At 42.0% G+C, this 72,089-nt stretch overlaps 1 protein-coding gene across 2 annotated transcripts; it reads right to left on the bottom strand.

The window, feature by feature from the left end:
* Positions 1-11,910: 11,910 nt before the first annotated feature.
* On the bottom strand, positions 11,911-63,550 carry IL15RA (interleukin 15 receptor subunit alpha). Of its 2 annotated transcripts, XM_072825910.1 has the most exons (7): positions 63,401-63,549; positions 31,987-32,181; positions 27,346-27,438; positions 24,400-24,597; positions 22,353-22,385; positions 15,852-15,927; positions 11,911-12,837 (listed from the first exon to the last, which is right to left on the bottom strand). In XM_072825910.1, exons 1-7 carry the CDS (start codon positions 63,513-63,515, stop codon positions 12,666-12,668), a joined length of 882 nt encoding a protein of 293 aa, XP_072682011.1. In that variant the 5' UTR covers positions 63,516-63,549; the 3' UTR covers positions 11,911-12,665. The 2 variants fall into 2 exon arrangements, with proteins under 2 accessions (XP_072682011.1, XP_072682012.1); XM_072825911.1 differs by lacking the exon at positions 27,346-27,438 and having other exon boundaries at positions 63,401-63,550.
* Positions 63,551-72,089: the final 8,539 nt, after the last annotated feature.

The raw sequence follows: 72,089 nt of genomic DNA, 5'->3' as shown, positions 1-72,089 counted from the left end.
TCTCAGTGGGACTTCTGGTCACTTGGCCTGTTGGCCACAGGCTCTTAGTGGGGCTTTTGGTCGTCTGGCCTGTCGGCCACAGGCTCTCAGTGGGATTTTGGTCACTTGGCCTATTGGCCATAGGCTCTTAGTGGGACTTTTGGTTGTCTGGCCTGTTGGCCACAGGCTCTCAGTCAGACTTCTGGTCACTTGGCCTGTCGGCCATAGGCTCTCACTGGGACTTCTGGTCACTTGACCTGTCGGCCACAGATTCTCAGTGGGATTTCTGGTCGCTTGGCCTGTTGGCCACCAGCTCTTAGTGGGACTTTTGGTCATCTGGCCGGTCGGCCACAGGCTTTCAGGGGACTTCTGAGTGCCTGGCTTTTTGCAGGGTAGATGAGAGCACCCTTCATTGAGGCAGAACATGGGAGATTTAGTAGGTTTGTGAGCATAATGATGACTTTGGTTTTTGGCATGTTGAATTTGGGGGCACTTGTGAAAATTCCAAGTAGATTTGTCCAGGGGCTGTTGGGGAAACAGATTTATACTTCAGCAGATTGCTTTGGGCTAGAAATAGAGATTTTAGGGTTGTGAGTGTGTACATGATAGGGTGGTTCAGTTTAAAGGCTTGTGCTTATTTCTGCAGAATAACAAGAATGAAAAGAGTGGAGGTGTAAGAAGCCCCAGGAACACCAGGCTTGGGGTAAAGAAAAGGAGAGGATTTTGTGAAGGGAGTGATAACTGATTCCAGGAGATAGAATTGCTACTGAATTTAAGCAAGAAGGAGCTTGAACAAAAGTGGTCAGCACCTGTCAGGTGGAAGGTGTTTGTCTAACTGACACTCTGAGGTCAGTGGCGGTATTAGTGTGTCCAGTTTCAGTGAGGTCAGAAGCCAGTGGGCGGTGGGATGTGGCTGGGGGACTCTAGGTGATTTGCTACACTAAACATGTCTTCAGAAGCCATACTAAAATGGCAATAAAATGATTTTTTTTAAAAGGCAGAAACCTATAAGGGCAAAGGAAGCAAAAAGGTGGCAATAGTCACAAAATTTTGGAAGTTGGATGCAGATAAGCGAGTGGTAAGTGACTTAGCTCATCGAGTAAACTGAGTCCTAAGCCCAAGAACTCTCATAAGATGTGGAGAATAATGGCACAAGGTTCTTCAGGAAGAAGGGTGTAAAGGTGGAGCAACAACCAGGAAGATTGGTAGAAAAGTTTATTTAAAAACACCACTTAAGGGGCACCCGGGTGGCTTAGTTGGTTCAGCATCTGACTCTTGAGCTCAGCTCAGATCTTAATCTCAGGGTTGTGAGTTTGGTCCTGTGTTGGGCTCCACACTAGGCATGGAGCCTACTTTAAAAAAAATAGAAAAGAAAAAAAATCATTTAAATCCTCAACTTTCTGGGCAGCTTTTCATGCTCAACTGTAGCAGAAGACCAGAGGTTTAATCTCTGGAGCAGATCATGTCACATAAGAGATGAGGCATAGCTGGGGGTAGGGCCATAGTAAAAACAAGGCCATGTCTTGCTGTGTTAGGACCTAGGTGGCTTATGAACGACAGACGTGTATTCCTCACAGCTCTGGAGGCTGGAGGTACAAGATCGTGGTATCAGCAGATTCGGTGTCTGGTGAGATCCTGCTTCTGGGTTCATTGATGGCCATCTTTGTGCTGTGCCCTCACACGGTGGGAGGCGTAAGGGAGCTCCCTGGGATCTCTTTTATGACACTAAACACATTCACCAGGGTGCCACCATCATGACCTAATGACCTTCCAACGGCCCTACTTCCTAATACCATCCCCTTGGGGGTTAGAATTTCAACATACGACTTTTATATACACAAGAACATGCACATGCTGGCACACATACTCTGCATGGGAGATTGCCAGTTCCTTCACTGGGGAATATGACCAGCTTTAGCAGAAACACTCATGGTGACATTGGGGCTTCCTGAGGCAATCGGCCAAGCAGATTACCCAGCGCCAAGGGCTTACAGTCTTCAGACTCTACCCAAGTCTTCAGATTTTCAAACACAGTTTTAGTGCCCCACTCCTAAATAGTGGTAATAAGCCAAGGAATGCCAAACATCTGAAAAGAAACTCTAAGATGAAGGTTGGATGTGAAAACAAACATTCAACTTGGAAGAAATAGTCCATGCAGGGAAAAGAAAACATCTAAATTTCTTCAGCACATTCAGAGAAAAGAAGACAGTGTATCCACAAAATAACAGGATCTATCTATCTATATATATTCACACACACACACATGAATATTTGGACATAATTAAACGTACGAAAGAAAAAACAAAACCAACAGAATTGTTGGAAAGATAGTTTGAGAAAATATCCAAAAGTAGAGCAAACACAAATATTGAAAAAAAGGAAATAAGTAGTTAGAACCAAGCAACTGAGCATCTGAATAATAACAGTTTCAGGAAGAGAAAGACGGAGGCTGGGAAATTTTTTAAAAAATCATGAAAGTTACCCACAGCCAAATATATGGGTTTCCAGATTCACATGGTCAGCAAATGCTCAGCAAAACAGATGAAAATAGACCCACAGTGAGTGTGTTATGGTGAAATTTTAGAAACACTAGAGACAAAGATCCTCCAAGCTCTCCAGAAGGAAAGAAAGTCATCTGCAAATCAAAATATCTTCAGATTCCACAGCAATAGCACCATAGACCTGTACCTTTGAGGTTGAGGGAGAAATGATTTCCAACTTAGAATTCTAAACCAAACCAAAGGAGCAACAGAATAGAGGCACTTTCACACAAAAATTTTTATCTACCAACCAGAAGCTGCTGGAGGATCTAATTACATAAAGTCAAGAGCAAACCAAGGAGGAGGACTTTCCTCTAAGAAACAAGCTGTCCGAAGCAGAAGGGGAGCGGAGGGCGTACCAAGTGTTCCAGAACACCTTGGTCGGTTGTTTGCATTAACAGGCAGAGTGTTGAGTCTAGAGAGTGATAAACACCAGAAAACTAAGCAAATGGGACAGGAAAACGAGGGCATTATTCTTTAATAATTAAAGCAGTAGGTTGTATAGAAGAGAAGAATGTTGCTCAGCTGAACACAGTTGTGTTTCGTAGGCTTCCTAATGCTAGCGGGTGTGTTGGAGGCAGGGAAGCGTGTGATTGGAAGGGGGTGCGAGTGTTCCACCTTCTGCTTCCACAGTAGGAAGTTGGCCACTATGCCTGAGACTGAAAAATGAAAGTAGAAGTTGATGAGAGCTTACTTAGAGATACAGAGATGCACACCCCAACAAGTGGCCAACAGATTCTTTAAACAGTTTCCTTCCGGAGGGGCAGACGGGGGTGGGGTGCCTTTCCAGTAAGGTCTCTCCTATCACGATTGGTATGAATTCTGCCTGTATAGGCGTAGGAAGTGAAAAACCAACACGGTCCACGTAGACGAGTCTCCAGTGAGGTTGGGAATGGGGAAGACAGTGGAAGAGAGGTGACCTGGCATCGGGGAGGGGAGTTTGTCTTTGAAGTGCAAGAAATGTGAGCATGCCTCTGTGTTGAGTGGGATCTAGCAGAGGGGCCCATGGAGGAGGGGTGAGGAGCAGCGGGTGGGGAGGAGGGGTGAGGGGCAGCGGGTGGGGAGGAGGGGTGGGATCAGAGATAGAAAGGAAAACACCTCTAAATGGCGAAGGAGGAAGTTTAGGAAGCTCGCCCTCAATCATTTTAGCATGTCTTTAGTGACATCACCTTTCGGGTCACCCAGAGAGTGTGGAAGGTTTGAGGCCCATGTGGAGGGCATGAGTGGAAGCAGCCAGCGCAGGCTGGATCCCAACACCATGCTTGTAGTGGATGCGTGCTTCTCCATCTGGCTGCCTGGGCGTGGGAACCAAGAAGGCCAACAGTTAAGATTCACACCCAGGTGCCTAAGCACTGAACACAGCAGAACCAGCACCCCGGGATGGGAAGTCACCCTGCCAGGAGAGCCTAGGCCCCGGGCGCGTGTTGTACCCGCTCCTACCAGGGGGCCGGGGCTGCCTGTGGGCCAACCACCTGGATGGAAAAGGGACTTGGATGCCCCTCAACGATCAGACCACCTGAGGTTCAGCACTTCTCCTCCGGCCTGGTCTTCAGCAGCACCCCTTCCTAAACGCCCCTGCACCGTTGGGTTTGCACACAGAGGGGTTGAAAGCTGACAGCTCTGGATCGCCGGTGGATGGGTGCAGTCGGCCTGGTCCCGAAGGAGGCACCGAGACTTCCTCCAGACACCGCGCCCAGACGATTCAGACCTCACACACCCCTCTCTAGGTGCTTCAAGGAAGGCCCTCAGCTGCGGCGCTGGGGGGTGGGTTTCAGAGCACGTGCCAGGGACTCCCTTCCTCCCTGGGGTCTTACTGCTCGATTCTCCTCGTGAGCCCCGTGGCCCTGTCCCTCCTGTCCCTCCTGTCCCTCCCCACCAGTAATTTCCTGGGGGTTTGAATGAAGAGGAAGAACAGCTGGAGAGAGGAGTTTCAAACTCAGTGCCTTTGCTTGCTGACTCCATTGGCCTCAAACATACCCAAAACTCACTCTTGATTTCTCCCCTGCCCCAAATGCTCCCTCCCCTCATCCTTCCCCACATCTGTAAAGGCACCAGCGCAAATCCTTCTGACCTGGCCTCTAAGGATCTTGGCTCCATCCATTTCTCTCCATTATCCTCCCTCTGGAACCAGCACTCTCGCCTCACCTGGCCCGAGGCCACATCCTGCAGTTGCCTTGTACTTTTGCTCATTTTAGCTCTCCTACTCTCCACGGGGAAGGACCCGGCGTCTTAAAATGAAGGGGAAATTATGTCATCGTCCTGCTTAAAGCCCTCCGGGGGCTTCTTGCTGCCGTCAGAATGTCCAGCTTGTGCTTTGGGCAGAAAAGACCTCTTGGCTGGGCCATCGTTTCTGGTCTACTCTTCAACTGAAGAAGTAGCCGACACGATTATCAGTGCCTTGGTTTGGTTTTCCTTTTTTAAATGTCCGATTCAATGGACATCTTAAGCCATCATTTTCCTAACAGTATGTTTTCCTAATCTGGACCCAGAGTAAAACAGGCAACATTTTAATCTGTTGCTTTCCAGCTACAAAACAGAGGGGCCCTGGCTTTCTAGCCTAGAGTCATAGGGACATTACCACCTACCCTTCGTTCTGCCTCTGCTCAGCCAGTTCCCACATTAGGATCTGTTTTGATAGCCCCATTTCCTCTCACCAAATTCAGTATCGGATTTTGTATCACCCTTTGGGCTGTAACCCAAAACAAAAACTCTGAAGGGCATTGAACAAAAGCATGTTACGATTCCGCCTAGGATAGCAGATAAGGACGCACTGTGGGGTGGCAACATAAGCTGCTTGGCACTGTGGTGGAGAAGCCCTCTCCCCCACCTGACTTCCCTGCAACAGGCTGTTGGCAGAAGTTTTGGGCAGAGTGTCCAGATGGAGCAGTGACAGTGAGAAGCTGGTCTTCTGTGTCTCATAGGAGCCAGGAAACCTTTCCCAGCGGCTTCCCTGGTCAACCTCATGCCTCAGTGGTGAGAACTAGGTCACCTGCACATTCCTGAACCGATCTCTGGAAAAGGCATGGCTTAAAATAATCAGGATTTCCTTTCCTAGAGCTTGGGATGTCTGCTTGTGGCTATGTGGAAGAGAAGAAATACCTCAATGTTGGGACTTGTTCGAAAAGGAAGGGGAGGGGTGGGCAGCCACCAATAGGGGATTATCCAGTATATAAACAGATCTCGTTTAGGAAATGCCTCCCACATGGTAGACACACTTAGGACTTCATGTACCTTATTCCATGTGATATCCCACAACAAAGCTGGAAGAGCAGGTGATAAAACAGTCTGTAGGGTTGGACCCAGACCACCCGTACTGGGTGGCACGTAGAGCAGAGCCTGGGCTCCAATTCATGTCTCCAAACCCATGGTATTTGTCCTGCTGCCATGGAAACAGTTGGAACTACAGCTCTAAAAAACAAAAATAAAAAACAACAACAAAACTACATTTCTTAAAAACTGAGTGCATAGAAGGCTTTCAGATGTTCCTAGCCATGGCGTTCTTCAAAGTTGACGCCTAATTCAAGAGCATAGCAGCTATAATTACACAGGACTCAGGCAGGGCGGCAACTAGAATTTTTTCTAAGCTGCCCCCGATGGATAGCACCCAGGGTGCTTCTGGAAACAAAGGCTAATCTGAACATGCTGAAGACCTCAGCAACCACAGGCAGCCAGGCAGCCCTGTGGCCCTGTGGCTTAGAGCAGCTTGCATGCTGCTCTCAATCACCTTGCTCTCAAAGGGGATTTTGAAGCCAATACACTTACTCTGTACTTTGTGCTTTCATCTCTCTACCTGGAGAACTGAAGACACAGCCCTGGGAAGGTCACCATCTGAGTTCATGGTGATGGTATCTACCAGACAGGGGCTGTTGGGTAGAACCAGGGACGAGGGGGGAGGACCCCAGGGTTCTGACTGTATCCAGTCCCTGCAAGACCCTTGCTCTTAAAGGCTCCTCTGCTTCAGCTGGTTTAACATGGAGCTACCAAGCCATCCTGCCAGAGCCCCAGCTCACAGCCTTACTCTCTCCCACCAGCCAGCTCCCTCACTCTTCCTTTTCCAAGCGTGTCATTCTTGCTTTTAGAACCCTCCCTGCCTGTATCTATTTACTTAGATCCCACCCATCCTTCATCACAAGTCTCATTACATTGAAAAAGTGTCCTCAAACATCCAGGCCTTCTAGTGATTTCTTCCTTTCCCAAGCTTCTGCAACATTATTGTGTTCACGACTCCTGTGGCATCTCCTGTGGCATTCGTATGGACTAAGCTTGTGGTGTGAGGTCTTTGTTTTGATAGGTCTTTCTTTTGGCTGAAAGCACCTCAAGGATAAGTCCCAGAGCTTCAATTTCAGCATCTCTAGTGTGGAGAGAGAGAGAGACCGCAAGTGTGAGACAGAGAGAGAGAGCAAGAGCACAAGTGCAGAAACATGCCAGTTACAAAGCACTTTCAAACATCCCTTTTGCTCCGCCCCTTGCTGAGGACGATACGCACCTTATCTCCTTGTTCAAGACAGAATGTCAGTCTGTGTAACCCCAGGGGTTCTTCCAAGCTGACGAGGCCAGCAAAGTCCAAAGAAAGCTTGGCCCTCAGATTTTCTAAGTCCTGTGCTCCCTCCACTATACCAAGGTAGTAGTAAGCAAACGCCACATTTGTAGGGCCCGTAATGAATGTTACAGGAGCTCAGAGGCAGATGATTCTGCGTGTGTGTGTGTGTGTGTGTGTGTGTGTGTATGTGTGTGTGTGAGTAGTTAATGAAGGCTCCCCGGCGAAGGTAGAAATCAAGCTGCCTCTCGAAGGGTAGAGTGGATGTGCAGAGGGTGGCTAGCACTGACAGATGAGGTGATTGTGAGCAATGTGCCTGACCCATGAGCACGGAGCAAGGCAGGTCCTGGGAAGCAGTGGGAAATGCCGTGAGGGAGGCAGCATGGAGCAAGGTTCTGGATGGCCTTTGTGGGAGCCATTGGAATCTCTTCCCTTACAGAACAGGAGTTGGGAGGTGGTTCACTAGTAGGGCAGGCTTCCTCTTGCAAGATTATTCCTTGGCCAAGGAAGTGCCGTTACCTTGAAGTGAGGAGCAGCATTAACAGGCAAAACTGGGGGCTGCCTCTGAGGACAAGGTGGGGTAAGTGGGGGAGTGGCGTTACTTGTGAGCCCTGCAGATTTCCCCTGTATCTTTCTTCCAGTATTGTCCAACCATGCCCTGCCTTGCAGTTAAGAAACCTGGTGGGGCTGTAAACTTGGCTAATGTTTTTCAACAGCATGAGGACTCAGACTCTTCATTTGGGTTTCCAGCTCTCTTGGCTTTGCTCTCTGAAGGATGAGAGTCAGCCTGGTTATAGACGTCTCTAGGTTTCCATCTTTTTTTTTTTTTTTGTAAGGTTTTATTCACCTATTCATGAGAGACACAGAGAGAAACAGAGACAGGCAGAGTTGGAGAAGCAGGCTCTCTGCGAGGAGCCTGATGCAGGACTCAATCCCAGGACTCCAAGATCATGACCTGAACCAAGGGCAGATGCTCAACCACTGAGCCACCCAGGTGCCCCTCTAGGTTTCTATCTTTGGCTTGAATTGAGACTTTAAGGATTTGAGCTTGTTACTCTCTCTTCTAAATTATTCACTGCCATTAATAGTAGCCACCTATCTATGGCCTTGACTTTCTTTACCGATCACACTTTAGGATGGCAGGGATGCAGTCTTCCAGAACTGGGCCTTCAGTGGGTGTGCCAGTCCACGTGTCTTTCAGGGAGCTAATTCACTGCATGCCACGGGCTGCTGGGTTCCCATCTCATAATATTAGCAGGACTTTCACTACTTCCTACCCTCTCTCTCTAAGACAGATAACCAATCACAGATAGTCCCCAGTTCCCTACTTTTCTAGTTGGCAGTATGCTCTCTTAGCACCAAATTCCATATCAGTTAGGAATTTTTCAGTGAGAAGTAATGAAAACTGGGTCTGTTCTAAAGAGAAAGAAAATGTTTTGAAAGCATGTTGGGGACTCATAGGATCATGGGAAGTTGGAGGATTCGATTTGGAAAATGGATATGAACAAACGCCAAAATCTGCAGAGCCGATAAGCAGTATGATAACCGTTTGATCATTTTGAAGCATTGCTGGGTGCTGCTGTGTAAGTTCCATCGTGTTCATCCCATATTCTTAGCACAGCTTGTGCGTGCTACCTAGGTGAGCGTATCTGATGGGCTAGCATCAGGGCCCCACACCTTGGTGGGAGCAGAAGGGACACCTGCTTCTCTAAGTTACTGGGCAATAAGGCACTCCAACACAATATTGGGTCCCCAAAATGGGAGAAGAATGGATATGCTGCATTCTGGAGAGCTAAAAAAAAGAAAAGTAGAATGGGTAGATTTACAAATAGGCTCTTGGGGGAGAAAAGAGTGAGCCAGAATTCCACATAAATGTAGTGTTGTAGATTTATAAATTCTGGGAACATAGCCACACACTGAATTCCAGATACACCTTGGCAGCGTGATGTATTGGGGATAATACTATTTGAATCTAGCTGGTCTGGCCTTCAAGGAGCCTAGGCTTGTGGGAAAACAAACAAACTCAAGATTCTCTGTTACATTCTTGATGTTCTGAGTCTGATAGTCAAAGGTCCTTCCTTGATGAAGACAATTGATTGGACAGTTAGAAACATGGAGAGACCCTTAAATGTGTCTTTTTGGTCCCCGTTCTCTTCCTAATGTCTAGAAGGTTTAAAAAGAAGAAAATAAAAGTATTAATTAATGATCATGGAAAGATGAAAAGCAATCAATTTTCTTCATGGCAAATGTGGATGACAGGAAATGAAAGAGGGAAAAACAATGTGAATTATGTAGATTTGCAGCCAGCTGACAGATGTGAGCTAACGGCTTGCCCGTTGAAGAACTTTCAAATCCTTTTCCACTAAAAAAAAAAATTAAAAGATGGACTCTTCTCAGTACCCTGCAGGTACCCCTGGATCATTTTATTCATTAATGCATCAGAGATTTTTTGGCATTTACTGAGTGCCAAATATTGAAAGACAAATTGCATTTCTCTGATGGCCCTGGGAGGTACTGTGGTAGGTGGTCTCCAAAGGTAGTTCCCATGGATTCCTTTTGTTGTTCCCCTCCCCTTGAATCTGGCTGCCTGCTGACTTGCTTTGACCAATAAAATGCAACAGAAGTGATGTGTGGCGGACCCTACTCCGGCCTTTAAGGGGCCTGGCAGTTTCTTCTGTCTGCCCCAAGGCCGCCATGCTGCCAGGAAGCCCAAGCTAGCTCAGAGGAGTGCTAAAGCACCCGATGAGCCCACGAAGCCTTCTTAGACCTTCTGGCTCAGCCCAGCCACACTCAGTGCCACTGAGTGAGTGCATCTAGTTGATGCCACATAAAGCACAGCCACCTGGCTGAGCCTGTTGGCCCCCAAAGATAATAAACAGTGGTAGTTTAAAGCTGCTGTTTTCCATGGTTGGTTTTCCGTCAACGGATAACTAGAGCAAGTAGCAGGTTGAAGGAATCAGGACTTTTGGGTAGGCTAGGGGAAAGTGGTGAGTCCTGAGAACAGTGGCATGCAACCTGCTGGTAGGGGGGAGGCAGGAGGGACTCGGAAGGAGCCCTGATGCAGTGGAAGAAGTGTGCCTCACACCCCTATGTAATACTTAGTTTCCCGTAGAGCTCACATCTGCCCTTCCACTGTAGGTTGCCTTTGCTCTCCTCATACTCCTCCTTCACTTCCAGGTCCCATGTGTCCTCTCAAGCCAAGCCGTCTGGGAATCAGTCAGGTACTATTTTTGTGTAAAATGAGGATAGAACTCGAGGCAATGCTTGGAACTGTCAAGGCAGGATGGGGAAACCAGATGCAGAAAGACAAGTGGCTGAGTGGCCCCCAAACATCACCTTCTTTATGGCCAGGCCTGAGAACAGGCTATCCTACGTCAGAAAAATGTGCTGTACTTTGGTTAAGAATCTTTTATTTATTTAGAGTCCCTTAATCACCTTCAGGGCACTGCATCAGTCCCTGAAAATTCAAAGGTGAAAATAGTTCTTAATTTCAAGATGTTCATCACTGCTCAGTGGGTGAATCCTGGGGCTGTGGCGTGACTTGGCATCATACAGGTTACTTAGACGCGTCGCTAAGGACTGTATACCTAGTAAGAGAATTACTTTTACCTCTTTACTTCTATTAAAAAAGTACTTGATTCATTTATCCACCCCGAACCCGCCGGTCTTGGTCCTTCCAGACATCAGTCCACCCTGCTGGCTTCCCTGTCTAGATCTACTTTAACTAGACCTAACTTTGATCATGTAATTTCCTCAGCTTGAATGTGGTTGGTGCCTGCCCAATGCATCACATACTTACTCTGTGGTGGACCTGAGCCAGGTGATTCTACAGCTCCGAAATGGGGCCCCAGAGTTCATCATGTTAGTTTTCCAAAGGTGACAGTAAAATGGAACTGCAAATCTATAAAGTAGCCTAATGGCCTTTTTACACTCATTAGAAACCTTTCAGAATTCTGGTTCTACTGAACAGCTACCAGTTTTTTTGGTGCCAAGTTGTGTCTTCTGTCAAATTGGTTTTTGAAATAACAAGGATCAGACTCTTTCAAACTGCTTAAAAGAACAAAATGGATCCAGTTAATGGTAAGCTCTAGAAATGTAGGGTAAACAGCTGAGGAGAGAAGCAAAACATTTAAATACTCAGATAGGTTCAGGAAAATCAAGTACTTAAGGCCAGAGAATACAATGTCTCCGCTCATGTGTGAGCAATGAGTTTCCTCTTGTTGGGAAAGAGAATTATAGGGAATGAAAATGGCACAGCTCTAAAATCGCAACACCAGCCATTGGAAATTCCCACCGTTCCTTCGCTCTTGATGAAACCATCTAAATCGATGACATGAAGAAGTTAGTAAGGAAAGGCCCTTTGGCAGCTGCTGGTGGCATGTGGATGGTTGCTGAGCCCGTGCCCCACTTTCCAGATGCTTGTGATGGCTGCCTGACTGCACCTGGCCATGTGTGAGGCAGTCAATGGCTGGTTTCTGGTTGGGACTGGTCCTCTCCTGCCCCATGACCCTTCCTAAATGTTGCCCAACCTGGCATTAATCAAGCCATGTGACCTTGGGCAAGTCAACTTCTATAGACCTCATATTTCTCATCTATAAAATGAGAGAGTCGGATTAGGCCCCTGAATTTATAAATAAGTGTTATTAAAAAAAGAGAACAAAAAAAATAGAAAAAGAGAACAATGTAGGGAACAAGACAGTGTATGGGCCAGGCCCACTTGGGTCATAACCTGCCACTTTTTGCTTCTCACATGGAAATCTTATTAGAGATTCTCTAAAACTGTGATCTGATCCAGCTTTAGGCAAGTTTCCCCACCCCCCTCCTCCTTTTAGAAAGAAAAGCCAAGCTCAACCATTTGGGATTCTGCATTCCCGTTCTTTCTCCTCTTCTTTATTTGAGGCCCATTACATCTCCTCAGCGATTCTTTCAGTGCATTTTTTTTTTGTATTGAAAATAGACATTTTGTTTATATAAGACACAATTTCAAAATAACGTTATATAAAATATGTAGCTATAATAGACAAGGAGTATAAATAGAAGTGCATATATATGGAAAATATCACTGAGTTCAGTTTCCTTCTTTCTGAATACTTAAATCAAGTGGATTAATGGAGCATAATACCTCTTTGCTCCCTTTCAGTGCATGCAGAACACCTAACTAGAGGGACAGCGAGTGTTTTGGAACTGCAACGCTGTTGTCATCCTTGTAGACATCTCCTAAGCCAGGAGGAGACTCATAATTATCTTAGAGCCTCATGATTGTCTTATAGCCTCCTCTGTAAACTGCAGGTCAGGATGAGGGGTGGAATAGTCAAGCTGCTAAGCTATCCTGAATAAATGTCACAGTGACATGAAAGGAAGGCCGAGGCCTTCGACCACTCTCAGGAAGGCTTCAACTGCTGGGATTCGGGGGACGCCAGCCCTATACCGGAGGCCAGGCAGGGCCGAGCAGGACAGGTCCCAACCATCCAACATGAGACTGAAGAGCCTATAAATACAGGAGGTGTCTTGAGTGGGCGCCGTCGATAAAATGAAGCCAAGGCATTTGTCTTCCTGACTGGCTCTTTCCTGGCACCCACCACCTTGAGTTGTTTTCAGGTCCTCTCTGGCTATGGCAGGGTTGGCGCCTTCGCTTCAGCCTCTGCTGCCCTCAGGTCCCCCCTGGAGTCTTCTAGGTTGTGCGGGTAGTTTTCTGCAGTGTCTTCTTTGCCATTGGCTCCCCTCGTCATTGGCACCTCTTCCATGCTTTCCATTTCAACCTGGGGTGTCTGCGAAGTTTGCCTGTAAAGCAGATCATTCACAGGTTTTGAAAGGAGGAGAGGGTCTCCCTGAGTGAACAGGTCATTCCCAATGAACACTCAGATGGAGTAAACCTAGCTTACATCCATTCAACCTGGCATTTCAATCTGACTTTGGTGTTTTAACCCCCTCAGCCTCCTAAGATTCCCCAGTGCTACTGCTGGAGCAGCTTACCCCATCTTCTCTAATCCTCTGCTAAGAAGCAGTAGTTCCAAGGGCAGGAACAAAAGGGAGAGAGTACCCAGGAGCCCAGCTAAGCCACATGTGATCATCTTGGCAAAAATGATGTCACCTTCATCAACCTTTTCAGACAGTTCTTGGTACTTGGTACGTGTTTCAAGAAACATATATGAATCGATTCCTGAGTAATGAAGAGTGGGGAGAAGCAGAACATGTTAATTCCACATGTTTCCCCGTCATTGAAGGACTTATGTTTTTAGGGCCTGGGTCAGCAGTGTCTGGGTCAGCAGTTTCCTCCACGGATTATAGCATCTACCTCTTGAGGAGAGGCAAGTCTTTAGGACATTTCAAAGTAACACTTTGAATCCAAAGAAAACAAACCACCAATTCAAAGTGATATCTGCACCCCATGTCCACTGTGGTGTTATCTACACCCACCAAGATATGGAAGCAACTAAGTGTCCATCTACAGATGAATGGATAAAAAGGATGTGGTGTGTCTATACACAATGGAGTATTTCTCCACCAAAATAATGGAGATCTTGTCTTTTGTGACAGCGTGAATGGACTCAGAGGGTATTATGCTAAGTGAAATAAGACAGAGAAAGACAAATACTATACAATTTCACTCATTTGCGGAATATAAAAAACAAAAATAAAACAGACTTGTATATACAGAGAACAAACATGGTTGCTAGAGGGTAGGGGCTGAGGGGCAGGTGAGATAGGGGAAGGGGATTAAGAGGTACAGTCTTCTAGTTGCAAGATAAATAAGTCACAGGGATGTGATGTACGGCACAGGGAATACAGTCAATCATATTGTAGTAACTTCATTTGATTGTCAGATAGTAATTAGACTTATGGGGATCATCTCATAATGCATAAAAATGCTGAATTCATATAATGCACACCTGAAACTAATAGGATATTGTATATCATCCCCACTTCAATTATCCTGTACATAAGCACTTTGAGCTCCTTGGAGTGAGTGCTAAACTGTAAATCAGGGCTCTAGGCCAATGTACTGAAGATAATCTGCTGAAAGCCAATTTGTTGAATGACAAATCTACCTAATAACCCATTTGTAAAAAAAATAAGTATACAGCAAAGAATTGCTTCACAGAATGTACCAAGTAGTAATGCTTTTCAGGCTTACCAATTCTTAAAGATATAATTTATCAATGTTTCTTTTTTAAAGATTTTATTTATTTATTTATGAGAGACACAGAGGGAGAGGCAGAGACATAGGCAGAGGGAGAAGCAGGATCCCTGCAGGGAGCCCAATGTGGGACTTGATCCCAGGGCCCCGGGATCATAACCTGAGCCAAAAGCAGATGCTCGACCACAGAGCCACCCAGGCGCCCCAATTTATCAATATTTCTTTACTATAGTCAGTGAATATTGATATTTTCATCTTACCAGCAAGTTTATTGGCTATATATACCAAATTTACAAATTCTTATTAGATCCTATTTTTAATGTGTTATTCTTAAAAAAGAGTGTGTACATTTTTTAAGCCAATGAGTACAATCATTATAATCTCTTAAGAATGTAACTCCAAATACAACATTTCGTGTAGAAACTTAGTTGTAAACACTTTGAAAATCCTTTTAAAAGTCATTTTTGATTTTGCCAACATTTCAGCATTCAAAACAGCATTCAACTGTTTTGACAGTTTTTTGAGTAATAATACATTAACCTTCATTTCTAAATGATCTCTCAGGTTTATGGCATTTCTTTTGGTTGGGATGGCATTAATAGCTTTCAAAGATTGATGTAAATTTTTATTTAATTTTTAATTTTTATTTAATTTTTAATTTTTATTTTTAAAAGATTTTATTTATTTATTCTGAGAGACACGGAGAGAGAGAGAGAGGCAGAGATACAGGCAGAGGGAGAAGCAGGCTCCTCAACAGGGAGCCTGATGTGGGACTTGATCCCGGGACTCCAGGATCACACCCTGAGCCAAAGGCAGACGCTCAATTGCTGAGCCACTCAGTCATCCCTAATGTGAATTTTTAGATGACTTTTTCATTTTGGCCTCACAGTAGCATTTCACGGAACATTCATTTTGCCAAAGTGAGGCTTAAAGGGTGGTATAACTCGGATACTGATATATTTAGAAAAGAATTCTTTATTACTAGCAACTAAAAGTTTAGTTTCAACAAATCTGATTTCCACTGTTCATTGTATAATGTTGAGGAAGGATCCAGAACAGCCATATCAATATGGAATGCTGGTTACTGGTTTCTAACTGATAGATGTGTGAAATGAAGGTGGATTTGCCATTTGAGGTTTTAATGATAAAAATGCCTCAAGATTAGAATAATAATAAAAACTGAAATTTCAGCAAGCTTTTGTCACAAATGCTGAAATACAGAATTTCAGTTATTAGAAATACAAAAGTCAGGCTGACATGAATAAGCACATAAATAAAGTGTGCCTATATTTCATGAGTGCATTCAAGAAAATATATTCATGCTCATATTGTAGCAATTGCATATCTATCAGATTGGTTACCGGATACATTCTTTGCTTCTGAAAAGGAAAGAAAACTGTTCATTCTTTTCTTTCCTTCTGGTAAACCTTTGTTACCAGTTAGGTCCTGGCTGCTGTGCAACTGACTGGTGTCCTGCGAAGGGCCGCCCAAGGCTGGCTCTCCTTTTGGCCAAGATGGGCCTGTGGGTGAGCATGAGAGCCTGCCTCAATAGCCAGGAAGGTGGGAAGGCCCACAATCATTGTGATGCAGCTCTTTTCTCAGAGGGAAGCAAGAATCTCAGCCAGTAAGAATCTCGGAGTCTCTTGGCGCTACTCACCTCATTTTTTTGTAACATACCAGAAGAAATACCACACACACTACACAGAGCACAGTGACAGGTGTGAAGATCGCCGCTGCAAGAGAACAGAACTAAGCTGTCATGAGGAAAGTCGTGGTAGCATTTCTAAGAACCTGAGAGTTCTTCCCAATTTACATTCCTGCAGAGAGATCCAGATGCCTTCCCAGTGAGCTTACTGTTATTAACATTTCTTGAGGTCCATGCAGTCCGATCTACTCTCCTTTGGGGCAAAAAGTACAGTGTTTCCCCACCAATACCACCAGTTCATTTGACTCATGTCATGATCTCAGGGTGGTGGGATGGACTCCGTGTTGGGCTTCTGGCTCAGTGGGGAGTCAGCTGGAGATCCCCTTCCTCTCCCTCTACCCCCACCTCCTGTGTGCGTGCTCTCTCTGTCTTTCTCTCAAATAAATAAAATCTTAAAAAAAGAGTCGGATGCTTAACCAACTGAGCCACCCATGTGACCCGATCGTTGTTTTTTTATTGACAACTTTTTATGGTGGAGAAAGAGTGGTGAGGAGAAAGAGGAGGCGCTGTAAGAGAGGTGTTACAGATAGGAGGAGAGTCAGGTGATGGCTTAGGAGAAGGGAACCATCCTGTTTGGGCTGAATTGAAAGGAACAGCCTGGAGTGATGGCAGCACTTGCAGGTAGGAGGTCAGCAGTCCTAGGGCATTTGAGATTTATTAGACAGGATAGAAAGAGAGGGATCTCCATGTGGAAGCAAGAGGGCTTAGCCCGAGGGCCCGGTAAACCTATTTTAAGAACACTTGCATTAGGGTGCCAGGGTGGTTCAGTCGGTGAAGCATCTGCCTTCAGCTCAGGTCATGATCTCAGGGTTTTGGGGTCGGATTGAGTCCCGTGTGGGGTTCCCTGCTCATCAAGGAGCCTGCTCCTCCTTCTCCATTGGCCCCTCCCCCTCCACTCATGTTCTGTCTCTTGCTTTCTCTTTTTCTCAAATAAATGAAATCTTAAAAAAAATAAAAACACTTGCATCAGTAATAAGCCCCAGGCAGAGTTGGCCAATTTGCCTTAATATTGTGAAATTGCCCTGCAAAAAACACCCACCTGCCCTACATGAAAGATCTCAGCCCTGAACATCTGGGGTGTGAAGCCAGGGGTCTGACTGGGGACTGTGAGTCACATCTAGATGTTAAGCTTTCTGGACCTATGTCTGTACAACCAGCATACGGCCTTGTGTACAGGATAAATCTCCCACCTTGGCCTTTCAAAATACAACTCTGTTGGAAAACAGAAAGACAAGGATGTGGGGAAACACTCAGATTCTCCACCAGGTAGGAGTAAAATGGTTCAGGTTTTCTCAAGGACAAGTGGCAACATATAACAAAAGCTTTAGAGAAGACCATACCCATTGACTCTCTAGTCCCACTTCTAGGAATTGATTTAAGAAAGTGGGCAAATAGATTCAGGAGTATTCACTAAAGTATTATTTAAAGCAATTTTTTGAGTGTTAACCTCAATCTCTTATTAATAGAAAATTAACTAAATAAACTGTAGTCCACCCATGCGTGGGAATATCATTCAACTTGTGAAAATTATGAAATGAATCTATTAACATGGAAGGATGTCCCTGTCCCCAATATCTTAAGTGGAAAAAAACTGTCTGGGGTAAAAATGAACCAAAAAATAGTGTCTCATAAGCCATGTGTGTGCCTATATCCATAGGACAGCCTTGAAGAATAGATACCAAAGTCTTAAGTAATGGGGGGGGGGGCGGGGATTGTGGATAATCTTTATTTTCTTTTATAAAAACTTCACTTTTCCCCTGATATTTCTGAAATGGTGCTGTCATCAGAAGAAACAATGAAGTTGTGAAAGCAAATCTACTTGTGCTTCAGTAAATATAAATAAGAATAGAAAAGTCCCACAGGAAATAACAGGAAGCATAGCAAATTAGTGGAAAATGTTTTGAGTTTTCAGACTTAACATTAATCATCATTATGATTGAATACCAGAAATACTTTCTAAGCAGAGATGGTGTACGCTGGGGTAAACTATTTCTTCACATTGACTAATCAGCTAGGCATGCATTTACTGTCCATGGAGGGATTTATTGGAAAAGGCCAGTTGATGTCAACTGTAGTTCTACTTTCACAATGCCTCTTCCTGCTTCTTCCGTATGATAAGCCTGTTGACTCCCAACTCCAGGGAGAGGAGGGCTTTTGATCCAGTGATGTGACCGAGCACTTAGAATCCAGTGTCAAACTCATGCCCTTGACCTCTTCCTCAGTTATCTCCAGGCAAATTGAGTAAAGAAATAGAAACCAAAATCACTAATATGATAGGTAAACATATCAGTTGCCTTTTGTGTTTCCTACAAGATGCATGGGTTGGAGAAAAAGCAAGAGAGTGAGGTTTGGCGAGCCGGAGGAGAACAGAGGAGGACTAGAGTCTGGGGGAGGAGGGAGAAAAAGTGGATTATTGCTCAGGAGGCTGAGAAAGGCCAGTAGCTCCACACCTTGACTTAAACCCCACAAAACATGTTGGGGCTAAAGTGAAGAAGGTGGCCAAGGCAGCCAGTGGCCACTTTTCAGTGTGGATGATGAAAAGGTCCTCTGAGAACATGGGAGGTCACCATTCCTTAGCAGTACTTGCAAACTAGGTCATCCAGGGAGTGCTGTTTCTGAGTGCCGATGTCCCTGCAACTGATGAAGGAAGTTTTAAAGTAAGAATATCCATCCATTGTTCCTGGGCAGTGTTTCTTTTCTGTCTCTTACTGTACTAAGCACGTAGTAGGTGTTGGGTTTAGAGTAGGCACTCAATAAATACTTAATTGGTTGAATTAAACCAGTTACAGTCCATAAATTGAGGTACTTGTGATGTGCCATTTACTTCTCAACAAGAAATCTGCATTTTGTTGCAACTTAGGACCAATCTGGTGTAGAGTTAGAACTCAATTTATATTGAATAAATGGATGAATGATATAATATAGAGCTAGCTCCTATTAAAGGCTGAGTATAGCAGCAGCAGCATATTTATTTCAGATATGAAAGATGAGATGCATAACACAGTTTGAAAAATTAACTCTTCCCTCCTAGTGTATTAAATAAACATGGGAGTGCAAACACTGTCATAGATGACATTCTGGCCTTTTCAGTTATAATCAGGAAGTTCTTGAGAATAGCCTAATCAAAGATCAGATATTGGATATTGGAATAATTGAAATTATTGATTAAAAGGGCTTCCCAGGGGCACCTCATGGCTCAGTCGGTTAAGCATCTGACTCTTGGTTTCAGCTCAGGTCGTGATCTCAGGCTTGTGAGACTGAGCCCTGTATGGGGCTCTGTGCTCAGAGGGGAGTCTGCTTGAGATTCTCTCCCTCTCTCTCTTCACCTCCCCCCAGCTTGTGCTCTCTCTCTCTCTCAAATAAATAAATAATATCTTTTAAAAAAGGCTGCCAAATGAGCCTGTAGATATTTAAGACAATGAAATGATGAACCATACTTCCTAAAGTCCTCAAGTTCATATATCATTTGCTCACCCATTTACTATTTATTGAGCATCTACCATTTACCATTTTCTGTTGAACTAAAAAGAAAAAAAACACTTTAAAAAGCTGTGATAGTCATTTATGTTACTTATTTTAAAAATTATGATATTGGTAATTATCAATGGGCTGATGAAAATATTAAGTTAATCAGCATTTCCTGAACGACTACTATGGTGAAGCATTTATATTTGCTTACAAACATAGTCAACTGGTTGCTTATTCACACAGAAATGACAACATCTACCAATGCCCAAGGAGCCAGCAGGTGTCTCTGCCATTTGTACCTGACAGGGGCATCCTCTTGGGTCTCAGGTGGCTTGGATTATGTACTACATACCTGGCAGGCATCATCAATAAGTGTTTTTAGAAAATTAGCATGATTTTAATGTCAGTTTACACCTTCTTAGCTGATAGAACTTAAATAACATTGAATGAAATAGAACTTATTTTTATTTCTATGCTGACAATTACTTGATCTGTCTTGTTAGTGCTAACATGTTTATTTTGAAGCCGGAAATATTTAAAGCTTTTGCTTTTGTTTTTTTAATCTCTGTATTTCCACAATTTCTTGCACAGAGCTATCTTTGCCTATTGCAGGTGTTAGTGCTTATTACATTATACTTCAGAATGTGGGAGAAAGTTTCTGATATTTCAATCTAATGAAAGTCATGAACTGGAAAAAATATAAGATGATATCCCATAATAAAGTAGTTGTTTGAAAATCTACATGGGAAACATACCCCCCAAGGGCACCTGGGTGGCTCAGTGGTGGGCGTCTGCCTTTGGCTCAGGCCATGATCCCAGAGTCCTAGGATCGAATCCTGCATTGGGCTCCCTGAGGGGACCCTGCTTCTCCCCCTGTCTGTGTCTCTGCCTCTCGCTCTCTGTGTCTCTCATGAATAGGTAAATAAAGTCTTTAAAAAACCCGAAAAGATGCCCCCCCCCCAAATTTTATGTGTAGGATTTATCCTACAGATATACTTGCATATAGCAAAGGTTAGAAGGTTTTCCAATTAATTACTGTTTGTAACATAGCCAAGGAATGTAAACAGTCACATGTCCAAATAGGGGGTTGGCTACATAAATTGTGACAAATCCATTTGCTAGGATATTTCATAGCTGTTTTAAAGAAGGAAGTGGTTTTTTATATATTGATATGGAGGATTCCTGAGATCTACCACTAGGTGAAAATCAGCAAGGTGTAAAATAGAATAAAATACTGATCTAGCATCAGGTTTCCTCCGTGAAGCTATTTATAGGTTGACTCTGAAAGGCTGTAGATATACATAAATCTGGTAGCAGGAGTTGCATTCTTCCTGCAAGGGGATTTTCAATGTGAGATGGGGCTTTTTGCTCTATATCTTTTTGTAATTTGTCATTTTTAAACCCTGTACAAATATTACCAATTCAAAAAAAATGAATAAAAAAGCTTTTTAGAAAGGTTAATGTAGCATGTGACATAAAGAGAAAAGTTAGTTTGGCTACTTTACTTACTGGTTGCCTCTAAAGTGATAAACATATTTTTGTTTCAGCATCCTTGTCATGAAATCCCATCGTTTTTCCATGAAAATATTCTCCAGGGGGGCTTTTTAAAATGTCTTGCCTTTGCATATACATTTTAATCATTTTAAAAACTACTCTGATCAACTGACTGCTGAAATGACCGAAGCCACTTGAATGGCCTTTTTTTTTTTTTTAAAGAGAGAGCGTGAGCAGGGAAGGGGGTGCCATGCCATGCGGAGGGAGAGGGAGAGACTCTCCAGCAGGCTCCAGGTTCAGTACAGAGCCTAACTTGGGGCTGGATCCCATTACCCTGAGATCATGACCTGAGCTGAAAGAGTCAGATGCTTAACTGATTGAGCCACCCAGGTACCCCTCACTTGTTTTGCTATTTTTTTTTTCTCTAGATGACACTGTTTTTAAAAAAGATTTTTTGAATTAATTAATTAATTGATTTATTTATTTTAAAGAGACAGAGGAAGAGTGAGTGGGAGCAGAGGGAGGAGCAGAGGGCGAGGGAGAGAAGCAGATTCCCCACTGAGTGCAGGCCGAACGTGGGTGATGCGAGGTGATGCAGGGTGATGCGGGATGATGCGGGGCTCAATTTCATGACCCTGAGATCACAACCTGAGCTGACATCAACAGTTGGATGCCTAACCGACAGCAATCCAGGTGCTCCTAGATGATACTTGGTGCAGATAAAATATAGCCACAAAAATATGAGTTATTCTCCAGTAGGAAAACTAATACATAGAAAATTGAAATAACTTTTGTCTGTACAAAATTATAGTGGTTTTTTTTTTTTTTTTGGCTTAATGAAAACTTGTCAGACAAAAGTCTGATTCTTTCTTAGGATTGCATTTCTCTGCCTTCTGTCTCTTTTCTTCCACTTTCCTCCCCATCCTTCCTCTTTTTCTGTAAATCGTGCAATCGCTTTTCCACTCTCCTCTTCACACTCACTGGGTCATTCACTTTCTCTCCTAGCCTTAAAGTTATGTGTGTCTTCCATAAAACAGAAACCTTTTATACTGAGAAATTTGAGCAGTCCTCATGTAAGATGCATCATGCTAACACCCTGTGAAAGATGAATGCGGTTTATGGCAGAATAACAACATCATTGTAATAATAACAGCAGTACGCACGTGTGGGTTTCTGGTAAGTCCTGGATGCAAGGCTAGCCCTACTTAGGGGAAGGAGGCTCTTTTGTGATGCGTCAGCTCTCTGGTTCCCACATCAGTAGCCTAACAGTAAGGAGCTACCAATATTGAGATAAATAGTTCTGTTAGAATCCATAAGTAGGGTGATCCTATAACTTATTATCTAAGCTGAATCACTTTTGAGAGTGAAAGGGGGATGCTGCTAGGGGCCGTACTGGGGCAGCACAGCATAAGCCAGAACTATCCCATGCCCTGAGACAGAAGTCTTACGGGCATAAACACTGTTAGGACAAGACAAAAAGAAAAGACTTACCAGTCACAGCTCCGGAATTGTATGAATATGTACCTGCAGAGAAGAGATTGCAGCTCAGTTATTCCTGGAGTCCTAAGGGCACTTATTTCTCATTAAGCAGGAGGAGTTTTGGACAGTTTGGGTCCCATCTTAAAGCTTTGAGAGATTCATGGCTGGCAAAACCAACCTCCCTTTAGCAAAGAATAAGGATAGTTTATTTAGATGCTAGGCCATGCTTAAGAATCAAATATGCCCTGTTTGCATAGCTAAGGAAACCATCAACAAAACAAAAAGGCAACCTACTAAAGGGGAGGAGAGATTTGCAAGTGACATCTCTGATAAGGGGTTAATATCCAAAATGTATAAAGAACCTTTACAACTCCGCACAAACACACACATACAAACACAAGCACACACATGCGAATAATCCAATTAAAAATGGGCAGAGGACCTGAATAGACATTTCTCCAAAGAAGACATACTGATGGCCAACAGACACATAAAAGGATTCTCAACATCCCTTATCATCAGGGAAGTGCAAATGTAAAACCACAATGAGATATTACCTTACACCTGTGAGAATGGCTAGAATCAAAAAAAAACAAGAAATAACAAGTGTTAGGGGGGATGTGTAGTAAAGGGAACCCTCATGCACTGCTGGTGGGAAGCAAACTGGTGCAGCCACTCTGGAAAACAGTATGGAGGTTCCTCAAAAAGTTAAAAATGGAAATATCTCTATGATCCAGTAATTCTACTGCTGGGCATTTACCCAAAGAAAACAAAAACACTAATTGGAAAAGAATATATGCACATCTGTGTTTATTGCAGCATTATTTGCAGTAGGCAAGATATGGAAGCAGCCCAAGTGTCCATCAATAAACGAATGGATAAAGAAGATGTGGTGTGTGTGTGTGTGTGTGTGTGTGTGTGTGTATACACACACACACTATATATATACACACACATATATATTTATATATTTATTATATATTTATATATAATAATATATTTATTATATATTTAATATATATTAAATATGTATTATATACTATTATATATAATATATATACACAATATTATAGTGTGTGTGTATATATATATATAGTGTGTATATATATACACACTATATATACACACACTATATATATACACACACTATAATATTGTGTATATATTATATATAATTGTATGTAATACATTTAATATTTATATATATTTATATATAATATATGTTTATATATTATATATATTTATATATTATATATACACAATGTATATTGTACATATATTGCATATATATATAGTGTGTATATATACATATACACAATATTAGCCATAAAAAAGAATGAAACCTTTCCATTTGAGATAACAATGGATGGATATAGAAAATGAGTGAAATAAGTCAAACAGAGAAAGACAAACACCATATGATTTCACTTAGATGTAGTATTTAAGAAACAGAACAAATGAACAAACAGACAAAAGCAGAAACAGACCCATGAATCCAGAGAACAAACTGATGGCTGCCAGAGGGGATGAGTGTGAGGGATGGGCAAAATAGGGGAAGGGGAGTGGGAGGTCCAGGTTTCCGGTGATGGAGTAAATAAGTTATGGGGATCAAAGACACAGCGTGGGAAATACAGTCAGTGGTGTTGTGGTCGAGAAAAACACCCCACAGAGAATCAGATATGCCTTGACGGAAGATATAGATTTACCCAGAGCTTTTCCATCCCACAGAGTGTGAATCCAGACTGCAGAAGGCTTCCACTGTCCTCCCATATCAGGAGGAGGCAGATATTATTCAGACTGGCAAAGCCTCTGCCATGCAGGTCAATACGGTGAGCCTTGTCACATCCAGGAGATGGACTTTCTTTTCCATCTGGACTGAACCAGGGCAGAGCACAGAGGTTAGAGAGCAGAGCAGGAGACTGAGGGTTACTGAGTTGTCTGGACTTTGGATCGGATGGTATGATGCTATGCAGTCAGCTCCCTTGAGGTCTCCACCTGCACCTCAGAAGCAGCACAAGGGCGGCTGACCTCTCCTAAAGTATGCGAAGCCAGTGCTAACCTGGCGTCTCCTGGGAGGCAGAGGGAGTGTGTTCCAAGGCCTTTGCTGTTGTCTGAGATGGGGCTTGGGAGGAGGGTTCATTACTGATCAGCCCTGTGGTTCCTGTAGCAGGAGGCTTTGACGGCATCGGCCTGGAGCCTGGCACAATAGTTGGCTTTGTGGCCACTTTGGTGTCTGACTTGGAAGTGAAAGTTGGCTCTGCAGGAAAGTGCAAGATATGGAAAGCAAATATTTAGAATAGTGTCTCTGCTAAGCTCCAGAAGAGAGTGGACTTAACACTTGCTCTGGTGAGTCCACGCTGGGCCAGCCCTCCCCCTCAGCACATTCCTCTATGGCTCTTTGGGAAAATCCCTTAACTATTCATCCATCTGGAATGGCCATGGGACTTTTGAGAATGCTAGGGGATCTACAGCTATTATGGTGCCTGTAAGTTGAAGATCCCATGGATTTGAGCAGACCTGGGCTGGTTTACTAGAGAAGGCACACAAGATGCTGTGAGAGTGTGCTCTCAAAAACTGAGCATAACTATATTTGCCCAAGACATCTGGGTTGTGATTTTAGTTTATTTTTTCCATGTATGCATGCCACTTTGGAAATAAGGGGAAGCCTGAGATTCAGGCTGACTGGATCGAAGAGAGGGTCCTGGTTTTGCTCTGATCTAGAGGAGGGTAGCCTGCCTTGTGTCCAGGTCCTCACCCTCCCTGGCAGATGGCTGCCCCCAAACTGGGAAGCATGGTGAAACAACTTCACTATTCTCTTTCCATGAAGGATGGGTCTTCCATTGTGATTGGTACCGTACCTAGGAAGCCTGGAACAAAGGAGTAAGCAAAGTGCCTCTGTGACCCCAGCACCTTTGGCTGTCTGGCTGTGCTGTGTGGGGCTGCTCGCCTGTGCTCTCCCAGCCGGCTAGGCTGGGAGACGTCCTCCTGCCCCTTAATCCCCTAGGTCACACGTTCCTCACGCCCCCTGGGCTGCCAGCACTCCGGGGACTGCACAGATAGAGCTCCCCCAGAACATCCCCACCCAAGTGCACATGGCCATGTCACCCCGCGTCAGAGATTACACTCCCACGTCTGAGATTTTGGCCGCACAGTTTCATCTCACCAGGTGTTTGATGCACAAACGCAAGGCTGGGAGGGACCGTTTGATTATTCTCATCCGTTGGTGAACCAGATGCACCTTGGGTTGGTTAAAGGGGTTTGGGAATTTCCCAAACTGAAATGCAGCCAGCACTCAGCCATATCTTCCTGTTTGTAGTCAACTAACTACCTCACTAACTAGGATGAAACCTCATTCTGGCCTCTGCATCCCCCCTTCAGCATTTGTTCTCAGCTTTGGCTTCCTAAGAATCACCATCCTAATTCCCAGCCCTAATTCCCAGACTGCTCCCCCAATGGCTAGAGTTCCGGGGCAATCCCAGTACACAGCCACAGTTAGGAAGCTGTGCTCCAGGGAAGGTGTGCCTCAGCAGTGCGGCCAACAACGGCAGGATGACTGTGCCTGGGCAGGAAGGAGCAGTCAGGGGCAGGGGAAAGCCACATTGGATAAAGGGACACAAAAAAATCAGGCTTTAAGTGTAAAGTAAGGCTCTCCTAGGATGTAGGGCACATTGTGCCAAGATATTAGCATCTAAGATTTCAAATTTCCTTCACAATTTCAATTTACTTTCAATTTACTTAACATCAGGACAGTGCTAAGGAAATTGGGATAGAAGATCAGCTAAGACCTTGGAATTGTGCAATGCTTCCGTACCAGAGCGATCATCGTTGGGATCGTTGGGGAACAATTCTGCACAGGTCCCTCGTGTGTCTGCACCCCATGTCAGCAGAGGCACTGACAAGTCCCTCTCTTGGGAATGTCTTTTCAAAGATGTTCATGTAGCTTTGGAAGGTGGAGACAGTGCCTCCCTCTGGAGCAAAAAGGCAGACATGGTCAGCTGGTTGTAAGAGACTCCAGTTTCTTGGTGTGCCTCAGTGACTCTTGATTTCAGCTCAGATCATGAGCTCAGGGTTCTGGGATTGAGCCCATCATCAGGCTCTGCACTCAGCATGGAGTCTGCTTGAGACTCTCTCTCTCTCTCTACCCCACCCAAATTCAAACTCATACTCTCTCTCTCTGTCTCTCTAAAATCAATTAATCTTAAAAAGAAAAAGACTCCAGTTTCTTGAACTCAGGCTTCTTCTGTTAGGAAGCAGCCTTCTGCACGTACAGGCATCTTGGAGGCCAACCCCCATTCATTGCCCCTATGTGACATGGAGATGAAGGAATTGACACAAATATGCCAATGCTCCTGCTGCCTGCTGGGCCATGTACATAAGAAAATCCTTGGCCTCTGAAGTAGGAATGTAATGTTTTCTACTGGCACCCATGAGGTTTTGGCGGGCTAATGTGCAAGGCATGCAAAACGGTGGATCCTCCCCAATTTTGATTTGGAAGTGCGTCTACAGCTAAGTCTGATCTGGCATATTAAGATTAGATTTGGGGGGCACCTGAGTGGCTCACCCAGTTACGCATCTGCCTTCGGCTCAGGTCATGATCCCAGAGTCCTGGGATCGAGCCCCGTATTGGGCCCCCTGCTTAGCACAGAGTCTGCTTCTCCCTCTCTCCCTCTGCCTCCCCACCATTCATGCTTGCTGTCTCTTTCTCAAATAAAGCAATAAAGAAATAAATAAAATCTTTTTTTAAATAAATCTTTTTAAAAAGTAGATTTTGAATCATTATTAGTTATGTGCCAATGAAACCTAGATATCAAGCAACTTTGACTTAAAAGAGAAAATTAAGCTAATCTAAAATTTAATTTTAACTTTAATAAGAAGTGTGTTTGGTCGTTTAAATTGGCAGTGGAACTCCAGCTGTGGTCCGAGAATTTCTGAATTCTGAGGGATTCATAGAGACCAGAGTCATAGCAGGGAATGGAAGTCCTTAAAAAGTTTTCAGCATCCCTACCTTTTCCAGAAAGGGAGGTGCTCTCTGGCTCTGGGGTCACCCCTGCCGGCACGTCTGAGGAGGATGGCCTTAGGTGAGTCAGGGAGGGGTCTCCTGGAGAGAGGATAACCACATGGCATTTATGAGCCTGAGGGTGGAAGCTGGAGTGCTTCATGACTGCACATAAATAAAAAATAAATATATAAATTTAAAATGGAGATATCTGGCTTCCTGGGCTAAGTCAGAAGCACCAGAAAGAAACAACCAACAATGTTTCCCAATCTTCAATTCCCATGCAAATACAAACAGACTGCAAACTATTTTTCTTGCCTTTCAGAAAGACTGGACATGTATCAAATGTCTTTTTATTTTTGGTTAGAATGATACCACTGAGATCAACTCAGTTTTATAATACCGTCTTTTGCATGGGAAAGTAAATACTACTCAGTAGATTCAGTTGTTTTATAAGAAAGAAAAATAAAGCACATTCCCAAGCACAGGAGGTTAGGAAAAGTAATGGAGGGAGTTGTTAGGTGTAGAAGGTGAGGAATCCTTGGGCTACATGAAACCTAAAAATCCTCCAGTCTTTAGGTTCTAAAAGTCTACGATTCCAGGTCTATCCCCCGTTTTTCCTCTACCCCCCCCCCACCTCCCCACTAACCAGTTCAGAGCCTGCAACTCATCTCCATCTTGGATCCATTCACCCAAAGGAATTGGCACTTTGAAGAAATAGTCACTTTGTCTGTGCTGGAAAGCCCTTATGTTTGCCCCTGGATGAACCCTCTGTGTCTTTGCCACAGTGTTATTGCTCATACCTGTCTTCACCCAGGTAGTTCATCACTTCAATGGCATTTGATGCCATGTGCCACTATGTTCCCCAGCTGAGCGATTCCTTTGCAACAAATAGAAGGCTTCCTCTTTGCCCTACCTCTGACGTCTGCATGACGTCATGCAGCGGGGAGGGGACAGGTGCACAAATCCAATGAGTAAGTCTGGCTCTTCAAGGAATCTTACAGCAGAGTGGGTTTGCTCTAGAACCACCCCTTTTGTCCACTCCCCTGGAGAGGAATTGAGAATTTCCACGTATACAAGAAAGTATCTAGCTTACAGTTGGACATGTACCAAATATGCAGTAAACCATGAGTTAACGGTTATTTTTCTAGAGTAAGTGGCTTAGTATTCCTGGAAATAGCACTTTGGACTTCCACTCCAAGATTGTTGGCTTCTGACATAGTTATCCAGTTGTGGACGGTTAAAGAGAAAAAAATAGATTCTGACAACCATCCCTCATGTGGGCTCAGGAGTGCTGGCTGGACACAGGACATGAGGGACCAGGCTAAGGTAGTCTCTGCTCCTTGGGTAGCCCCCATTCTCCTGGGTGGGTAGCAACAGAGAACAGTAATAATTTCCCTACAGGCTGTCTTCCAGGGAGAGATTGGGGAAGCTTTCTGGGCAGCAAGGCTGCTGTGAGCACACACCCTTTGTAGTTGAAATCTTGCTACCGTAAGCGTAAATCATTGATATTAATAGTACAGGCATACCTCAGAGATACTAGGAGTTCAGTTGCAGACCACCACAATAAAGTAAATGTGGCAATAAAGCAAGTCAAGTGAATATTTTTGTTTGTTTGTTTCTCGGTGCATAGAAAAGTTCTGTTTGCACTATACTGTAGTCCATGAAATGGGCAATGGCATTATGTCTTAAAAAAATCAGTATGCATACCTTAATTAAAAATACTGCTAAAAATTGCTAATCGGTAGGTCATAATCTTTGCTGGTGGTGGGGGTGGGGGTCTTGCTTCCATGGTGATGGCTGCTGACTGATCAGGGTGGTGGTTGTTGAAGGTGGGGTGGCTATAGCAGTCCCAAAAAATAAGACACTGGTGAAGTTTGCCATGGCGACGGACTCTTCCTTTCATGAACAACTTCTCTGTAGCAGGTGGTGCTGTTTGATAGCAGCATTCTACCCACGGAACAACTTCTTACAGAATTGGGGTCAGTCCTCTCAAACCCTGCCACCGCTTTATCGACTGAGTTTATGTAATATCCTATATCCTTCCTTGTCATCTTCACCAGAAGTAGATTCCATCTCAAGAAACCATTTTCTTTGCTCATCCATAAGAAGCAACTCCTCATCTGTTCGAGTTTGATCATGACATTGTATCAATTCCGTACTATCTTTAGGCACCACTTTTAATCTGGTTTCCACCTCATCTCTTTCCGCCCTATCTCTTTCCACCTCATCTGCAGTGACTTCCTCCACTGAAGTCTTGAGCCCCTCAAAGTCATCCATGAGTGATGGAATCAACTTCTCCAAAACTCTGTGAATGTGTATATTTGGGCCTCTTCCCATATTATGAATGCTCTTTTTTCTTTTTTTTAAGATTTTATTTATTTATTTGAGAGAGAGACAGAGATACCGACAGAGAGAGCATGAGCTGGGAAGAGAGGGAGAAGCAGGGTTCCTGCTGAGTGGGGAGCCCAACTCAGGGCTCCATCCCAGGACCCTAGGATCCTGACCTGATCCGAAGGCAGCCCCTTAACCGACTGAACTACCCGGGTTCCCCAATCATGAATGTTCTTAATGGCATCTAGGATGATGAATCCTCTCCAGAAGGGTTTTAATTTACTTTGCTCAGATCCATCAGAGGAATCACTATTTATGGCAGCTATAGCCAAATGGAATGTATTTCTTAAATAATAAGGCTTGAAAGTTGAAATGACTCCTTGATCCGGGGACCGCAGAATGGATATATTTTTTAGCAGGCATGAAAACAATATTAATTTCACTGTTCATCTTGACCAGAGTTCTTGGCTAACCAGGTGCTTTGTCAATGAGCAATCATATTTTGAAAGGACATTTCCTGAGCAGTAGGTCTCAACAGTGGGCTTAAAATATTCAGCCAACCATGCTGTAAGCAGATATGCTGTCATCCAGGCTTTGTTGTTCCATTTATAGAGCACAGGCACAGTAGATTTAGCATAAATCTTAAGGTTCCTGGGAGTTTTGGAATGGTCAGTGAGCATTGGCTTCAACCTAAAGTTCCAGCTGCCTTAGCTCCTAAAAGTCAGCCTGTCTTCGAAGCTTCAAAGCTTTGAAGCTATGCACTGACTTCCCCTCTCTGGCTATGAAAGTCCTAGATGGCCTCCTCTTCCCCTCTAAGGCTGTTTGTCTATGTTGAGAACCTGTTGTTTAGTGTGGCCACGTTCATTAACCACCTTAGCTAGATCTTCTGGACGCCTGGCTGCTTCCCTTTGCACTCTCCTATTATGGAGACGGCGTCTTTCCTTGAAGCTCAGAAAGCAACCTCTGCTGGCTTCAAGCATTTCTTCTGCAGCATCCTCACCTCTCTCAGCCTTCAGGGAATTGAAGAGAATCAGGGTGGGGCTTTGGCTCAGGGGTGAGTCTTTGGCTTACGGGAATGTTATGGCTGGTTTGCTCTTCTATTCAGACCCTTAAAACTTTCTCCTTATCAGCAATAAGTCTCTTTTGCTTACTTACCACTTGTGTGTTCTCTGGAGTAGCTCCTTTAGTTTTCTTCAAGGATGTTTCTTTTACATTCACAACTTGGCACACGAGGGCCTATTTTTTTTGGTCTATCTTGACTTGATGTGCTTTTTTTCACTAACCTAATCATTCCTAGTTTTGATTTAAAGAGAAAGACATGTTTCTTTCTTTCACATGAACATTTAGAAGCCATCATAGGGCAATTAATTAGCCTAATTCCAGTATTGTTCTGTCTCAAATGATAGGGAGGTCTGAGGAGAGAGAGAGAGGTGGGAATGGCCAGTCCATGGAGGAGTCAGGATACATATACAACATCAATTAAGTTAACCATCTTATGTGGGTGTGGTTTGCGGTGCTCCAAAAGAATGACAATAGTAACATCAAAGATCACTGATCCCAGGTTACCATAACAGATATGAGAAAGTTTGAAATGCTATGAGAATTACTAAAATGTGGGATCCCTGGGTGGCGCAGCGGTTTGGCGCCTGCCTTTGGCCCAGGGCACGATCCTGGAGACCCGGGATCGAATCCCACGTTGGGCTCCTGGTGCATGGAGCCTGCTTCTCCCTCTACCTGTGTCTCTGCCTCTCTCTCTCTCTGTGTGACTATCAAAAAAAAAAAAAAAAAAAAAAAAGACAATTACTAAAATGTGACACAGAGATACAAAGTGAGCAAATTGTGACACAGAGATACAAAGTGAGCAAATACTGCTGGAAAAATGGTGTCAATAGACCTTTTTGAGGCAGGATTTTCACAAACCTTTAATTTGTAAAAAACACAGTTATCTGTAAAGTGCACTAAAGCAAAACGCAACAAGATGAGGTATGGCTGGAGTCAATATTGACTAGGTTTCACTTAACATTTTTGACCCACAATGTTGATGTTGGGTTCATTTTCTAGATGAGGAACAAAGACTTCCAAGATGGTAGTCCTGAGCCCTCACTCAAAGAACCCCGTATTATGTGACCCTAAAGCCTATGTATTTCCAACTCTCAGGGGTGTTGTTTAGAGGCCCATTGGTTTATTTAGCCTCAGACGTCAACACAGATGCCTTGTCCCCCAGAGATGGGCTCACTCAGCTTCCCACACTATAGTTCCACTCTCTGAACAGCTTTGGTATGGGGGATGGAGAGACTTGCAAGGATGACTACTTACTGATGCACTTGAGACTGGGGATTGTCCAGTGGGCAGTGTTGGTGGTCTTGTTGAGCACACACTCAGTCAGGCTGGATGTCCCGGCTTTCCGCTTGAAGCCAGAGTTACAAGTGTACCGTTCCTTGGAGCTCACGCTGTAACTCTTGACCTGGATATCTGCGTGTTTGACAGATGTGGGAGGAGGGCATGTGATGCCTGCAAGGGTGTAGATAAGAGAGGAGAAGTGAACACATTTCAGGTTGTTCAGAGGTGTTCTCCAGGGCAACTTGGGCAGCACTCAGCACCTCTGTAGCCAGCGTCTGGCTTTCCTAGGGGCCCTTTAGGATACACCCCACATTCTAAACATGTGAAACATTCAGTAAGGGCTCTTATCATTTAGAAGTCTTCCAGGGAGCCTTGTCTTTAGTGCTTGCCTTCCAGCATGGCTAGGGCTTGGGGAGTCACCCATGGAAGCCCCATTCCCTCCCCTTCACTTCCTATCAGTGTCTCACTGTATCTCTTTGGCCCCATCCAGCTGGGCCTCTGCACTCTATTGCCTGAAAGCAGCAATAGCCTTTGGATTGGTCTCCCTGCCTGTTCTCCCTGAAAGCCTTAAATCCATTTCTGTAATATAGCCAGTCATCTTCAGAAATGCACGTTGGATGACTTCACTCTTTCCTGGTTGCCTGCTGCTCTTAGAATAAAAGCTAAAATCCTCAGGAGGTCTTCAAGGGTCTGCTGGACCTGCCTCCCACACCACCTCCCTAGCTACTCTTCCCCTTGGCTGCACTGACCTTCTGTCCCCCCATGGCACTGTTCTCCCCCAGCTCATCTCCTGCCATCCTTCCTAACTTGAACATGACTTTCTCAGGAAAGCTGCCCCCATTTCTCCTCCCCATCCAATCAGCCAGGTCCCATAGTTCTGTGTTCTCTCCTTATACAGCCAGCCACATTCATGGTTGTAGTGAAGACAACAAGATGGTGTAATAGCTGTATATCTCATCATTTGCACTTTGAGCAGCAGAGAGTGGGAGCCACATCTGTCTTGCCCAGCACCATATTCTCTGAGCCTAGTACAACATCTGGCAAGAGACAGTGTTCAAGAAACAGTTGTTCAGAGAATGATGCTTATTATGCACCTGCCCTTTACCCCAGCAATGTCACTTCTAAGAATTTATCTTACAGATATACTAGTATACTTATGAAGTGAGCAGGTACAAAGCTATTGATCGTAATAGCCAGTATCTACAAATGACCTTGTATGTGGTCAGCAGGAGACTAATTTTAGTAAATTACAATACAGCTACCCCACAAAGAAGTACTACTCAGCTGTTTACAACAGATGGACTGAAGTGGAAAGGTCTCCAAGACACACTGTTGGTTAGGAAGGAGAGGAACAGAACTCTGTGCGTTACGTGCCACCATCAGTGCAAAAGGAAGAAATGGTACCTATACACAACTTTTTGTCTGGACATAAAACCTCTGAAAGTATTTGAGGGACTATTAACCCTGGAGACGAAGCAGCTGAGAAACGCACAGGGAGAGACAGAGATTTTTTCCTGAATGCCTTTTTATACTTTGTTTGTTTGTTTGTTTTGTTTTGTTTTTTGCCTTTTCATACTTTTTGAATTTTTAGTCCTGCAAATGTTTTACCTGCTAAAAATGCTTTTGAAAGTTTTTGCAATGCCCTGTGTCTTTAGCTGCTCTGTACATGGATGTTTATTATTCCCTTTTCCTTTTCATCTGTTAATATATGCCAGGGTGAAAATTAAAATTAACAAGCAGTGCCACTCAGATATTCTGACCAATCAGGACAGCTGCTGGCAGTAATTGGGACAGGGGTGGGGTAGGAGTGGGGGTGGTTACCACTGGCCACACTGATGACAGGCCTAGCAGAATATTAGTTGTGCCCTATACTCATTCACTGTTTTAAGTATATGAAATATATCATAATAGAAAGGTAGGTAGGGGAGGGGAGATTTTAAAGTACCCCGCTGCAGGAACTCAGAAATCTTGGTTGAGCCTAGGGCAAGAGAGGGATAAATGATGCCAAGTGTGGGTGTTTCATTTTTGTGGCATTTCTACAGATAGGTGCTCAGTAGATCCTCAGGATAAGCCCTACAACCAGTCTGATGGCTTGTGGGCATGACACCTAGGGAAGTTCTCTGTCCTCATGTCTGGGTTTTGGAATGTACCAGGAACAGACAGCTCTAGTCTGAAAGTCTGACAAGTTAGCTAGCTGAGTCTGAAAGGACGGTAAACAGCCCAATTCCCAAGTGGATGAGGTGAGCTCAGTCACCTACCCAGATTAGACTTTGGTGCTAGGTCCGAGGGGGACAGATTCTGGAAGATGCAACTGTCTTCTGCAGCTCTGCATATTATAGTGAGGATTCTGGCTTCTGGAACAAGAATCCCCATCCATCCTGGAAAAATGTAATGTCTCTGATCTTAACCTGGATGTTCTAAGAAGGCTTGGTTTCCTTCTGCATCCTTCAAATAAGCCCCTCTTGTTTGATTTACCCAAATAGTATCTGTGTCTGCTTTCCAGCAATCTGAGCCTTCTTTTGGTTGGGCAGGATCTGGAGTCAGCTTTGACTAGCCATGGGCCCCCAAATGGCACTTTCTCCTTCCTTCCTACCTACTTCCTGTAGGTTGGCTTGTTTCTGCCTAGAAACCCTAGCTTTTGGGACTAGGGCCCTGACCCCTCTGCCCAGGTCTTGCTCATCTTTTCCTCCAGAGAGCAATCCCTGGATTGCTACACTACCTAGTTGCTGGCTTAGGTTTGGATGTCCAAGAACAACTGCCAGAATCACCAGGACACTTATCGCCTGGATCCCTTATGCCACTTCCCACTGGCCAGGTGGGCCTCTGTAGGTATTAGAATAGGAGGATTCCACCTCCAAATTCAGAATGTGGTCAGAACAACCTTCTCTAAGTGCCTGGCAGCCTGCAGATAGACCAGCCCGTTGGTGGGTCAGCTGTCAGATTCTCCTCCACTACTTCACAAAGGCCTCCCATGTGGGCTCTCCTGGCTGGGGTTCCAGCATGTCTCATGCCTGAGTCCACCTGGGCTATGACAGCCCCATGGGTCAGGAAAGCCCAGGCCTTACTTTGGTCTTCCTAGTCTCAAGAAAGGAAATGGATTATTTGACTTTCGTTCTTAATCTAACCACTGACTTTCTTTTAAAATCCCATCAACATCTAATCTTAGATTTTTGTATAATATACATCTGTGCTGTTTATCACCAATATCAGACTATCAGCATGATGATCTCAATGTTCTCTCTTCCTTCACATGGCTGCTAGAACGGATGCAAACATTCCCCTTTCCTTTTGAGTAAGGTCATAAGATAGTCTTCACTTTAACTTACTAGTCCTCTATTATTTCCTTACTATTTCTATAAATAAAGTTAATAGAAGAGAGAAGAAATCTATCTGCTTAGATTGACTTCCTTTACCATCTCCTCTCTCTCTCTCCCCCCCCCCCCCCATCTTGTCTTTGGGATATATCCTGTTTGCCCGTATCCCTGCCAAGATATTTTTATTCACCAGGTAGCCCTCAAGTTCCATTTTAATTTCAAATAATGTTCTGGATCTACTGATCTTCCCTCTCTCAACTTTTTTCAGTCTGTGTTGTTTTCTGCATTTTTCCCAGATTCGGGATTTTTGTCCGCAAAAACCATTCTGCATCTTCTAAGTGTTGATATATTCTCCTCCACTTAGAATGGTGGTTTTCAACTTTCAGCATTTCTGACACACTTTGAAATAAAACATTTGTGACCTGTCCCTCAAGATGACTTTAAAAAGCCAAGGCAGTGGTGACCATATCAGCAAGAGTTATAAAGACTCACAGCTACAGTAGGAGGGCATCAGTGCTAACATGTGACTCATCCAGTTGTCCTTTGGAGCTGGTGGCTGTGTGTGTGGGACAGTTTATTGAGTATATGAGAACTCAGAGTTCTTACAGAGTTCAATAAATATGTAATCTTCTTTGTGGTAGCTTGACTTATTCCCCTTACCTTAGATTCATAGCAGATAGTGCCCCTCTCAGCTCAACACCCCTATTGCCAAACATTGTTGTCCTTGTCATATTCACTTTAGCAGCAGTGAATGTGACACATCAAGAAGGGAAGAGGTCACAGGAAGCAAGTTATATGCACTGTTGAGAACCACTGTTTTAGAAGGAAAAGCAAGCTGGGACAGACACTGAGTAAACAGTGACGGTCTTATGGTCCCTATAGATTCTCTTCTGAAGCCCATCTCTGCTGTTAAATCTGAGGGCCAAGATCTAGAATCACTGTCAACGCTTCTTTTCTCCTTGATAGTCTATAGGAACCAGTTGTCATCAATGAGAAAGACAGATGCAGTCCAGGTTTCTCACCATTGGAGGAAGAAGTTGTAACTATGGAACAAGGGAAAGGATGACTGGAATGTACCCATGATGTTAGAAGAGAATTGGGGTCGGAGATGTTGTATGTAATCATTGTGTGTGTTCACCTGCATGTGTACATATGTCTGTACATGGCAGTGTGTATGTGCAGGTGTGTTTGTGTGTGCATGATTTAGCACTGTCCTTTTATGATGCCTAGAAGCACTGACATATTAACAGTGAGCATACTTGGTGCCCAGATCTTGGTCTCCACTAGAAGAAACAATGGCTACTTGGAGAAAAGGCTGATACTTGATCTCAATAAAAGATCAACATGCTGTTTTACTTATCTTAAAAATATTTTATTTATTGAGAGAGAGAGAGAGAGAGAGAGAGAGCACATGGGGAGGGGCACAAAGAGATGGAGAGAGAGAATTTAAGCAGGCCTCATGCCGAGTATGGAGCCCAACATGGGGCTCAATCTCATGGCCCTGAGGTCATGACCTGATCTGAAATCAAAAGTCAGAAGATTAACCAACTAAGCCACCCAGGCACCCCACATTTTGATCTTTTAAAAGATCAAAAGATAAGCCTGGAATATTGTTGTACCAGAAAGTAAAGAAATACTCAAGGAAAGATGGCAACAATGTCAAAAATATATTGTTCAAATGCTGAACTGGCTCTCACTAGCCACATCCAGGACCTTTTGAGTATTAAAGGAACAAAATAAAACAAAACTCCCTAAGTCTGTGCTAATATAAATAAATAAATAAATAAATAAATAAATAAATAACAGGGGAAAAGAGAGAGAGAGCCCTCCTTACAGTATAAAACGAACTAATTTAGAAAGAATAATGGAGTAATAAACGAACTAGGGGTGGTGGAAAGGGAGGAGGGCAGGGGTGGGGGTTACTGGGTGGTGGGCACTGAGGGGGGCACCTGACGGGGTGAGCACTGGGTGTTATTCTGTATGTTGGCAAATTGAACACCAATAAAAAATAAATTTATTATTAAAAAAAAGAAGAATGGAGTAAGAGAAGAAACAATGGATGCTAGGATGAGCAGATTGCAGTTTGATCAGGGACAGGATATTCATATAGGTGGTGGATTGCACTGGGTCAGTTCAGCTAAGCTGGACACACATTCCCTGAATCCCCTTTCCTGATGGTGCCCAGTTAACCTGTGACACAGTCACCAATCTTGTGCTGCCTGACACAATTCACTGAGAAGGAGATAACATCACACCTGTGGTATTTCTCTCCCGGATCCATAATCTGAATCTGATCATGAGGAAACACTAGATGAACATAAAATGAGGGACATTCTGAAAAATAGCCTGTATTTGAGGTCAAGAAAGATAAGGGGAGCACCTGAGTGGCTCAGTTGGTTGTGTTCAACTCTTTTTTTTTTTTAAAGATTTTATTTATTTATGCGGGGGGGGATAGAGAGAGATTGAGCAAGTGGGGAGAGGAGCAGAGGGGGAGGGACAAGCAGCCTCCTCCTGAACACAGAGCCTGACGCGGGGCTTGATCTCAGGACGCTGAGGTCATGACCTGAGGTGCTCACCTCTCACCAAGGTGAGACACCTAGGTGCCCCAAGTGTCTGATTCTTGGTTTTGTCTTGAGTCATAATCTCAGGGTTGTGGGATTGAGCCCCAAATGGGGCTCCACGCTGGGTGTGGAATCTGCTTGGAATCTCTCTCACTTTCTGCCCTTCCCCTCCCCCACTGTGGGCATGCCAGCTCATGTGTGCCCCCTCTCTCTCTCTGTCTCTCTCAAAGAAAGAAAGAAGAAAGAAAAAAGGGAAAGAAGGAAAGAAGGAAGAGAGAGAGAGAGAGAAAGAAAGAAAGAAAGGAAGGAAGGAAGGAAGGAAGGAAGGAAGGAAGGAAGGAAGGAAGGAAGGAAGGAAGAAAGACAGGCAGAGAGGAAATATTCCAGACTGAAAGAGGCTAAAAGAGACATGGCAACACAAAAGGCACCATGTGTTCCTGGATTAGATCCAGAATTAGGGAGAAAATGGTGAACAAGGGCATTATTGGGACAACTGACAAAATTTGAGTATGGCCTGCATATTAGATAATAGTATTGTGTCAAGTGTAAATTTTTGATAATTGTTCTATAATCATGTGAGAGTGTTGTGTTTTAGGAAGGCACGTAAGAAAACGTATTCTTGGGAAATAATCCTGAGTATTTAGTCATAAAGGGGCATAATGTCTCCAGCTTAGTTTCAAATGCTTTAGAGGAAAATGCACATGTGTAATAAATTTATGTAGTTAGAGATGGGGGGTGAAAAGCAATGGGGCAAAATGTAAACAGTTGGTGAATCTGGGTAAAGGGTATTCAGAGGTCTCTTTTCTGTTTTTGCAGTTTTACTGTAAATTTGAGGTTGCATCAGAATAAATAAGTTAAAAAATAAGCAAAGTAAGTAACCAAACAAAAACCACTCGTTGAATGGTGCTTGGGTCCCTTTCTTTGAGGACTGCTCTTGAAGGAAACTCTAAGAGCCTTTGACAACTCAGGCCAAGATTATAATTAGTTAGGAAATGTTCTTTAATTATTTCCCTGCTCGTGGCTTTCAGATTGCGGTCTTTCCCTCTTTTCTTGCCCTCTATTCACACCTTTTAGAGTTCCTTCTTCCATTTCCAGGGTCTAAAAGTAGTGTTTGCACTCTTTCTACATTCGGTATTTTGACTGCAGCTTTGTTTTGGTGTGCAGGTTCATCATTGTCATATTTGAGTCCTCATTCTGCTACATCAGCTCTGCTCCTTACTACCTTCATCTTCATCATGGGGCCCGTCAGTGATTCCTAAATGTGAGTGTGCAGTAGAACCACCTGGAGGGCTTGTTAAAACACAGAGTGTGTGTTGGGTGGGGGGGTGCCTGGGTGGCTCAGATGGTTGGGTTTCTGCCTTTGGCCCAGGTCATGATCCGAGGGTCCTGGGATGGAGCCCCACATCAGGCTCTCTGCTTAGCGGGGAGTTTACTTCTCTTTCCCTCTGGTTCTCCGCCCCCACTTGTGTGCTCACTCTAACTCACTCTCTCTCTCTTTCTCAAATAGATGATTAAAATCTTAAAAACAACAACAAAACAGAGTGATGGGCTCTCCTCCCAGAGCTCCTGAGTCAATAGGTCCGGGGCAGAGCCTGAGAATCTGCATTTCTAACAAGTTCCAGGTGACGGTAATGCCACTGGAAGCTTGCACCATGCCATATGGAACCATGCTATATGGCATTTACAGATGCAGAATCTCTCAGCATCACATCAAGTTGCTTTCTTGTGTGGATTTTCAGTTTCTCTTGAAGATGTTAATAACTGCTTGTTCATACCTTTCCCTGCTATTGATATCGTCAGTGAAGATTTCTTTTACAGGGTTCCTCATGATGTGCTCTTCTGAATTTCTATTCTAATAGTTTCTAACCCAACCCAATTCCCCAATCTCTATATAAAAAATGTACCCATCCACCATGCATATACGTGTCTGCATGTGAATGTGTATGTGTGTTTAGCTTGGTAGTTCTGTGGGTTTAGCTCCACGCTACCAAAATCTTAACTCTGCATCTGCGGTGCTCTGCTGTATGTTAACATAGATGGGAAAATACTTAGAAATGGAGGGTGGGGTGGAACAGGGAGGAATGATCATAAAACACTCTACTCTAGAAATATTTAACAGTAGACCAGAATGCATAGTCCCATAAAAATACTAGACTCTGCTCTATGATAAAATGTTCCTTCCTTCCGAGGAAGCCCTGATGGATGATCACCTTTGGACCTCTCGAGTAATATTACATCATTGGTAACTGGACAGTCTCCTTTCACACACAAAACCGTGACGCCAGAGGACACGAAAGACAAGAAGTCCCCAGAGGGAAAGGCTAGGCAAAGACTGGATGTCACTGGTAGGAGTGTATTTAACTGGTTTTTTCCTTACCTACCCCTTTCCTTCCTTATGCCAGGTTTGCTCTTTAATGCTGACAGCACAATTGTCTTAGGCTTGGAGGAACTTGTGAGATCACAGAGCCACGCTATCAGCCTCTGTAGGACTGATGGCCCCTACCATGCATTATTCTGAAACTTTGGAAGGGAAGGAGACTCTAAGAACCCATACCTCACCCCCAAACACCATACATAGTTACTTCCAAGACCAGTCCATTTTGGGGGGGATTGCAAAGACAGCTTGCACAAAACTGTATTTGTCTTTTTATACCTGTTTTCCCTTAGCATATTGTCCTTAGTGCAATCCACATATGCTACAATATTACACAGTTTCTTTTAAAGGCTGAATAATATTCCACTGTTATGTATATGCCACATTTTGATTATCCATCATTCATTTGTTGATGGACACTTGGATTGATAACATGTTCTAGCTCTTATGAATAAATCTGCTATGAACATGGATGTACAAATACCTCCCTGAAACCCTACTTTCAAATCTTTCTGGTGTATTCCTGGAGGTGGACTTGCTAGATCATATAGTAATTCTGTTTTTAACTTTTTGAAGAACTGCCATACTGTCTTCCACAGTGGCTGCACCATTTTGCATCCCCACCAACAGTGCACGAGTCCTCCTTTTCACTACATCCTCTTGTTTTTGTTGTTCCTGACAGTATTCATCTAAATGGGTATGAGATGGGCAGCCCAGGTGGCTCAGCGGTTTAGTGCCGCCTTCAGCCCAGGGCATGATCCTGGAGACCCAGGATCGAGTCCCATGTCAGACTTCCTGCATGGAGCCTGCTTCTCCCTCTGCCTGTGTCTCTGCCTCTCTCTCTCTCTCTCTCTGTGTCTCTCATGAATAAATAAATAAAATCTTTAAAAAAAAATGGGTATGAGATGTACCTCATTGAAGTTTTTATTTGCATCGCCCTAGTGATTAGAATATTTTCATGGATTTAACTGCCATTTTTATATCTTCCTTGGGGAAATACCTATTCAAGTTTCTTGCCCATTTTTGAATTGGGCTGTTTTTTGTTTTGTTTTGTTTTGTTTGTTTGTATTTTTGCTGTTGAGTTTTAGGAGTTCTCTATATATTCTGGATGTTAATCCTTTATCAGATATACGATTTGCAGATATTTTCTCCCATTCTGTGGCTTGATCTTTACTCTCTGGACAGGGTCTTGTGATGCACAAAATTTAAAAATTTTCACGAAGTCCAATTTGTCTATTTTTTCTTTTGTTTCCTGTGCCTTTGGTGTCATTTCCAGGACATCATTGCAAATCAAATGTCATGAAGCTTTAGTCCTATGTTTTGTTCTAAAAGTTTTATTGTTTTAGGTCTTATACTTAGGTCTTTTGTCCATTTTGTGTTAATTTTGATATATGGTATTATAGTAAAGTTCCAATGTCATTATTTTGCATGTCCAGTTTCCCCAGCACCATTTGTTAAAAGACTGTCCTTTCCTCTTTGAATGGTCTTGGCCCCCTTGTCAAAAATCATTTTGCCCTATAGGTGGTGGTTTATTTCTAGACTATTTCATTCATTTGTGTGTCTGTCTTAATGCACATACTATACTGTTGTGATTACTACAGCTTTGTAGTAAGTTTTGAAATCAGGGTATAGGAGTCCTCCAGTTTTGTTTTTTCAAGATTGTTTTGGCAATTTGGGTACCTTGAAATTCCATATAAATTTTAGGATGGGTTTTTCTATTTCTACAAAAGATGTCATTGGGATTTTGATAGGAATTGCATTCATTCTGTAAATAACTTTGGGTAGTATTGACACATTAACAATATTAAATCTTTCAATCCATGACCATGGGATTTTTTTCCCATTTATTTGTGTCTTCTTTCACTTCTTTCAGCAATGCATGGTAGTTTTCATTGTACAGGTCTTTCAGCTCCTTGCTTAAATGTATTCCTAAGCATTTTATTGTTCACTGTTAGTGAATAGAATTGCAAGTGATTTCTGTATGTTGACTTTGTATCTTGCTATTTTGCTGAATTCATGTATTCTCACTTTTTTTGTGTGTGGAATTTTAAAGTCTCTCACATATAAGATAATACCATCTGCAAACAAAGGTAATTTTATTTCTTCCTTTCTGATCTGTGTGCCTTTTATCTCTTTTTCTTGCCTAACTGCTATGGTAGAACTTTCAGAACTATGTTGAGTGGACATGGTGAAAGTAGGCATCCTTCTTGTTCCTGATCTTAGAGGAGAAGTTTTCAGTCTCTCACCATTGAATATAATGTTGACTGTGAGGTTTTTTGTATGGTTTTTATTATGTTGATGAAGTTTCCTTCTATTCCTAGTATTTTGAGTGCTTTCTTTTTTTAATCATGAAAAAGTGTTGAATTTTGTCAAATGCTTTTTCTACGTCAGTTGAGATGCACATGTGTTTTTCCTTTTTCATTCTGTTAATGGGTATGTTATACTGATCAATTTTCATAGGTTGAATCATCTTTGCATTCCAGGAGTAAATCCCACTTGGTGATGGTATATGAATCCTTTTAATATGCTGCTGAATTCAGGTTGCTAGTATTTTGTTAAGGATTTTTGCATCAATATTCATAAAGGATATTGGTCTATAATTTTTTGTTCTTACTGTTTCCGTATCTGGCCTTGGGATCAGGGTAATGCTGGCCTCACAGACTGGATTAGGAAATGTTCCCTCCTCTTTAAGTTTTTCTACCTTCTAGGTAGGTTTTGTGTTGCTAGGGATTTGTCCATATCACCTAGGTTGTCTGAATTATTTGTATACAATTACCATAGTAGTCTCTCATAATCCTTTTCATTTCTATAGAATTGGTAGTAATGTCCCCATGTTCATTTCTGATTTTAGTCATTTAAGTCATCTCTCTTTTTTTCTCAGTTCATCTAGCTAAAAGTTGGTCATTTGGTTGATCTTTTTTGAAGAATTGACTTTTGGTTTCATTGATTTTCCTGTTTTTCTATTCTCTACTTCATTTATCTCTGCTCTAATCTTTATTATTTCCTTCCTTTTGCTAACTTTGGGTTTAGTTTGTTCTTTTTCTAGTTCCCTGAGGTATAAAGTTAGGTTGTTGACTTTAGATCTTTCTTTTTTCATGTAAGCATGGATAGCTATAAAGTTCCTTCTTAGCTCCACTTTTACTGTGTTCTGTAAGTTTTGGTATGTGTCTTTTCATTTTCATTCATCTTGAAATATTTTTTAACTTCCCTTATGATCTCTTCTTTGATCTTTTGGTTGTTTAAAAATGTGTTGCCTAATTTCCACAATTTCGTGAATTCTCTAGTTTTCTTTCTGTTATTGATTTCTAACTTGATCTTGCTGTGATCAGATTAGATACTTTGTATGATAGCTGTCTTTTTAAATCTATTGAGACTTATTTTGTGGCCTATCCATAGTCCATCGTGGAAAATGTCCCATGTGGATTGAGAACAATGTATATTTTGGTGGTCAAAATGTAACCAATGTATATTTTGGTTATTAGGTACAATAAATGTCTATAACTGTTTTATCTTGCTATATTGAACTTTTTATTAATATATAATATCCTTTTTTGGTCTCTAACCTTTTTTGATTTAAAGTGTATTTTGTCTGATACTAGTGAGCGTAGCCATCCCTGTTCTCTTTCGGTTACTATTTACTATTTGCATGGAATATCTTTTTACATCTTTTCACTTTTTAAAAAATATTTTATTTATTAATCAGCAAGTGAGACACAGAGAGAACAAGCAGGGGGAGCAGCAGAGGAAGAAGGAGAAGCAGGCTCTCCACTGAGTAGGGAGCCCCGTATGGGGGACCCTAGGATCATGACCCAAGCCAAAGGCAGATGCTTAACCAACTGAGCCACCCAGGTGCCCCCAACTTTTCACTTTTAATCTATTTGTGTCTCAGGATCTTAAGTTTGTCTCTTGTAGATAGCATATAATCAGATCAAATGTTTTTGTTGTTGTTTTACCACTATGTTTCTCCATTAAAGTGTTTAAATCCATTTACATTTGAATTACTGATAAGGAGGGACTTAGTTCTGTCATTTTGCTCTTTGCTTTCTACATGCCTTATAGCTTTTTTGCCCCTCACTTTCTGCATTTCTGTATTTTTTTATGTTTAGTCAATTTGATGTCATGAAATGTTTAAATTTCTTAATTTATTTTGTGTATATTCTATAGCTATTTTATTTGTGGTTACCATGGGGATTACATTTAATATCCTAAAGTTACAACACTCTAATTTGAATTCACACCAACTTAGCTTCAATGACATATAAAAACTGCTCTGGCACTGTTGCTGATGTCACAAAATTACATCTTTTCTTTTTTTTTTTTTTTTTTTTTTTTTACAAAATTACCTCTTTATACCTTGTGTGCCCCAAAACATAAGCTAATAATTCTCAAAATGCATTAGTCTCTTAAATTATGTAGAGAACAAGATTTGGAGTTACAAACCAAAGTTACACTAATATTACCTTTTACACTAATTTTTTTCTTGAAATATATTAGTCTCTTAAGTCATGTAAAAAACAAAAAGTACAGTTAGAAACCATTGTTTAGTACCTTTTTTGAGGTAACTTACCTGTATTGAGATCTTTATTTCTCCATGCTTCAAACTATGGTCAAGTGTCCTTCTGTTTTGCCCTGTAGGACTCTTTGAGCATATATGGTAGGTCAGGTCCAGTAGTAGTGAACTCCCTCAGCTTTTGCTTATCTGAGAATGTCTTCATTCCTCTCTGACTTTTGAAGGACAGTTTTTCTGGATATGGGATTCTCGGTAGGCAGTTATATTCTTTTAGCATTCTGAATATATTGGCCCACTGCCTTCTGGCCTCCAGAGTTTTTGATGAGAAATATACTGATAATCTTATTGGAGAATCCCTTGTATATGATGATTTGGTTCTCTCTCACTGCTTTCAAGATTCTCTCTTTAACTCCGGCTTTTGAAACTTTGATTCTATTGTGAAGGTCACTGAGTTTATCTTACTTGAAGTTAATTGAGTTTCTTGGAGGTTTGTATTCATGTCTTTCATCAAGTATGGGAAATTTTCAGCTATTATTTCATCAAATATTCTCTTGGCTCCTTTCTCTCTTACTTCTTAAGACTCACACAACGTTGGTCTCTTGATGATGTCTCATATGCCCCTTAGGCTCTGTTTACCTTTCTTCAGTCTTTTTTCTTTCTGTTTCTCAGACTTGATCATTTCTGTTATTCCTGTCTTCAAATTTGTTAATTCTTCCTTGTACCTGTTCAAATCTGCCTTTGAATCTCTCTAGTGAAGTTGTCCTTTGAGTTATTGTACTTTTAAGCTCCAAATTTGTTTTTGGTTTCTTTTTAGGTTTTCTCTCTCTTTATTGGTATTCCCATTTTGTTCATACATTGTTTTCTTTGACTTTTGCTACATCGTCCTTCAGTTCTTTGGGCATCTTTAAGACAGGTATTTTAAGTCTTTGTCTAATATATCTACCATATAGTCTTTTTCAGAGACAATTTCTCTTGATTTATTTTTTTCTTTTGACTGGGTCATAACTTCCTGTTTCTTTATATGATCTTTGATTTTTTTTAATTGAAAACTGAACATGTGAATCTAATAATGTGGTAACTCTGGAAGCCAGTTTTGCCCATATCTCGGGATTTGCTTGCATTTATCTATCTATCTATCTATCTATCTATCTATCTATCTATCTATCTATCTATTCATTCATTCATTCATTCTTTTGATTGTTGCAGGCCATCACTGTGCCAGAGGTCAGCCTGAGGTATAACCTTACGGTCTTCTCAGGTCTTTTCTAAACTTTTCTCTGAGTTTACCTGGTCACCTTCTGTTTTTCCCTATATATGCAGTTGTTTATGAATGTCCTAGTCTTTAATATCTGGCTTACAAAAGGAGGAAATGGGAAAAAAGAACAGGGGAAGAGAAGGGTGCTGGCTGTCTAAACCCCCTGGAGTCACTTCAACTGCTTTGAGAGGGGCTTGCAACAATAGAGAGAGAGGTACAGCAGCAATGGCTTCCCACATCCTTGGCAGCACATCTGTGATCAGAAGCACCAATCAGCAATCACAGCAAGGATCCCTGATATTTATAGAACAGGGTCCTTTTTGCCCTACCCTGGATCCTGCAAGCTGTGTGCAGGCTGCTCCAGGCATCCACATCTGCCTGCCTTGTGGCTGGGGCTGGGGGCTGGGTAGCTGTTCCTTTGGAAAGTGCTGAAACTGACCACACTTTATCTTCCAGGTTTTTCCTGCAAGTTTCAAGCTTTCAACAGATTCCAGAGTTCCAAAATAGTTCTATCAGACATTCTGCCAGTGTAACTATTGTCCAGGAGAGTAAATAGATTCCTGATATTTCCTCCTCTACCATCTTCCCAGAATCCTGTTTCACCCTACTGTTATGAATAAACGTTTCCCCAGGTATACAATTCTATGCAGATGGTTTTTCTCCCCAGCACTTTGAATCCTTCTAGCTTTTAATGTTTTGTTCTACTAAAAAGCCCACCATGTGTCTAATTATTGTTTCTTTGTCAGCAGTCTGTCCTTTCCAGATACTTAAGATCTTCTCTTTGTTTGCGTGCTCTGCAGATTCATCACAATTGTTCTTGGTATGGGTGTCTTTTTGTTTAGCTTGCTTGGTGGTGTTTCCCAAATTTGACCTTTGGTGTCTTTGATATCTTTGACATTTCTGGAAAATACTCAACCGTTACCTCCTATGTCCTCTTCATCATCATTCATATTACCGTCTTATGGAACTCTAATCATGATCCTTATTCTAGTTTTCTTAGTTCACGCCGCTATAACAAATAGATTGGATGATAACATTTATTTCTCATAGTTCCAGAGATTGGAAGTCCAAGATAAGGTGTTAGCATGGTTGGGTTCTAGCGGGAGCCCACTTCATGGTTTACGGACCACTGCCTTCTTGTCCATTGTCACATGGTGAAGAAAGAGAGAGCTCTGGGCTTTTCTTATTCTTATAAGGATACTAATCCTATCATGGCTTCACCTTGATGACCTCATCTAAATTGAATTACCTTCCAAAGGCCCTACCTCCTAATACCATCATATTCAGGATTAGGGCTTCAGCATATGAATTTGGAGGGATACAAATATTCATTTGATAGCTCTGTCCTTCCTATCTTTAAATTCTGATTTACCATCTGTTTCTCTTGTTATACTCTGAATAATATTTTCAGACTTATCTTTTAGTTCACTCATTTCTCTTTAGCAGGCTATAATTTGACCTTTAGTTTCTCCATTTATTTTTTTGAATAGATGTTTGAATGTTGATAATTTGCAGTTGATTAAATCCATTTATTGTTGACAAGTGTTTTACCACAGTGAGTCAAAAATCAGCTACATAATTTGTATTTGAGAGGGATGGCTGTCTCAGAGTACCCTCTGCTCAGCATCCTCTTCCTCTTCTGTACGTGCCTAAAATACTCTTACTGTGAAAATCACACATACAAAAGTATATAAAATGCTTATATATAGCTTAAGGATTAATCATAAAATGAAGACTCATTCATAGTCCAATCAGTTTAAGAAAGAATATTACTAGTAGCTTAAAGGCCACTTGAGTGCCTTACCCAACTGCATGCCTCCCCCTTTATCTCCCCAAGAAATGAACACTATGCTGATGTTTGTAATAATCATTTCTTTGCTTTCATTTATGGTTTTACTATATAAATGTGCATTCCCAATAATATAGTATCTACTTTTTATGTTTTTGAATTTTTATAAGTTGAATCATACGACATATATTCTTCTCTACTATGCCTTTGACACAGTGTTATGTTTTTATTTATGTTGATGCATATAGCTGGAGTTCACTTTTGGTAGTAAAGTATTGTATTAATATGCCACAGTTTATCCATTTTTTTCTGTTTTAACATTTGGATTGTTTCCAGTGTCTTTGCTATTACAAATAATAATACTAAGACTATTCTTATATCTGTCTCTTGGTGCACATGAGAAAGAGTTTCTGTATGGTATTTTCTTAGCAATGGCATTGCTGGGATATAGCACATGCACAATATCAATTTTGCTGGATAATACCAAATTGTTTTCCAAAGTGACTGTACCCATTTACACTTCAACCAGCTATAGGTGAGTTATTTTTCCACAACCTCACTAACATTTGTCCATCTTAATTTTTGTCAAACTGGTATATATGATTTGGTAGCTCATGGGACTTAATTTGCGTTTCCCTGTTATCAGTGAGGTTGATCAGCTTTTCATGTGTTTATAAACTGTGTATTTTTTTTTAAGATTTCACTTATTTATGCATGAGAGGCAGACAGAGGGGGAGAGAGAGAGAGAGAGAGAGAGAGAGAGAGAGGCACAGACACAGGGAGAGGGAGAAGCAGGCTCCACGCACCAGGAGTCCGACGTGGGACTCGATCCCGGGTCTCCAGGATCGCGCCCTGGGCCAAAGGCAGGCGCCAAACCGCTGCGCCACCCAGGGATCCCCTAAACCGTGTGTTTTTAAATCAATAGCATGCCTGTATGTTTTTGCCAGTTTTTCTATTAGGTGTCTTTTGCTTTTTATTGTATTTTTTGTGTATTTTTGATACTAACTTTTTGTTATTTGGATGTTACAAATACTTTCTCCCAGATAATGGCTTATCATTATTTTCTTTTTGGTGCATTTGGATAAATAGAATTTTTTAATTTGAATGTAGTGAAATTTATCAGTGTTTTACATTTAAGATTGGAATTTTGGTGTCTTTCTCAAGAGGTTTTCCCTAACTCTAAGTTATAAAGAGATTCTCCTAGTTTTTCCTCTAGGAGTTTTATATTTTTGCCTTTCAAATTTAAGTCATTATGCAATTGATTTTTGTGTACGATGTGAGATAAGAATTCAATTTCTCTCTCTCTCTCTCTCTCTCTCTTTTTTGGAAGGCTCCATGCCAAGCATGGAGCCCAGTGCGGGACTTGAACTCACAACTCTGAGATCGAGACCTGAGCTGAGAGCAAGAGTTGGATGCTCAATTGACTGGTGCATCTAGGCGCCCCTCAATTTCATTTTCTAAAACAAAGATAGCCACTTATTTCACTGATTTATTATAAATATTCATCTTTTCAGCTCTATCGTAAATTAACGATCTATATTTTGTCTCTAGTTAGGCTATTCTATTTCATTGATTTTTTTTTTCTATCTCCATACCATAATTTAGATAGTAAGTCCTGATATTTTAAAAAAAAAATTTTTTTTAACTTTTATTTATTTAGGATAGGCACACAGTGTAGAGAGAGAGAGGCAGAGACACAGGCAGAGGGAGAAGCAGGCTCCATGCACCGGGAGCCCAACGTGGGACTCGATCCCGGATATCCAGGACCGCGCCCTGGGCCAAAGGCAGGCGCCAAACTGCTGTGCCACCCAGGGATCCCAGTCCTGATATTTTATAGAGCAAGAATACCTTCCTTCCTTGTGTTCTTCTAATATATTTTCTTGGCTATTCTTGGCTTTTTGATATGAATTTTAGAATCACTTTATCAATTTCCACAAATAATCTTGTTAGCATTTTTATTGAAATTAAATTGAAGAATAGATTTGGGGAGAATTGACATCTTTTAAGATATTCAGTCTTTTTTATCCAAAAACAATGTCTATCTCTACTTATTTAGTTTTCTTTCAGAAAGTTTTATGATTTTCTATATAAGGGAGTGATATAGATTTTTTTGAAAAGATTTTTGTTTGAGAAAGAGAGTAGAGACAGAGAGGGAGAGGGAGAAGCAGACTTCCGGCTGAGCAGGGAGCCTGATGTAGCTTGATCCCAGGACCCTGAGATCATGACCTGAGCCACTTAACCTACTAAGCCACCTAGGTCCCCAGGAGTGATGTATCTTTTGTTGATTTATTAGTAGGTACTTAATTTTGGGTGGGGAGGTGTGCTTTGTAAATGTCATCTTTTTAAAAAGTGTATTTTCAAAATGCTTTTTGCAGGTACACAGAAAGAATATTGATTCTTGAATATTGAATTTTAATTCAACAATCTAGCTCAATCCTTAATAATTATCTGCAAATTATTGTGAGAGCATAACAATCATATATCTGAAAATAAGAGCTTGAAAAGTTCTTTTCCAATCTGTATGTCTGTTTTCTTGTCTAACTATATTAGTTAGGATTTCTTGTATAAAGTTGAAAAGGAGGGATTATAGTGTGAAACTTTGTCTTGTTCCTGTTTTGAAAGGGAATTTTCAGGTTTATTCTATTTCTTCTTGACTTAGTTTTGGTAATCATTTTTTTTCTTTTGGCTTGTGTTTTTATGTTTGCTTTTTTTTAGAAGGGGGAGGGGCAAAAGGAGAGGGAGAGAAAGAATCTTAAGCAGGTTCCACACCCAGCGTGGTGCCCAGTGTGGGCTCGATCATGGCCTGAGCCAGCCAGAATCAAGAGTTGGATGCTTCACCACTCAGACATCTCAGTAAATTGTTGTTGTTGTTTTTTAAACAAGGACTTGTCACCTACACTTTCAAATTTACTAGCATGAAGGTATTTTAAATGTTTCATTTATGCACTCTTTTACATGTCTAAGATTATTTATGTGTTCTCTTTTATTCTTGATTAATTCTGCTAGAGGTTTGTTCATTTTAGTAGATTTTTCAAGGAACCAACTATTGGATTTGTTCATCTCTCTAATGTACATCTGTTTTCAATATTATTGATATCTGTTTTTATCCTTATTGTTTTGTTCTTCTACTCCTATTGGACCTATTCTGCTTTTCTATAAGGTCTGTAGTTGGATGCTTAGCTCATAATGTGAGGCTTTCCTTATTTTCTAACATAAGTACTTAGGGCTCTAAGTTTCCAGAAAGTGGTGTTTGGTGCTTTTGTTTTGTTTTATCCTAGGTAATTTTTTGGTTATTTTTTTCCTGACTTATATTCCTTGTGGTCAGAGAAGTTAGTCTATATAATACCTATCATTTGAAATGTATTAAGGCTGATTTTATAGCCTGGTAACAGAGAGTCAGTTTTTTTTAATTAAGATTTTAATTTATTCATTCATGAGAGACACAGAGAGAGAGGCAGAGACACAGGCAGGGGGAGAAGCAGGCTCCCTGTGGGGAACCTGATATGGGACTTGATCCCAGGATCCCAGGATCATGACCTGAACCAAAGGCAGATGTTCAACCACTGAGCCACCCAGGGGCCCCAGTTTTTAGAAATGTTCTCTGAGTATTTGAAAAGAATTTGTATTATTCAGTTCTTAGACAAATTGTTCCATATTTGATCAAGCTTGTTAATTGTTTTCACAACCTTTGTATTCTCACTGATTTATTGTCACATTTGATCCATCAAATATTTAGAGGGGTATGTTAAAAGTCTCCATTATTATTGTGTATTTGTTAATTTTTTATTTTTATTTTTATTTTTTTAAAGATTGTATTTATTTATTCATGAGACACACACAGAGAGAGGCAGAGACATAGGCAGAGAGAGAAGCAAGCTCCCCATGGGTCCCAATGTGAGACTTGATCCCAGGTCCTCAGGATCCCTGAGCCACACACAGGTGGCTCAACTGCTGAGCAACCGAAGAGTCCCTATTTGTTAATTTTTAAAATAGTTCTGACCATTTTTGCCTCGTGTATTTTGAGCCTATGCTTTATAGGTATACAAGTTTAGAATTGTTACTGTTCCATGTTAAGTGACCTGTCTCCATGTAGTGATTATACTAACCTCTTTAACATGCATCCTTAATAATGTGAAGAAATTAATTGATATCCACAGCCTCCTCCCCAGCAATATAAGAACCTTAGAGATGCTTTAATGCCATTACCTATTATTATTTTCTTTTTGTTTGAGTCTTTATTTCACTATCTTTCTTAAGTGACAATTTTATGCAGCATAGAATTCTGCATTGTCAGGTAGTTATCATCACCTACCTTCCATATTCCACTGCTGTTGAGGATTTAGCCATCTCTCAAATTTGCATGCCTTTGATTTATTTTTATGTTTATTTTTATTTTATTTTATTTTTTTTGAATTAGCCAGTGAAGCCATCTGGGTCTGTAAGTTTTTGTTGGAGTTGTTTTAAACTACAACTTTAACTCTCTAAGCTATAAGACAACTCAGGTTATTCCCAAATGGGCTTTTGTATTTGTGTTTCAATGAATTTGTCCATTTTACCTAAGTTGTCATATTTCCAGCCATAAAGTTATTTATAATAAGACTTTCTGAGCCATCAGATATCTGTAGGATCTGCAGTGATGCTCCTTTTCATTCCCAGGGTTGGTAGTTCATGTTTATTGACTTTTCTTCTTGATCAGTGTGGCTAGAGACTTACACTTTTATTGATCTATTGAAATGACCAGCCTTTAGTTTAATTGATATATTCTTTATTGTTTTCTGCTTCAATGTCATTGATTCTGCTCTTTATAATTACCATTTTCTTCCTTTTGCTTAAGGTTTATTTGCTCATTGTTGTCTGGTTTCTTCAGGTGAAAGCTTAGATCACTGATTTGAGACTTTTCTTCTTTTCTAATATAAACACTTAGTATGATTAATTTCTTTCTCAGATCTCTTTTAACTGAGTTCCACAAATTATAGCTTATTTAAATGTATTTTCATTATCATTCAACTAAAATATTTTCTATTTTCCCTTATAATTTCTTCTTTGGCCCATAGATTATTTATAAAGGTTTTGTTGAATTTTGACACATTTGAGGATTTTCCAGATATTTTTCTGTTAAGGCATTCTAATTTAATTCCTTTGTGGTTACAGGACATATTTTGTGTAAATTCAATGATTTGGAATTTTTTGAGGTTTGCTTTATGGCCCACAGTATGGTCTCTCTTGGTGAGTGTTCCAGATATATTTGAAAGGAATGTGTTATCTGGTTGTTGGACTGGAGTCTTCTGTAAATGCCAGTTAGATTAAAGTTTTGATCTTCTATATACTTATTGTTTTTTTCTATTAGGTTTTTTTTTTTAGATTTTTATTTATTCACGAGAGACACATAGAGAGAGAGGCAGAGACACAGGCAGAAGGAGAAGCAGGCTCCCTGTGGGGAGCCTGATGTGGGACTCTGGGATCACACCCTGAAAAGGCAGATGCTCAACTACTGAGCCACCCAGGCATCCCAGTTTTTTGTTTTGTTTTGTTTTTTATTACTGAAAGAATAGTGTTAAAGTCTCTAACTATAATCTTGGTTTGTATTTTACTTCTTTCAGTTTTATTAGATTTGCTTTATGAATTTTGAAGCTCCATTGTGTAAGTGCAAACACAACTAGGATTTCTATGTCTTCTTGGTGAATTAATATTCCTGGTAATATTCCTTGGTGAATTAATGTCCTGGTAATATCCCTTCTTCTGATATTTACTTTGTTTGCTATAATAAAATATTCCGGATTTCTTCTGATTATTGTTTGCATGGTATATCTTTTTCCATTCTTTTTCTTCTAATCTGTCTTTGCTTGTATATTCAAAGTGGCTATTTTATATGCAGCATATAGTGGAGTGTTGTTTTTTTAATTTAATTGAAGATTCTCTGTTTTTTGATTGATATGGTTAGATCACTTGTATTTAATGTAATTATTAATGTGGCTGGATTTAAGACTACCATTTTGCTAGTTATTTGTTCCATCTGATCATTGTTCATTTTTCCACTATTCTGCCTGCTTTTGGATTGACTTATTTATTATCCCACTTTATCTTCACTATTGGCTTATTATATGTACCACTCTAAATTATTTTTAGTGGTTTCACTAAGGTAAACAATATATATCTTTACTTTATCAAAGGCTACCTTCAAACAGTATTACAGCTACAGCACCTCACATATAGTTAAGAACTCTAGGGATGCCTGGGTGGCTCAGCAGTTGAGAGTCTGCCTTTGGCTCAGGGCGTGATTCCAGGGTCCTGGGATCAAGTCCTGCATCGGGCTCCCTGTGAAGAGCCTGCTTCTCCCTCTGCCTGTGTCTCTGCCCCTCTCTCTGTGTCTCTCATGATAAATAAACAAAATCTTAAAAAAAAAAGAACTCTACCAATGCATACCTAAAATTTCTCCCTCCTCCCCCTTTTTTTGCTGTTGTACATTTTACTTTTATATATTCTATAAATGCAATACTTTGCCATTTTTGCTTTGGATAGTCAGATATTTTTTAGAGTGATTTAAAAGGACAAATATATTTTATTTACTTCCATTTTAACCATTTCCGGAGCTTTTCTTTTTATAGATCCAAGTTTCTGTTTAGGATTATATTCCTTTTGCCTAAAGAACTTTTTTTTAAGTGTTTCTTAAAGTATGAGTCTGCTGGTGATGAATCCTTTCACTTTTTGTTTGTCAGAGAAGAGTATTTTGCTTTCAGTTTTTTAATAACTAGTTATCCTGGTTATAGAATTCTGGCTTGACAGGTTTTATTTATTTTATTTTAGCATTTTAAAAACCATTTTTAATGGCTTGAATAATCTCTGATAAGTCTGCCCTAATTCTTATCTTCATTCTTCTGAGTAATGTATCTTTATCTGCTTTATCACAGTTTTGCTTCATCATTGCTTTTCAGTGGTTTAAGTATGCTGTGTTTAGATGTGAGGGTGTTTTGGATGGGAGGGGGAGGCATTTATCCTGCTTGGTGTTCTCTGAGCTTCCTGGATCTATGACTTAATATCTTTTATGAATTTGGGCACATTCTAAACTGTTACCTCTTCAAATATTTCTTCTGCCCCATTCTCCTTTGTTTCTGGAATTCTGGTTACACATGTATTAAACTATTTTCTGTTGTCCTATAGCTCTTGCATACTTTGTCTCACTTTTTTTTTTTTTCTGTGTTTCTGTTAGAGTAATTTCTACCGACCTATTCAAGTTTATGATTCTTTCCTTGGCTGCATCAAATGTTCTGATAAGTCTGTTGAAAACTTTCTTCATCTTGATTACTGTTTTGTTTTGTTTTAATTTCTAACATTTCCATTTGACACTATGTTACGGTTTCCACCTCTCAGCTGAAATTACTCATTTGTTCAGAAATACTATCCATCCTTTCCACTAGAGCCTTTAACAGGTTAGTGATATTTATTTTAACTTCCAGTCTCATAGTTCCAATTTTTGGGTCATCTCTGAATCTTGTTTTTTATGCTTTGTCCCTTGATAGTGGGATTGTATTGTTGTTGCTTTTTAGTGTGTCATATAATTTTTGATTGAATGCTGGACGATTTGTGTAGGACTGAGGTAAAATAGTATTTATGTCTGAAAATGGGAAAACTTCTTTGGCTAAACTGACAATGTAGGGGGATGGAGTCCATCTAGTCAGTTGTTGAATTGGGTTTCGATTTTGTTGCCTTCAGAACACCACTGGCTTCAAATTCCTCTATTGTTCTTGTGTGCTTAGGGTGGAGGGCCAGAGTGTTTCTCTGTGTTCCTAATCCACCCGTATTTTTCATCCTTCTCTATGTATCTAAACCCCAAGAGGATACCTCCACACTCTTGCCCACCACACCTTTGGTGGTTAACTGCTATGAACGTTACTTGGTGCTTACTTGCCTGGTGGTGGTGGGGTCAAGAGAAGTTTTCTGTTGTCCTAGTCTTGCCTCAATCTTAGGCAGGCTGTGTGTCTGGCTCTTGGGGTTGGAGCTTTCAGTTATATTGCTTCTTAACATCTTGTAGTCACTTCTCCCTTGGATCCTTACAGGGTTTGTGTAGAAAAAAGCTTCCTTGCCCTTTTCTCACAGTAGTGGACCTCTGGTGGTATTGGTTTAGGATCCTGAGCCAGGACCAAGTATGAGTGGGTTTATTTCTGGACTTGCTATCCTGTTCCATCGATATATCTGTCTATTTGTTAATCTTGACACCAATACCACACTGTCTTGATTATTATAGCATTATAATAAATCTTGAAGTCAGATAGTGTAAATTCTGCAACTTTGTTAATCATTTTTAAGTTGAGTTTGGTCCCTTACTGAGTTTTCCAACCAGTATATCATTTTCTACTAACCAAAAAAAAGAAAAAGAAAAAAAGAGGTCTCAGTGGTTGAAGCATCTGCCTTCCACTCAGGTTGTGATCCCAGAGTCCCGGCATCCAGTCCCGCATTGGGCTCCCCACAGGGAGCTTACTTCTCCCTCTGCCTATGTCTCTGCCTTTCTCTCTCTGTGTCTCTCATGAATAAATAAAATCTTAAAAAAAAGAAATCCTGTTGAAAGTTTGATTGGAATTGCATTACATTTATAGATCAAGTTGGCGAAGAAATGACCTCTTAATAATATTGAATCTTCTCAATATCTATAAATATAGCAGCTCTCTCAGTTTATTTAAATCTTAAGTATTTTATCTCAGAAATGCTTTATAGGTTTTTGGGTACTGATTTTGTACATTTTTTGTCAACTGTGTTCTTAAATATTTCTTATTTTTTACGTCAACACAAATGGTCTTTTTTTCATTTTTTTCAATTTCTAATTGCTTGTCGCTAGTATTTTATATATTGATAAGTTAATTGTGTAGTCTGCAACATTTCTTTTTTTTTAATTTTTATTTATTTATGATAGTCACAGAGAGAGAGAGAGAGAGAGGCAGAGACACAGGCAGAGACACAGGCAGAGACACAGGCAGAGGGAGAAGCAGGCTCCATGCACCGGGAGCCCGACGTGGGATTCGATCCCGGGTCTCCAGGATCGTGCCCTGGGCCAAAGGCAGGCGCTAAACTGCTGCGCCACCCAGGGATCCCAGTCTGCAACATTTCTATACTCACTTATTCTAAGAGTATTTTTGTGGATTCCATAGATTTTCTATGGAGATGATCATGTCATGAGATAATCTGAGTATATTTCATGATTTCATTTTATCCACTTTGTTGGCTTACTAACTGTAATTATTTGTCGTATGATTTTGGTGGTTGCCTTAGGGTTTATGGTATGTCTTTAACACTTCACAGTTCACCTTCAAGTGACATTCTACTGCTTCACAGATACAGTGTAAAAACTGTCAGCAATATCCTTCCATTTCTCTTCTCCCAGGCTTTGTGTTATTGTTGTCATACATTTTGCTTCTACATATATTATAAACACCACCATAGATTTTTTTTGCTTTATATAGTTGAATACATATTTTATTAGCTCTGGATTTTAATAGGTATTTGCTCTGTATTATTCATCATTTCTGGGTGTTTTGTAGCAGGAGATTTTTCAGACTATCTACTCTGCCATTCTACTAGACCACTAGTAGATTGTGAACAGGCCTCGAAGAAAGATACTAATTGATATATGAAGGCACAAGGATATCAATATGCTGAAACCAGCCCTGTTAGCCGCACAATGGCCAGTTATTTACCCTACAAAGCTAGACTCTTTCATAAGTACACTGGGGATAATACATTTGACTGTATCAATAACCTTTCTTTCTAGAGACCCCAATTATATCTTTTGATACTTCAGTTATAATTTCCCTATATGTTTTTTTATAATATTATTCCTTAGACATTCCACATAAGCAAGTCTTGCCTACAATACTGTAAGCTCCTCAGAGGTGGTAAATGTATTTCAAAGTTCTCTGGTACTCTCACAATGCTAAGCCTGGTATGTGATAGGTGCCTTCTGGGGTTAGTGGCTTATGAATATACAGAGAGGAATGGATGAAATAATGTAAATAGTCATAAATTTAAGGTTCTGGGATTTTAAAAACTCTTAAGTACCCAAAAAAAACCCCCAACAAAACCCCATATACAAGTCCCAGTGATCATAAATGAAGTCACCCAAATTGTGTTTAGGGCCACGCCTTTCTCTATGTTGCAGAACTTGTAAATCATACTTCTTTAACAAGTTGGCTTACAGTCTAATATGGTAAGTATTCTTGGCCTAGTCTCATATCCAGAGTTGAAAAGGTATTGTGTTAGCATGCCCCTCTCATTGTTTCAGGAGAGTCAGAATCCATTCCAATTTTTTTTTCCTATTGTTCTACCATTTATATGTATGTCTACAGCATGCAAAGAGTAGTAGGACACAAAGAAGTATGAGATGTCATTGCTCCTGTCAAGCGGCTCACTGTGACACTGATGCATCAAAAGTATAAAGCCTCTGTAGTCACATTAATCCATTTTCTTTCATTATTTTTCTAGCTGAAATGCCAACCAAGTCAACATGTTCACTTCCTTTTGCCACTCACTATAAGTACACACTCTACCCAGATCATTTTCTTTAACTCAAAATTCTGTTCTTTCTGTCTCAGGCTCCTTAACTGAGATTCCTAATCCACCTTTCATGTGGTAGATGAATTCATCATAGTGGGGTCCTTAAATATTGATTTATCAGGGCTTTGAACAGTTGAGTTCAGCTATAGGCTGAAGAGCAAATAAAAGGGAAAGAATGAAATACACTCTATGCTTGTAAGACTCAAAAGGAAATCTGCCCCCTCCTCTCTTCCTTAATGAGAGTGTCTCGGTTCAGGATTTCATCACCATTTACTGGAACTGTTGCAGAAGTCTCTAACTTAGCTTCCTGCCTCTAGACCGTCTTGACTACGGTTTATTCTTCACATTATTTAGAAGAGTAATCTTTCCACCATGCAGGTCCAGTAGTGTCCCTCTGGCCCAGAGACCCTCAGTGGCTCCCTACTGCTCCGAAGAAAATCAAGTCTTTCTTAGTAAAAAACATTCAAATAACATCAACCATGTGTAATAAGTAACAGGGATATTAATTCAAGCGTATATACTAGGGAATTTTATACATTTATTTACACAGTTACACACTATTTGGTAAAATCAATTTGGCAAAAGTGACTTAGCCCAAAAGAAATTAAGAAGTTAGTCAAAGTAATGATTTGATTGATAAAGAATATCCCCAGAAGCATTTATACCAATTTTTTTAGACTCTGAGAAGTTTTCCCTTGCCCTTTTTGCTCTATTTAGTTTATTTTTATCCAGTTGTTCCTACTTTTTAGAACATCAGACATTTTGAAACAACCTAACTATCCAGATGACACAGTTCTAGCAATAAGGAACTTTTAAACAAGTTGTAAATATTGTAAAATGTATTTATAAAATATTATAAAATGTAAAATGGTATGCACAAATATTATATATGGTGACTCTATAGTCCTAAAAATTCCAATTTGCAAAATTTATAAAATCATGTAAACATTGCCAAACAAGATCAGCTCTAATTAGTTAAAAATGAATCTGAAAAAAAAACCCAAATTCTATATCTTTTTTGAGCTACTTCTTTTATAGTTTTATTTGCTTTTTACACAGGCAATTTCAATTATGACAGAAAAATAAGAAAAGGTTGACAACTACACACACACACACACACAGACACACACACACACACACACACACACACCATAGTATCTCCCTACTGAATGATAGCTACTTCTAGATCTTCTAGTAAAAACTGAGTAATATGATGCATATTATTTGAAAGCAACTGCATTTATTTATGCAGTCCTCCACTATTGAACATTTAGGTTGATTTCCATAAATGCCATATTTTGTGCATTTAAGTTTTTATTTTTGTTGCTATAAGTAGCAGCATAAAACAATAATAACTAGATAAAACTGATCTGAAATAAAAAATGAAGAGTTTGAGCAAAACTCCCCAGAATTCTGAAAAATAGCTTTTAAAATGTTTAAAGACCCAAAAATTGTAAAGCCACCCCAACTGTACTAAACACCCTGTATAACGAAATCCAAGTTGGTAAGGTATACTTATCTTCAAACAAATCCTCATCCACTCCAGCTGCTTTTGGAAAATCATCTGCAGCCTTTCAGGGTGTGAGGATCTTTAAGCAGTAAATTACTTCTTGCCTAAAATGATTGGTTTCCCCTCCAAATAATGCCTTTTTACTAAGAACAAATAACAGCAATTTTCTGTGTCTGTTAGCACTGTAAACTAGCAGGAACATATCTGAGACTATATATTCTTTGTTCCACTGGTGATAAGGAAGGGGCTTCTCTCTATAATTTCTGATCAGGATCATAGTACCAGGTAGCAAATTGGATAATTTGTATCCACTTCCCTTCCAAGCTCATTTAAAAACATTAGGCACAGACTATTCTGTTAGCCCTCTGTTCCTCTTTACCCTAATACTACATTGTCTTGAGTACTGTAACCTTATGATAAGTCTCAAAATCAGAAGTGTTATTTCTCCAACTTAGAGAACGTTGTTTTTCAAAGTTGTTTGGGCTATACCAGGTCTTAATGCATTTCCAAGCAAATTTTGGAATCATTTTTTAAATTTTTGCATGAAAGCCTACTGAAATTTTGACTTGGGGGTTGGAATCGTTACCTAATTGATTTGTCCAGTCCGTGAGGTATGTGTCTCCATTTGTTTAGGTCTGCTTTAATTTCTCTCAGCAGTGGTTTGTGGTTTTGAGTGCATCGGTCTTTCTCATCTTTTGTCAGTTTATCCATAAGCGGTTCATACTTTTTGATGCTATTGCAAGTGATGTATATATTTTTAAATTTCAATTTCCAATTGCTTATTGCTAATGTAGAGAAATATAATCAGACTGATGATATTTTGGCTACAGCAACCAACACTTCTATGAACATTTGATGTTCAAAGTAGGTGTAAGAGCAATTTGGTTAAGATCATCTTTTCAACAAATAGTGATGGAACAATTGGATATCCCTACGCAAAAAAAACCTGAAACCAAGCAAATATGGAACTTTCAATCCATACTTTACATTATATAAAAAATTAACTCAAAATGAATCAGACATAAACGTAAAGCCTTAGCGCTATGAAAACTCTACAAGAAAACCTTTGCGACCTTAAGTTAGGCAAAGATTTCTTAAAGATGACACTGAAAACATAATACCTAAGAGAAATAAACTGAACTTCATCAAAATTAAAACTTTCTGTTCATCAGACACTGTTAAGAGAATGAAAAGACAAGCCACAGACTCTGAGAAAATGTTTCCAAATTATATCTGATAAAGGTCTTGTATATAAAATACATAAAGAACTCTCCAAACTCAATAATAATTCAACAACTCAATTTTTAAAGGGCAAAAGTTTTAACCACGCACTTTACCAAAGAATACTGATGGCAAATAAGCACATGAAAAGATGCTCAACATCATTGGTTATTAGAGAAATGCAAGTTAAAAACTATGAGAAAAAAATATGACAGTCCACTACACACCTATTAGAATGGGTACAACTGAAGAGACTGACCAACCACACACACACACACACACACACACACACACTTTGGTAAATGTGTGAGGCGATGAATGTGGTAATCATGTCACAAGATGTACATATATCAAATCCTCATGTTGTACATATTGTACATCTTAAGCTTATATGTCAATTATATCTCAAAAAGGTGGAAAACTTTTTTCAAGGATAAAAAAAAGACTGATCCTACCAAGTGCTGATAAAGATGTGGAGAAACTAGAACTCACCCCCTGCTGGTGGGAATGTAAAAATTAAACACATACATGTCATATGATTCAGCCATCCTGCTCCCATTTTCTCTACCCAAAAGACATGAAAGCCTGTGTCCACACAAAACCGATTAGTGAATGTTCATAACAGCTTTCGATGTAACAGCCCAAACCAGAAACAACCCAGATGTCTAGTAACAACCGAGTGGATAAACCAACAGTATGGTACCCATGGAATGAAATACTTCTCAGCAATAATAAAGAACAAGCTATTGACACAAATTAGAAGATGAAGGGGGAATTCTCAGAACAGTAACTGTGCATAAAAGTAGCCAGACAATAAAAGAGTACATATTGTATGGCTTCATTTATATAACATTCTAGAAATGGCAACAAGTCAAAGTGACTAAAAGCCCGTGGTGGTGGCCTGGGGGGGAAAGCGTTGGGCGTTGGGTGGGAGGCAAAGGTTATGGAAGACAAGAGGAGACATTTGGTGGTGATGTTTATATTTACCTTCTTGATCACGATGGTTCCTGAGTGTATACATTTATCTCTAAACTTATCATGTAATTAAATGTATGAAGTTTATTATCTATTCTATGTCACCAAACCTGCCCCAGAAACACCGAGAAACAGCGGGAGCTGCAGAAAGGCAGCAGTACCATTGTGAGGTCAAACATGAGGGTATGTCAATGAACTTTGGAGCTCTTACCTGCAGTGCCCTCTGCACTTGTGGGGCCCTGACTAACGCTGCATCTCACTTTCTCACTGTGCTGGGAGCACTGCCCCAGTCTCCTGGCTATTCTGCACACTGGCTAGGGAGATGAAAGGATGAGAGATCTCCCTAGGAACCGTAGGGGAAAAAAAAAAAAAAGGAACTGTAGGGAGATGAGATGGTGACCAGGTCACCAACAGCAGTCAGGGAAAAAAAAAAAAGACTGATTCTACCCAAGTGCTGACAAAGATGTGGAGGAACTAGAACTCACCCTCTGCTGAGTTTTCTCAGTTGTGGGAGAAAATCCATAGTCTCGAGAAAATAAAACTTCATGAAACCCTGCAGGGCTGCAGGATTCACACCAAGCCAGCTGGTGGCAGATGTGGATGGATGGGTCTGATCAAGTGCTAGGTATTAGGTGGATAGATCCACGGGACTGAATGCAAATTATTGGGAGTCTTGCCTTAACACACACAGACACAGACACACAGAGATCACTGAGTAAACTAACTCTTGGAGACTCTATGGATGGCCTTTCATGGGGCCCTGGCTTATATGCATGTGCATTCATGCATTTTTCTGGGGAGAGGGTTCCTAGCTTTCTGCAGCGCCTCAGAGGGCTGGCTCCCTGTTAAAGCCGGATCTATTCTTTCTCCTCCCTCCTCTCCAGCTCCCCGGGATGAAAACCTATGCGTCACTCACTGGGTTCTTCCTGCCGAGATTACACCTCCGCGCCCTACGTCCGTGTGGGGTACTCCAAGCCATCACCGACTATTTCTTCCCCTCGCCCGAGTGCCCGCGCTGCAGGCCGCCCCACCGCGCCCGCGCCCGCGCCCTTCCCGGGTTTCCTGCCGCTGAAGACCTCGGGGCTGTTTGCAGGTCGCTCCGGGGGGCCAGCTGCCCAACACGCGGCCACCCCGTCCTGCGCCCCCTCCCCCTGCAGACCCCGCTGCTAACCTCCGCCTCGGGGATGTGGGAAGCCTGCGCGTTCAGAGCCCGGCCCCGGGCGGCCGCGAGCGGGGCGGGTCGGCTCGGGGCGCTGCCCTCCCGCGCCCGCCTGCACGTGTCCCCGCGCCCGCGCCCTCCCGCCCTCCCCTCCCGCCGGGGGGCGCCGCCTCTCCCTACCCGGCGTCGCGGGCCGGAGCGGCGGCAGCAGCAGCAGCAGCAGCGCGGGGAGCGCGGGGAGCGCGGGGAGCCGGCGGCCCCGGAGCGGCGGCCCCGTCCGCCCCGTCCGCGCCATCCGCCCCGTCGGCCCCGTCGGCCCCGCGCAGATGCCCGAGCGCCGCGGAACGCGGTGGCGGGCGCCGCTCCCGGGACCGGCCGCCCCGCGAGGCGCATTCGCTTTCGCTTTTGCTTTAGCCCCCGGAGGGCCGGGGAGAGGTGAGCGGCGGTGACAGATCCGTGACTCAGCATCCCCACCCCCCACCCCCACCCCTGGAAGCGGCCGCCGCGCCCCCGCGCCCCCGCGCAGAGACCCGACTCCGCGGCCCCGGGGGGGGGGGGGGCGCCCGCACCTGAGTCGAGCCGCGCCCGCGCGCTCCTCCCCGCCGCTCCTCCAGGCCGCGGTCGCTCCGACCTCGCTGTGCAGGTGTCCCCGCGCCGCCGGGACGAAGGCCGAGTGACCTGGGCGGCGCGGGTCCCCCGGGCCTGGGTGGCCGCGGAGCTGTCGCCGCGGTGTGGCCGCTCGGGGCACCTGCCGCCAGAGCCACCTGCCCCGGGCCCCGCCGCGTCACCCGCGCTCGGCTCGTCCCGGCCGGTGCGTCGCTCCTCCCCGAGGAAGGTGCAGGGTGTGAAGGGGGCGCGGGAGGGAGAAGGATGAGGGGCCGCACCGCGTCACCCCCGCCCCGGCGCAGCCCGTGCTCCCACCCTGCCGGCAGGCTGCCTCTCTGCAGGTGGGCTGCTCCTCCCCTCCCTTCCTCCCTCTCTCCCTTTCTCTCCTCCCGCCCTCCTTCCTACCTTCCTTCCTCCCTCCCTCCTTCCTCCTCCCCTCCCTCCCTCCTTCCTTCCTTCCCTCCCTCCTTCCTCTCTCCCTCCCTCCCTCCTTCTTTCCTCCCTCCCTCCTTCCTTCCCTCCTTCTCTCCTCCCTCCCTCCCTCCCTCCCTCCTTCCCTCCTTCCCTCCCTCCCTCCTTCCTCTCTCCCTCCCTCTCTCCCTCCTTCTTTCCTCCCTCCCTCCCTCCCTCACTCCCTCCCTCCTTCCCTCCTTCCTTCCCTCTCTCCCTCCTTCTTTCCTCCCTCCCTCCTTCCTTCCCTCCTTCTCTCCTCCCTCCCTCACTCCCTCCCTCCTTCCCTCCTTCCTTCCTTCCTTCCTTCCCTCCCTCCTTCTTCCTTCCTTCCTTCCTTCCTTCCTTCCTTCCTTCCTTCCTTCCTTCCTTCTTCCTTCCCTCCCTCCTTCCCTCCTTCCCTCCTTCCTAACCTGAAGCCTGACGTTATTAAAAAAAGCTCCGGATGGCACAGAGATCCCGGTTATAGGAGCAGGAGCGAAATGAGGCAAGAGACGAGTGAGTGGTCCCTGGGCGGCAGTCTGTCTCCCCCCCCCCCACCCCCCGTGTGGGAGCATCTGGTATGACTGTAATACAGTATCACAAACAGGAAATTGACCTTAACACCATCCACAGGACTTATTCATCTTTTGCTGACTTTCCACGCATCCGTGCGCGTGTGCCTTTAGTCCTGGACGGGTTTGTCACAGCGCCTCAAGGCACAGAGCAGTCCCGGTCACAAGGCGGGACTCCTCCTCCTCTGTTGCAGCCACAGCCGCCTTCCTCTCTCACCTTCTCTCCACGCCCTGGCAACCAGGGATCTTTGCTCCATCTCTAGGATTTTGTCACGTGAAGAGCGCTTATAAATGGAACCGTAGAGTCTGTAACCCTTAGAGGTGGACTTTTTTCTCACAGTGTAATTAATCCCCTGGGGATCCCTTCGGGTTGTCCTATGGGTGGTTTGTTCCATTTATGAGTAGCACTGGCGGGTTCTGTTTTTAAACGTAGGCATCTGTGCCATCCATGCTGCGACAACCCTGTGCTTTTCTATGTGTATTAGTTTCCTAGAGTTGCTGTAACAAAGTACCACAACTAGTTGGCTTAAGACAACAGGAATTGATTCTCTCACAGTTCTGGAGGCCAGGAGTGTTGGCAGGGCCTCGCTCTCTTGGAAGGCTCTAGGGGCAGATCCTTCCTTGCATCTTCGAGATTCTGGTGTTTGATGGCAATTCCTGATGTTCCTAGGCTAGTAGATGCATCACTCCAGGCACATGGCTGTCTTCTCCCTGTGCATCTTCACGCCATCTTTCTTCTGTGTGTGTCCGTCTCCAAAATTTCTCCTTTTTATAATGATTATTGGATTAGGACCCACCTACCCTAATCCAGATAACCTCATTTTCACTTGATGACCTCTGTAAAAACATTATATCCAATAAAGTACTGGGGGGTTAGACTTTGGGGATTGACACACTTCCACCTGTGGCAATATGGTATCTTTATTTCTGTAAAACGAAGTTCAGGACCTGTATTCTCAGGCTAAAGGAAATTGAATTGACTCTAGAATGGCTGGAGGCCTGGGGTGCAGTGTCTACACTTCAGGGGTAATACAGGTGGCAGTGCCTTGGCGAGCTCCAGAACAGCGTGTCCATAGAGGGTTGGGGAACTTGGCCAGCAGCTGTCACTCTGAGCAGAGCTGGAGTTGAGAACAATGCTGTGTGGTCAGAAAGAACAGTGCTGTGGGCTGTCCTCTGTGGGGGGGGGGGGTGGTAGACAGCAGATCCTTGGAGCTGGAGGGTAATATGTCAGATTGTGTCACCAAGAAGGAGAGAGCTATGGCTCAAGGCTGATGGATTCTTCTCTCTCTCTTTTTCTTTCTTGCTGTATTAGAATCTTAAACTTTTAAATTCATATAACACAAAATTCACCATTTTTTAGTGTTAATTCAGTGGTCATTAGTATAATCACCATATTGCCCAACCATCAGCACTATCTAATTCCAGAATATTTCCATCACTTCCAAAAGAAACCCAGTGCCTCTTAGTAGTCACTTCCAGTTTCTGTTCTCCCAGCCCTTGTTAACATCTAATCTACTTCTATCTCTGTGGATTTGCCTGTTTTGAATAATTCCTATAAAGGTAATCATAGGGGCACCTGGGTGGCTCAGTCGGTGAAGAGTCTAGTCTGCCTTTGGCTCAGATCGTGATCTCAGGGTCCTGGGATAGAGCTCCAGGTCAGGCTCCCTGCTCAGCAGAGAGTCTGTTTCTCCCTCTGCCTCTACCCCCTTCCTCATGCTCTCTCTCTCTCTCTAAGTAAACAAATAAAATATTAAAAGAAAAGGTAATCACAAAATATGTCCTTCTGTGTCTGATTTCCCTCAGCATAACGTTTTCAAGTTTTGTCCATGTTGTAGCACATATCAGTACCTCTCTCCTTTTTATGACTGAACATACTCCATTAGATAAATATTACATACTTTGTTTATTCATCGGTTTGTGGATATTTGAGTTAGTTTCATTTGGGGGCTGTAATGCATAATTAAGTACCGTAGCACAACCTGGAGAAGGACATTAATGCAATGCAGGGACCTTATTTAGGTTTTGTCAGTTTTTCCCATGCATTTGTGTGTGTGTGTGTTTAGTTTTATGGAGTTTTGTCATATATGTGGACATTCATATACACGCTTTTGGGTCAACATGTTTTCATTTGGGGGGGCGGGTTGTGTACCTAATAGTGGAATTGTTGGGTCATGTGGTAATTTAGAGATTCCCAAAGGACAACGAGAAGACTCATGGAACCGCTTAGGAAGTCAGCACAATCAGTCCTCAGACCCGGGGGGGGGGGGGGGGGGGGATGCATTTTGAGTGCTCACCAAGTGATAGCGTGCTTGGCTTTGGGAGATGTTGACTTAGGAACCACAGGACCAGCGTAAGGGCATCCAGCTGCTGCAGCTACCCTGGGGAAACCAAGGTTGGTGGAAATGAGGTGGAGGAGATGAAAGAAACTATTCTCCCTGTAGGAGTTTTGCTCAAGAGCAGAAAACAAGAACAAAAAACTACAGATGTAAGAGAGAATTGCTTCTCAGTATTCAAAATATAAAACAACCACGTGTCCTTATTTTTGTAAGTCATGGTTATATCTGGCTCGGAGCGTCTACCTGCCAAGATCAACAAAAATTTGATGTCAGTCTCCCAACAACACCTCCCCGCCAATGGCAAATGGTTCTCTTCCTTTCCCTTGGGTCTCACCAGGACTCAGGAAGAATAGGGAGGGGGACTGTGACCTGTATGTTCTTGGCCACTCCTGATGTCAGTGCCAGATAATTATCTCAATTAGTCAAGGTCCTCCTCCAGAAAAGACTTATTTGGGTTAGCCTCCCAATCAAATAAACAAACACCAAGCAAATAAGCAATCTGTCAATTGCATCCCCAGGAGGGAGAGCCACAAATTCTAGAATACTAAAAACTTGACTGTTCTTGGGGAAAAATCACCCCTTACTTTCTTTTTTGTGATGATTCTTGGGAGCAAAAATCCACAAGAAGTTAGTTCTTTTCTTGATAGCTCACCCAGTTATATTAATTTAGAGTCTCATAACCATAATGTGATCACTTTTGTAGTTGAAAAAATTATGCTACAAAATGGATTTTGATTTTTAAATATTTAAACATGTCAGAGTAGAGTGAGTTAAACAACTATTTAAAGCTGTTCTGTTTTTGAACTCACAGTTGTCTTGGTATTACTTTTTAGCTGAGTTTGAAGCCATATTCTCTATGATTCTGCATTTTATTGGCCAGGTATCTCTTTTCTTAGCACTTGTACACACAGAAAAGACAACAGTGAATGGATGTCATGCAGATAAAACAGCAGTATTGAATAATTCTCAAACATATTTTGAGTCTTCAAGAAAAACTGAATTATACCCCCCACTTCCTCTTGTTAAAAGACACTGTTTGCCACCTGTTATTTTGGTCATACCTTGTCTGTCTGCACTTCTCCTGCGCAAGTCCTATGGATATCTGCCTTTAAGCATATGGGTGAGAATTATGATGCTGAAATCTCAAAACTGTAACGAGATATTACCTCACACCCGTCGGAATAGCTATTTTTGTTTTCAGAATAGCTATTATCAAAAGACAAGAAATAACAAGTGATGGTGAGGATGTGGAAGAGTAGGAACCCTTGTGCACAGTTTCTGGGAATGTAAATTGGTGCAATTAGTAGTGGAGAACAGTGTGAAGTTTCTTTTAAAAATTAAAAATAGAAGTACCAGGAGCATCTGGGAAGTACCATAAGATCCAGCAGTCCCACTTCTGGGTATTTATCCAAAGAAAACAAAAACACTAACTGGAAAAGATATTTGTCCTCCCATGTTCACTGAAGCATTATTTATAATAGCCAAGATATGTAAACAACCTAAGTGTCCATCGATGGATGAATGGATAAGGAAATTACACACACACACATACACAGAGGAATGTTACTTAGCCATAAAAAGAGCCATAAAAATCTTGCCATTTGTGGCATCGCCAGGGCATATGCTTACTGAAATCATGCAGCTACAAATTGCTTAGTGAAATAATATAGATACAAATAACGTATGATCTCTTATATATGGAATCTAAAAAGTATAAAAGAAAAAAGTCAGAAAGAAAAGAAAGAAATTCAATACAAAAACACTATTGGAAACCCTGTGGCCTGTCTTGATGGATATAAAGTAACAATAGTCTTTTAAGACAAAGTAATTGATTGCTTATTACTATGCACATCAGTAAAGACATATTATTTTGAATAGGAAATAAGGAAATGATATGGAACATTGTTAAAATACTACATAGAAAAAGAATAGGATAAGGTGGACCAAGAATGTTTTATGCGGAAGGTGCAGCTCTAAATATATTCTCATTGAGAAGATGACATTTGAGCCAAGACATGAAGGAGACGAGGGCATTTAGTGAGGTGGAGAGAGAATATTCCAGATGAGGTAGACAGCCCATGCAGAGGTCCTAAGGCAGAAGCAGTAAGCTTGGTGAATTCCAGGGACTGGCTGGAGGACAGTGAGCAAGGGCTGCGTATTAGAAGAGATCGGAGGTTGCATGGAACAAGTCTGCAAGGAGCTCCCTTTCTGTCTTGGCTTTTACCCTCCATGATGTGGGGAGCCATTGTATGGTTTTAAGAAGGGGAGCAAAGCATTTGGTCTTCCTTTCTTAAAGGATCATTCTGGCTCCTGTGTTGAGAATAGACTGGGGGCTGGTGGAAGCAAGGATCCCTGGGCAGAAGCCCAGTGAGAGGGCTCCTGCAGTAATCTACAAAATAAGGAAAGAAGGGAAGAAACATTTAAAAATTCAAACACAGAGATTAAATTTCATCACTTCCCCATCCTTCAGTGGCTCCCCACTGACCTCAGTATGAAATCCAAACTCGAGGTTGTGGTGATGAGCGGAAGATTCCTGATCTGGTCCCCTCTTCCTCTTCCTCATATCATATATCTTATTACTACTTGATTCTCTAGTAGCAAGGATGTTGATTGAGCCTTTGTGCTGGGAATACTTGACTCCACATCTACTTCAATTTGCCTGTCCTTTAAAAAACTGCTCAAGAATTTCCCTCAGAAAACAATCCTTGATCCCCTTTCCATGTCTGGGGCCGGCCCCTCTCTGTGCATGCCATTTATCACACTGCGTTGTAATGATCTCTTGGCATATTGTGTTTTTTACTGGGGCTTTCTAATGTTATTGACCCAGACCTATTTTTCTTTTCTTTTCTTTTTTAAAGATTTTATTTATTTATTCATGAGAGACACACACAGAGAGGCAGAGACACAGGCAGAGGGAGAAGCAGGCTCCCTGCAGGGGAGCCCGATGAGGGACTTGATCCCAGGACCCTGAGATCATGCCGTGAGCCAAAGGCAGATGTTCAACCACTGAGTCTCCCAGGCGTCCCCAGACCTATATATATATATATATATATATATATATATATATATATATATATATATATATATATATTTGTCAACTACTTAAGATTATTCTTATTATTCTTTGTCAACTACCTAAGATGATTATAGAGAAAGTTGTCAGCTAAAACTGTTAAGTGCAAGTTAGGAGTTGAGAGCATTGAGAGAAATACTGGAACTCTCCATGATACTAAGCCAGAGCCATCTGTCAGGGCAGGATGCCAGAGGACCAAGAAGATAGATGGGGACGCCCATGAGCAGATGGTAATTTATTAACTCCACCCTGCATAAGTTCCAACCACTGGAACCAACATTCCCACTTCTGCTATCACTTCCTACAGCGAGACTGCACCCGACTGAGATGATAAACTCGTAAAGCGAACCACCCCAAGATGAAGTGGCTTCACGTTCCACTCCCAATGACACCACAAGCATGCCTCACTGACCCTCATCTTCCTGGGAGCCCAACTTGTCCTTCACCCATGGATTCTTCCTTCCTCTTTACAAAAAAAAAAAATGGTCTGCCCTTTCTCTTTTGCTCCCAAGCCCTTGCCTACCTTCCTTATCTCATCTCCTGCTGAAGAGAACTTGGAAAAAGAGAGAAAAACCTTTAAAGACTTTCTTGCTTTCAACTTTGTTTTTTTGGTTTAGCCCTTAAATAACTAGGATAAAACCAGGGAAGAAAAGGAGAGAACTTGAGGCTTTTAAGATAGCAAACCTGAGATTTATCTGGGAACCTCAAACCCAGATGCCTAGATGGACCAGACAGCAGGGCTGGTGGTAGGAGACAAGAGAGGGTGGGAAGAAAGCGCTTGTAGACTGTAAGGGAGCAATGTGTGGCCAGTACCACCAGATTTTCAATTTTTTAAAAAGATATTTATTTATTCATAACAGACACACAGAGAGAGAGGCAGAGACACAGGCAGAGGTAGAAGCAGGCTCCTTGCAGGGAGCCCGACGTGGGACTTGATCCCAGGTCTCCAGAATCACACCCTGGGCTGAAAGTGGTGCTAAACTGCCAAGCCACCTGGGCTCAGATTTTCAATTTTTGAAGAAACTTTAAAAATATCGATCCTTTTGTAAATCTTCCAGTTTACAAATAGTGATTGTTGTTTTAGAAAAAAAGAAAATCAAAACACCATGCAGGCCAAACAAAGCCCACCCACAGGCTTTGCAACATCTAATATGTAGTGATATTTTTATTCAGACAACTATTAAAAGTTTCTCGGGGCACCTGGGTGGCTCAGTTAAGCAACCAACTCTTGATTTCGGCTCAGGTCTTGATCTCAGGGTTGTGAGATCCAGCCCTGCATCAGGCTTCATGCTGGGTGTGGAGTCTGCTTAAGATTCTCTCACTCCCTTCTGCTTCTTCCTGCCTCTCTCTCTGAAAAAAAAAAAATGAAAACATTTCTCTTCCTTCACTATGCTAAGAATCAGAAATGGTAGTTTACTGGAATGAGTTTGAGTCATGAATTTTTAAATCTTAGATCTATGACCAATCACAATAGGTAACCCAATCTTTTGGAACATTTTGCAAAGTTATGGGTTTTTGTTTTTGTTTCTTTTTTTTGCGTGTGTACTTTTTGCAGAAAGGATCCATGATTTTCATCAGCTTTTTCAAAAGAATCCTTGACCTAACCTGCTAAGAATAAAATGTCTGTAAGGAGTAATATTTTATAGATATCGTAATTTTTTAAATGTGAGAACTTAGAGATTTTGAGTTGAAATATAAGCTATTTATGAACTTGAAATTATTGTATTTATTTCTCTGGGGTTAGAGTTGTAGTTAGAGTCATTTCCTTCTCTCTTTTCCCTCAAGTGATGTCTCCAGCTATGTCATAAACAATGTGTTAAAAAGCATCTTAATTGTGAAGAATGGAAATA

This window comes from Canis lupus, chromosome 5 (genome assembly GCF_048164855.1).
Source record: "Canis lupus baileyi chromosome 5, mCanLup2.hap1, whole genome shotgun sequence".
Taxonomy (NCBI): domain Eukaryota; kingdom Metazoa; phylum Chordata; class Mammalia; order Carnivora; family Canidae; genus Canis; species Canis lupus.
This window is presented reverse-complemented; position numbering and strand designations above follow the sequence as displayed.

What these genes read in the sequence shown, in the direction of transcription:
- IL15RA (XM_072825910.1), bottom strand. Translation starts at nt 63,515, where the DNA reads ATGGCGCGGACGGGGCGGACGGGGCCGCCGCTCCGGGGCCGCCGGCTC. An exon ending in GCTCCGGCCCGCGACGCCGG is followed by an intron (nt 32,182 to 63,400) that starts GTAGGGAGAGGC and finishes ACACCCTTGCAG; the next exon opens with GCATCACATGCCCTCCTCCC. An exon ending in TGCCTCCCAGGAGACGCCAG is followed by an intron (nt 22,386 to 24,399) that starts GTTAGCACTGGC and finishes TCTTCTCTGCAG; the next exon opens with GTACATATTCATACAATTCC.